This window comes from Sorex fumeus, unplaced genomic scaffold (genome assembly GCF_029834395.1).
Source record: "Sorex fumeus unplaced genomic scaffold, SorFum_2.1 ptg000018l, whole genome shotgun sequence".
NCBI classification, from domain to species: Eukaryota; Metazoa; Chordata; class Mammalia; order Eulipotyphla; family Soricidae; genus Sorex; species Sorex fumeus.
The window spans coordinates 5,433,678-5,505,766 of record NW_026606075.1 but is presented as its reverse complement, the minus strand read 5'-3'; the positions used below and the strand labels follow the sequence as shown (position 1 = coordinate 5,505,766).

The 72,089-nt window shown below is 41.6% G+C and overlaps 1 protein-coding gene across 1 annotated transcript; it reads right to left on the bottom strand.

Annotated features, from left to right (window-relative positions):
• Positions 1–14,756: 14,756 nt before the first annotated feature.
• On the bottom strand, positions 14,757–63,485 carry PCSK1 (proprotein convertase subtilisin/kexin type 1). The gene is made up of 14 exons (XM_056112519.1): positions 62,903–63,485; positions 59,382–59,486; positions 54,535–54,645; positions 52,935–53,081; positions 51,736–51,812; positions 44,426–44,514; positions 40,460–40,632; positions 39,275–39,487; positions 35,901–36,001; positions 26,971–27,204; positions 22,884–23,041; positions 21,360–21,493; positions 19,214–19,375; positions 14,757–16,008 (listed from the first exon to the last, which is right to left on the bottom strand). Exons 1-14 carry the CDS (start codon positions 63,080–63,082, stop codon positions 15,631–15,633), a joined length of 2,262 nt encoding a protein of 753 aa, XP_055968494.1. The 5' UTR covers positions 63,083–63,485; the 3' UTR covers positions 14,757–15,630.
• Between the last annotated feature and the right edge of the window lie 8,604 nt (positions 63,486–72,089).

The following is a 72,089-nucleotide window of genomic DNA, read 5'->3' as shown; positions in this document are numbered from 1 at the left end:
CTGTCCACAAGGCTCCCGTGCGGCTGCCATCTTTCTTTCCAGAGAGGAGAGGGCAGTTACTGTTTTTGACATATTGAATATGCCACGGGGAGCTTGCCAGGCTTTGCCATGCAGACGAGATACTCTCGGTAGCTTGCCTGGCTCTCTGAGAGGGACGGAGGAATCGAACCCAGGTTGGCCAAATAATGCATTATGTTATAAATTTATTTTCTCTTCTTTATGATTTTTCTTAATGTTTTATTTTCTTTAGTTTGTTGTAAGACTACAGTAATTGACATGTATTGCTTTGTTTTATTTTGTTTCTGCCACACCCAGTGGTGCTCAGGGCTGATCTCTGGCTCTGTACTCAGGGATCATGCCTGGCAGGATTACGGGGACCATATGGAGAGGCAGAGATTAAACCTGGTTTGTCATGTGCAAAGCAAGCACCCTACCTGCTATACTACTGCTCCCAGCCTAACATATATTCTATATTTTGTGAGATATCAATCAGATGTTCATGTTAGTAGTAACACTTGTGGTCAACAAAACATTATTAGTGATTCAGTTAATGTGATATGTGTAATCACAAAATAAAAAGGGGTGTGGTCTCCCTTCACGTGCATTTGGTGGTTAGGCCATTTTCCCATCCCAGATGGCCAATGGCGATGGATTAAAGGAGGATAAAACAGGAACCAGGCTGGTTACCGTTTATTCCATTCTCCCCAAGTGCCTGTTACAGTCTCACTAAGCCTCCCTCCCTCATTCCCCCATCCCACGATTCCATGTTAGTCTCTCTGAGTTCTGTCTCGAAACCTTGGTCTCCTGCCCAACCTCTAAACGTTGGGGGTGGTCACTATACCCAGGTTAGGTAGCACAATCAACATATGAAAACCCTTTCGAGGGGGGAGGGGGGACTCTTCTAGGATAAGGTCAAAATCTCCTGAAGCAAGGAGATCCGCTCAAGGGTGAAATACCACCTAGGGGGTGTTTCTCCTTTCCTTAGTTCAATAACCATTTAAACATTCATCTTAATTCTACTTCTTAATATTAGTCATTTTGTATGGACACAGGAAGAGATACATAAGCTTGTAGGGTGGCTCTCCTGGAGACATCTCACTATAATCCCAGACTACAGTACTCACGGCAGATTAGTCTTTCCTAACACTAGAAGGCACAAATGCTGGCACTGACTTCGACCATGAGTGTGGAAAGGTCAGACTGCAGCTGAATCTCACGAAGACAATGTTTATGAGAAACAGAATTGTTCCTAACATTCCATTCACTCTAAACAGAACGAACATCTCCAAATGCAACAGTTATGTGTACCTAGGTCGAGAAGTCAACATGACAAATGACCTGGCACCTGAGTTGCACAGGCAGAAAAGAGTGGCTTGGAATGCCTTCAAGAGCGTCGAAGAAATAGCCAAGAGGATGAAGAACCTCCAGCTCTGGGCACATCTCTTTGATTCCACTGTTCTTCCCGTATTAACATATGCCTCAGAGACCTGGGCCCTACGAAAACAGGATGAGAATGCTATTTGGGTCTCCCAAAGAGGAATCAAAGGAGCTATGCTTGGAGTATCATGCTTCACTCAAGTGAGAGAAAGAATCTGGAGTTCTGACCTTTGTCTATGATCAAGAATCGGTAACGCTGTCTCATTTGCCAAATTGTCAAAAATCAGATGGGTTGGACACATAATGTGATTTGGAGATGACCGCTGGAGTAGAGCTGTTACTGACTGGATTAGACTGGACATCAAAAGATCATGTGGCTGCCCACCTACGAGGTGTTCATACCTGTTCGTCAAGACCCTGAATGATCGGTTTGAGGCTCTTCGTGTTCCTGGAGTGAGCAGATGCCATTGGACCACACCAGCATGTGACAGGGACAAATAGAGATGTTACTGGTGCCTGCTTGAGCAAATCAGTGAGTAACATGATGTCAAGTGATAACGTGAACACTAGCAGAATCCTAATCCAGTTGTTACTCTTTGGATCATGACAGAATTTATCCATGACCATGTTCTTAACTTAGAGTTAAGTATTATGGTGCTTGGCCTGGCCCATTTAGATACCAGGGCAGCTTACAGCTTACCCTGGGTCCATCCAGTTCCTCGTCAGGAACCTGCTTTTGGGGTACTAGGAACTGAGGGCAATTGAGGCTTAAGAAAAGAAAACAGATTCCCAGGAGTGAATGTTATTTGAAGTCAGTTACCTATCAAGTTACAAAAGTATAGCATTAACCATCTTTTTGTGTCTATACAAAAAGGACATTGCTCTGAAGTAAACTATACAAAAGGACGCAAGGGAAGGAGAAAAGCAATGTTTCACTACAAATACAAAATCAGAGATTTCTGAGGAATTTGATTTTACAAGTCAAAGGTATGCTTAGAGGAAATGAGTGATTAATAGGTTGAGACAGCAGAGCACTGAGAAGTTAAAGATGAATACCGAGGAAATGGTGTGCTTCGGGAACATTGTGATGGGTATTACTCAGTAAATCTAAGCACCTTGTGGCACAGGAGAGAGCACAAACAAATGTTATCCTACAGTGGTGTGGTGCTACAGAGAAATATCCTCCAAGACATTCCTTTCATCTTCATCTCTATTTTCTTCTTGTACATTTATTTCTTTATATCCTTTTATTTCTTCTACATATATTTCACCTAGGACATTTTATAGCAGGGTAAAAGCTAAAGAAATATTGTAATAAGACTCCTTTTATTTTCATATGTTAAAAAAATTTAAAAAACTGAAACAATGTTAACATTCTTGCTCACTTTTTCTTTGTGAACACATGTCTTTTGTTTTGGAAATCAAATCCTGTCTTAAAATATATTATTTTCATTAATATGAAACAGATTTATGATTGCAATTTTGGAATATTAATTCTAAAAAATTTAATGAAAATTATTTTTTCTACCCTACCCTGCCCTGTCTGCTTCCACCAATCTTCAGCGACCCAGGAATTACACACAGAAGACCCACTCTACCAGTACCAGATAAATACCTCATCAGCAGACCTCCACTACCTCCACTACCCAGCCACCACCACACTCAGGCTGCTTTCTGGACCACGCGGCTACAAAGTGGCCATGCCACACATCATAAGACACATAAGACACATCATAAGACACTTAATACCCATCTTCAAGATTACGACACCATATTTTATGGGGCTGAATTATGGTTTGAACCATGGGAACACTTGTAAGGACGATTATAGGCCTCCCTAAAAACCTCTATCCCTCTTGGAGAGCCTGGCAAGGTGCCGGGAATATCCCAACCGCATGGCAGAGCCTGGCAAGCTACCCGTGGCATATTCGATTTGACAAAACCAATAAATACAATGGGTCTCATTCCCCTGACCCTGAAAGAGCCACCAATATGGCAGCGTTAAGAAGGATGAGGAAGAAAAGGCTGATAAAATCTCAAGGCCGAACTAGGCTGCCCAAATGAAAAAGGACAAAAATGACTGTCTGTACTTTCAATGCACATACGCTGGCATCAGATGCATGCATCGAGGACCTGATGGCACAAGCGCGAAAGATCAAGTATGACATCATTGGTCTGATCGAGATGAGAAGGCATCAATCACATCACGCAGTTTTCAACACTGGAGAATAACTGTTCCTCGGAACATGCGACAAAAGAGGCGTCGGTGGTGTCAGTGTCCTTGTCAACACAAACTTGGCCATGAGCATTGATTCATTCGAATGCCTAACAACCCGAATTGGACGATTACACTTGAATAGATGTGACTCACTGCCAGCAGTTTCTATCTTCATTGTCTATGCACCAACATCCAATTATGATGAAGGAGAAATTGAGAAGTTTTACATGGAGCTGGAGAAGTTCTATAAAGAAGACCACACCTTCTACAAGATTATTGTTGGTGATTTTAATGCCAAGATAGACCGGGAAGATCAGCCAAAGAACTCCACTCGGGACTCATGGCCTAGAATGGAACGAACAGGGTGAGAGACTGTCTGAGTTCATCATGTCGACCAAGATCATCCATGGTAACTCACAGTTCCAGGAGGCCAAATCTAAATGTTGAACATGGGAGTCACCCGGTGGAGGTTCCACAATGAAATTGACCACATCATATTCAATCGATGGTTTTGCCTAACAGATGTCACTATTGTCCCAAAATTCCAAACAGGATCAGACCACCGTCTCCTTCATGCAAAATTTTACTTCACGGAGCGGGGAGAAAGGGCTGCAAAGTTTGAGAATGAACTCCCAGAACAACCACCAACTGGGAGCTCTTTGGCACTATTGCGGCAACATGGGAAGATGCCGTCATTGACAACATCGACAAGGAATACGATTGACTGGTTCAGCATCTCCATGATTGTGCGAGGAACGTGGAGAGAGAGATAACCACAAAAAGACACCTGTCTTCAATAACTCTTTTTATTTATTTATGTAGGAGTACTGCTATTTATACAGCCAGACTAGCTGATTGAAATGAGCATGAACTCCACCTTACTTTTTTTTTCATTTTTATAAAATTATTTATTGAATCACCATGAGAGCAATAACAAAGCTTTTGGGTTTAATTCTCAGTCATACAATAAAACAGCTATACCTTGTTCCTGAGACTCTGGGATCATGGCCATTAAACAGCTTGATCAGGAGCCAGAGAAGCCGTTCGTGGGCAGCAATTTGAGGTCTCATTGGGACAGGAAGGAAAGGGCTGGCTCTAGCCCCATCCCATGAGGCCCCACGTGTCTCGTCACTGTGGGCCCAAGCCTGAGTCCAGTGGCCTCTGGAGGATGGTGGCCATCAGGCTGCCAGGAGGAACAGGTCAAGGCATGAAACCTATTCCCACCTGGGTTGGCCCAGTGCCGGTAACCTACTGCAGGAACAGGATGCATTTCTGCCAAAAGCCGTTGGGTTTCAAGATTTGTTTCTGAGTCTCTGGGAACATGGCCATTAAGCAGTTTGATCAGGAACCAGAGAGTCCATGCCTCTGAGCCAGAGTTGGTTTGTGGGTGTGTCTCCCACATACCTAACTTTTGGCCATTTACTTTCTTGATAAGCTTTGCCCCAAGTTTTTGGGGTCTGGCCAAAGGCACAGTAGCAAGTTTGGGGTATCTAGAAGTCTTAAGGTGTCATCAGGCTGCTGATGCACTCGGCTCACAGGTATAGATTGACCTGATGGTGGCACCATACCCCCTGTCTTCGAAAACTTCTGAGCTCATTCGCCAAGGTGGCTTGGTGCAAGCCTCAGGCAACCACAAGGGAACGTCTGAGCTTGCAAAGCAGTGCAGAGAAGCAATAAAGAAAGACCTCACAGACAGAAGAGCAGCAGTGCTGGCCGATGCAGCAGAAGCCAGGAAAAGTATTTGCAACTCCCGCCTGTCCTTTGCCAACAACAAGACCATGATGACTGCCCTCCGACATCCTGATGGATCTATCACATCTTCCAGATGGGAAATGGAGAAGATTGTCTGTGACTTGAATCCAAAATATTAAGAGCTATCCTTATAAAATCTTTTGGAGAATTTTGCAAGTGAATTTCAAGAGGGAATATCAAGCAAGTTATCACAGTCAGCAATAGATTAGGATATAAGACTGAGTGTTTGGTTCAGTCCCCAGCACCATAGATTGTTTCCTAAGCACTTCCAGGAGTGATCTTTGAGCATAAAACTAGGGTTAGGCCCTTAGAAGGGTTGGCTGTGACCCAAACACTATCTCGCCCCTCCATTTCCCACTAATAAGTATATATCCATCACTGAGTAAAAATTAAGTAAAACAACTCATATACCATGCTCAGATGACTGCCTGTCACCATGTGAACCCTCCATGATATCAAGAGTAGAAAGTAATTATTTTCTACTCTTACCCATTATCTCTTTCATCTAAACTATATATTCGATTACTGTCACTGTATCTCTGTCATCCCACTGTTCATTGATTTACTCAAGTGGATGTAGTAATGTCTCCATTTATCCCAGCCCTGAGATTTTAGCAGTTTCTCCTTACTAGTCTTTTCCAAAGAAAAAGACTGTAAGACTAAACTGTCTCATAGTTTCTTTGTGAAAGACTGTATATTCGATAAGTAGGAAAATAGAGTTCTATTAGATAATTGAAAAATACACATTGAACCACTATATATCAGGAACTGTGCTAAGATGTTGAATATAAGGATGAATGAAAATGGTATTCATGAGGGCAGATGACAAGTCATTACTCTATTTCTGGCCTCTATCAGAGAACCTGATGTAGAATAGATAATTTGAGCCAATATGCAAATAACCAACCCTATGAAGTAAATGTAATTATTTTCATACAGAGGAGGCAACTGAGACTTTCAAAGGGCAGGCAACCTACCCAGAATCACTCAGCTTGTAACTGACAGAATCAGAATCAAAATCACCTCACCCTGGTGCAGTACATAAAGGCAGTATCTATGTTATGGCCTAAGAAAGAAAGTACCAGCTTTAGTAATCTATGTTGCTTTAAAGGTAAGAACTAGCTCCCTCAATTTATAATTTCTAAAACTTATTTCCATACAGATAAACCCAATATTCAACAAAGCATTTCCTAAGTATTGAATAACTTCTTGTACAAGATACTACTCTAAACTTTGCATGTACAGCAGTTAGTATACAGATGTTATTAAACTTACATTCTATGCAGGGGACATATACAAAATCACACGTATGTGATTCCCCTTGTGATAAATGCTACACAGGCACTTTTTTCAGAGATCCCAATGTCAACTGACACAGCAATCAGAAAGCTTTCCGCAATGAAGGGAAATTTAAGCTGAGCTATAAAAAATGAGTAGAAAGAAAGTAACCAGAAATAAAATACAGGAAACAACTTTTGTTCCCTAAACTGTGTGTTCCTAAGTTGGCATTGAAGTAAAGAAGACACCTTCAGTACATCCAGAGAGTAAATGTGGCAGAAGGGGGGCATAAAAACACAGAAACTAGTTAAGGTCAGATTTAATAGGGTATCCAAACCAGATTTTATGGGATATTAAAACCTTTTGGTTTTATCCTAATACAGTGGGTTTTAAAGAATAAAGTAATATGCTGGGCTAGAGAAAGAGTACGATGGGTAAGGTGCTTATCTTGCATCCAAGATACCTAGGTTTGATCTCCAGCGTCCTATATGGTCCCCCAAGCTCATCAGGAGTGATTCTTGAGTGCAGAGATAAGAGTAAGCCTTGAGCATCAGCAGGTGTGTAAAAATATTTAAAAAACCCAAACAGACAAATATAAAGAATTATGCTAAGATAAACAGTGTAGTCGCTTCATGGTCTAAAAGTAAACCAGAGAACTCTGTTGGAAGAACAAGGCACTGTCTACACCACAGTGACCTTGGAAATGAAGGAAAGTGGGTAGATTTGAAAGAAATGGGATAGAATTCTCAGATCTAGTGACTTCAAACTGGGAGATAGAGAGGAAGTAGGTTCAGGTTTTCTAAGACCTTTAGTTTATGGAATTGTAGATTTATCACATACATAAATTTATGATACAAAGGTAGGTCCCAAGATTGCTGACAAAATCCCAGACATTTTGTGGAAGCACAATAAATTCTGGACAAAAAAGAGAGAACTTTCTTGACTTTATTAATGGACAACAGTTTTTCCAGATTGCTTCCCAGTATGCCTTTAAGTGTTGAAAATTGTAAAGGAACAACCCATTTCCAATTATGAGATCCTCTATTTAGTTTCTCTAAATAGTGGAAAGAAAACTATTTAGGGAAGAACATTACCATTTACAAAGCACAACAATGATCCACATCAACGCTCCCAGTAACAAGGTCAAACTACGCTGTCCTGAACAAACTGGGTCAGTAACCACTATTTCTGGTCCTGAAGGCACTGACAGATATCACCTTCTCCTCCACATCTTGGTTTGCCCCCCTCATCAAGTATCATCTGGCCCACAACAGTGTCTCACTGTTGGTGGGCTCTGACTCATCCTCACTGGTAAGGGTTGGCACCTGTTTTCTGGCAGCTGATGGGCACTCCAGCATTTTACACTGAGGCAAGAAGGCATGACCTGTAAGCTCTCAGTTACACTCAGGCCTCAGACCAGAGTCTCACTTCTGATAGAACCCCGAATCAAGTTGGGAAATTACGAGCTGGAGTAAACTGACTGCAAGATATCTCCCCAGCTGAGCTGAGAATGCATGGGCCCCAGAAGATGCTCCGGGAGAAAGGGATTTTATCTGGAGAAATGCTTTCCCATCTGAATGACTAACAGTGCACGTTATGAGAAGTTCTACAATGAGAAATAAGAAAAACTCCGTTTTTGGCCAAAGGGATAGTACAGTGGATAGTGTGCTGCCTTGAACATGGCTAACCCAGTTTGATCCCCGGCATTCCATAAGGTGACCCAAGTCCTACCAGGAGTGATAGCTGAGCACAGAGCCAGGGGTAAGCCCTGAGCACAGCAGGGTATGGACTCAAACCCAAACAAAAAAGGGAAAACTCAGTTTTTCATCCAATGTTTCACAAATGACCTGGGTATCTTGTTAACGCACTCACACACCACTGATTAATATGGGATTTTCTTTAAAGGTGCCTTTACCGGGGCTGGAGTGATAGTGCAGTGGGTAGGGTCTTTGCCTTGCATGCGGACAACCTGGGTTCGATTCCCAGCATCCCATATGGTCTCCCAAGCACTGCCAGGGTAATTCCTGAGTGCATAAGTCAGGAGTAATTCCTGTGCATTGCCGGGTGTGATCCAAAAAAAAGGGGGGGGGACACATTTACCTTGAGGTAAGAAGGCCTAGGAATGGGAAGAAAAATAAAATATCCCACAATAGTAAAAGAATTTTAGAACCATTGCTCAGACGAGCAACATTCTCAATATTTTGCCATCCTAAGTCCAGAGTCACGTAAACTCATATGGGGTTGTTTCTTTTTAACCAAAAGGAGGTTTGAGCTCTTGGCTGGCCTGTTCTTCTATCAGAAAAACTTTTACTTATTTCATTTTAAGATACACACCAGAGGAATGACTGCCTAGATCAGTGTCTCTCTCACTTTGGGGGATAGTTTCACAAACTTCTTTTAAATTTTTGGATAGCTTCACAAACTTGAAATAAAAAGGAGTCCTAGAAAATTTAGTTGTTCATGGAAGCAAGAGGCTACTATGGCATCAGTTAGAAAATATAATAAGTAAAGCTAAAACTGAAATATGTCAATGTAGTGAACACAGGGGGGCAGGTGACCAGTTTTATTTTTAACTTTTAATTTATCTATCTTTATTGATGTATACGGGCGTATAATATTTCTTCAGGTGTCCAGATTTCTATGTGGACATTATGATCATTCACAGTGACTAAACAAAATTTCAAAGCACATCCTGGTCACTAGTTTAGTTTCCTTTCTATCACTAAGAGTCTAGTTTCCACCTGCCACTGGGATCCTTCTTACCCACCTCACTTCCACTCTGGTGAGCACCTTTCTGTTCTCAGACTCCAAGACCTTGTTTCTGTTTTTCTTTATTTGTTTCCTTTTCTAGATTAGTCTTAAAATAGGGGCCTGTGTGACTTTGGGCAAGTGACTAAACCCTTCTGAATCCCAGTTTCCATGTCTGTAAAGACACTTCTCTTGCAAGATGATGTGGGCATTAGAAATAATGTATCTTCTCCTTTCCTTATCATTGTAAAATAATGGAATATATGCGCTTAGTATTCAATCAATGGAAGCAACTTCTATTATTTTAATAGTAGAAAGAATTGGTGAAGAATACAATTTTCATTTTACCTCGATATTACATAAGTAAGAGTCTCCTGTTCCTGCGCCTGGCTGTCCTCGCTGGGACCCCTTGGAGGGGAGCCGGTTGAGTTTCCCTCCCCGCCCCGACCAGGGCTCCGGCAGCCAAAGACCTCCAGAACCAGCCACCATCATGCTGAGACCACTCTCCACACACATGAAGGTACTGGCAGAGGAACAAAGGCATGCGGGTCCTGGAGCTGAGATCTCCAAGCCTGCTTGGATCAGGGATGAGCATCCTCCACCCAGATCCTCCAAATTCTGGTAGGCAGGGGCCACACCCACCAACTGGCCCCCTGGTGCCATGTAATCCCATCAATGGCCAAGACCCAGAGACTATATTATATAAGTATCTTCTAAAATAATCTCTCTCTCCCTTTCTCTCTCTCTCTCTCTCTCTCTCTCTCTCTCTCTCTCTCTCTCTCTCTCTCATGTTAAGCATAGCCTGTGTTCTGGAATTACTACAAGGTTCAAATATCAACTGTCTTAGTTATTGTCTATGTGACTGTGAACAAACCACATTACTTCTATTGCCTCAGTTTTGGAATCTGCAGAAACAGAAGAATACGATTGTTTTAAAATTCTAGTGAGAATTTATCTACACAATGATCATTTAGCTGAGAACTCATTTTCCATTGTTACTAGTATAAAAACTTCTAATGTTTTATAAAATGTTTATATTTGAAAACTGTACTCTTGCTTACTATTGAAAAATGATTGGACACGAGACAAGTAATTCTATTATTTCTTTTCACTCGCTAGAGGGCAATATGGAAATCAAGAAAATTATTTTCTGCCTCCCTTGTGCAAGCTATGAGAACCATGAAGTCATGATGACTATAGTCACCTCCGTTTTGGTACATCGATGATAAAGGAACTTATAAATGATATCTATTTAGAATAACACACATCATATAAATTATAAATATAAAAATTACAAGTCAAAAATCTAGTTTAGGGGCTGGAGCGATAGCACAGTGGGTAGGGCGTTTGCCTTGCACGCAGCCAACATGGCCGACCCTGGTTCGATTCCTAGCATCCCATATGGTCTCCCGAGCACCGCCAGGAGTAATTACTGAGCGCATGAGCCAGGAGTAAACCCTGAGCATCGCCAGGTGTGACCCAAAAATAAAAAAAAAATCTAGTTTAGCAATATTATTTTTATACTGGAACTTTATTTTTAAAAGGGTTACCTTCCTAATAAATGGTATGAAACTGATCTCAGCCAATCGAGTTTTTTTCTCTTATACTTTAAGACTTCTGACTTCTGAGAAAGCCTCAAGGATGCATCAATTGCCTGGGATAGAGGTGAAAGTGTGTGAGGAATACAGAGCTTCCATTCTGGAATATCTCTGAACAATGCCAAGGTCAGCTACAGTGTCCGTTCTAGTCTTTGGGATTTTCTGTCCTGTTCAATATTACAACATGCTCCTCATAGGCGTGTGAAATCTATTCTGTTTCCTCCTTTTACCTCCTAAATAAAAAAACCTACAAAGGTCATTCGTTATTCATGGCGCTTATTTTAGAGCATCTAAGTCAACACAAACTTTTAAAAATAAAATTTCAGATTTTGTCCAAGATCTTTGTTCAGCTCTAGGGTCGACATTAAAAGCTTTATGGCTGAAAACAACTCTCACTTTTTGTTTGTTTTTGTACTCTGGACTCACGAAGGCACAATTTATAATAGGATAATGTTAGTAGTGGAAGGAAGGAATGGATATTTTTATTAGTCAGTTTTGTTGACACATTAGGCTATGCAAGAAATTATTGCAAGATGCAGTGTGTTATAAGAAGTTATATTAGTCTTCCAATTTGCCAAGGTGACAAGTTCAGCGTATTTCAGCTGAACTCACCCGAACAGGGTTGTTTCATATTTTGAGCTAGTTGAATTTGCTTTTAGATTTTTACAACAGACAACTTTAGATCTTTACAACAAAGTAATGTTGGCAAGAAGCAGGGGAAAGTGTTCTGGGCTAAAGGAGCAGATCATACACGGCCTGTTGTATGATCTTACATCTCTAGATCGCAGAGAAACAAGTTAGGTAAAACCATGCTGAGATAGATAGGTAGATAGATAGATAGAAAGCCATTGCTTCAATCATATGTCTTAGTATTGCACTTACCAGAGCATATCAACATGATCAGTCACTACATTCATGGTTTAAGAAAGTACACTTGGACCTCAGTAAGTAAGGCAGTGGAATAAATCCTCCTCCTCCTCCCCGCCCTCCTCATCATCATGTGGACCGTTGCCCTATCCTTGCAATAGTACAATGCAGTTTTGAAAATATTAATGCTTTTCTTGAAAAACGTGTTTGCATATCATTAACTCAATTGGGACTAAATGGGAATTTGGAGAGAAACAATGGGAATTCGGAGAGAAACATTTCTTCCACCTTCCTGGTAGAATGCTATTGAAGATGGCCAGATGTGGAGAATAGACCCTGGTTGGAAAAATGTCCTGAAATTCCTCTAAATTAGCTGTAGTTTGACTGTACTTTTATGATTCCAGAGAAAGGAGTGGAGGAGCCTGGAAGAAAGCCAACCTCTTTCCATAGGAAAGTGAGATTCAAAAATGGTAGATTGAAATTCAAGTAATGTTGGCACGAATCAGGAAAACGTGATCCTGAAGAATGGAATCAAAGTTAGGAACTGGGTGCTTCTGCTGAGGGTACTCTTGGAAGACTGAAATCTTTTTGTTGATGTTGTTTGTTTTGGGGGTCACTCCACACAATGTTCAGGGGTAACTGCCACCTCTGCACTGAGGAATCACTCCTGGCAGTTCTTGGAGGACCAGATGGGGTGTCAGGGATCAAACAGGTCAGCTGCATGCAAAGCAAATGCTCTATCCGCTCTACTATCTCTCTGACCCCAGCACTGAACTCATACCTGTGTGTTCTGGTCTATAAACAAAGGCATGATAAGTAAAGAGAGCAAATGATCTCTCTGACTTAGTATGTCCCTTTAGTTTGGGATTTTTTACTCTGATTGTCTCAGTTAAACCTTAGATACACAACTTTGTATAGAATCAAGCAAGTAATAGACTATGTTACAAAGAATAATGTTTTCCAGAGGATTCTTAAATGCTTCCTCCAGAGCTTTTTACCCCCTAAGTGGGAGTTCATTTCCCCTGATATAAACTCACTGTTGTTTAGAGTTCATAAGGGAACATAGTATGAAAAGAAAGTACTGGTTGGTTGGTTCGAAACAAAATATTTTTTCTTTTCGACTTAATGCAGAATAATTTATTCTTCTGATTAATAAGCATATTTTACATTTCTGTTTAATACATCAAGTGTATATAATGTTGGAGTCCCTTAAAATGCTAAAACTACACATGATCAAATAAGCTACATATTATATTCAGCTATTAGACAAATGTCATTTTTTATATCACAACACATACATAATATACTTTTTTCACTGACAGAGGAACATGCCTTTCAAAAATATTTTATTGGATGAAACTTTCTTAATTTCAGGAAAAATTTAGTTCTTTAATATAATTTATTATGCCTTTTAAAATTCTGTTCGATAAAAGCATTTGGTACATTATAAATACCTGTAAAGAAAATATAGTTTAAAATTCAAAGGGAAATATTAAATAAGTTTCCTCTTTTACATTTTCAAAAAAATCCACACAGGCACCAAGAAAGACTGACAAAAATAGTTTATGTCTGAACAATACACTCCACATTGGAAACAGCCAAACATAACTTTAAGGATTAAAGCTTCTCTTGAGTATACCTTTGGCTACAATCCAATAGGCTAGTTGGGATTTCAACAAGCAAAGGGTACTATTAAAAAGGATGAAAATCATAGCTTCATACAATTCGCTAGAATTTGTAATGGGGAAAGGATGAATGTTCATTTATTACCTTTCACTCACCTTCTTAGCTTTATTTTTCAGTTGATAAATCTATGCTAACATCTCTCTGGCATTTTTCAGTAGTTAATTTTTTTGACAGGTGCAATTTTTAAGGTTATATTCAACACCTTATGGGAAACTTCAAGGGCAGTGATTCCGTGAGTGTATCCGTTAAGCTTTGTGACTATTGCTCTGGAAATATCCCCATTCCAACCAAATTAACATGGGCATGAAAGTAGAATAAACAATAGGACATTACCAATACCACCCACACTTCAAGCAGATCAAATCAAATGAGAGGCTCCAGTGTTTTTCCTTCAGCTCTATTTCAATGATATGTGACCTTATGTAGTTCAAATATTACAAAAGGCTTGCAGACAAACTCATGGGAAATTTGCAGGTATTTGGAACCTAACAGTTATTTGTGACTATTTAGAGAATGGGAAATTAGGGAGTTAATGAAAGTTGTGTAAATCAGCATATCCTGGTGAGATGAAATTAAAGAACTTTGTCAAATGAGATTTCAGATATACTTCCAGGGGTCTAAAATACACCTTCCTTTTTTGCTCTAATTTAATTAGATCATGGCAAATTTTCATAGTTATTAATTATTACACAAGTGCAGCTTGAAAGATGCTAAGAATAATTTTTTCCAGATGCATCTATATTTTGTACATGCGTATTTAACATAGGAATGGGAACAATCAAATACTAATTAAATTCTGACAGTAAGATGGTTGCCCGAAGCAGTTTGGAGTAAGGTAACACAGGATCTGGCCTTCAAGTCTAGCTGCATAGTTGCTACTTAATTCTGGCCAGCTATTGCCAGAAGGGAATGAGGGCCTGAGAATTGGATTTTATGTGAGATCTCTTTTGTTAAATAATCACTCACATTTTAAAGACATTTCACACACCAAACAAAATCTACCTGAGGGTCAAATGCAGCCTGCGTGCTGCCAGCTTTTAATCTCTTTGCTGAAGTTGCGGAGCAACGTGCTGAGAATTTGGCTATCCAATACAAAATAGGGATAGGATATTTGGTTTGAAGGGATGAACTTTCAAAGATCCAGAAAAATCCTGCCCTAATACATACAACAAAATCCAAGTGACAGCTCTCAGTGCTTCGCCTCATCATGCTATTTAGTATTTCATAGTATTTCATTGCTATCATAGTGGTTCTCTGTTATGAGTAATTTTCCCATTATCATTGTTAAAAATATTACTGGGCATTTGCTAAGTCTCAAATATAATTTTGTTCTAGAAAGGGGTAATAGTAAGTTTTCTCAGTATTTCGTCTGTTTCTAAGAAAGGACATAAGCAAAGAAAACCTTCAGAAGAAGGGGCAATTGAAGAAGACCAGATCAAGCTACTATTAGATTCATGGTCTCTGCATGGTACAACAAGCAGAGAAGAACATTCTAGAATTGCTCACATGAGACAGCGCAGATTTCAAGGTCCATTTCTGGATGCAAATAGCCCATCACTCCCTCAGTTGAACAGCTGTTTCTTCCCTAAGTGAGGAGCACTTGAAGTCGGAATGCCTTAGGTTATGGATCTGATTGTGAATTCATTCTTAGAGACGTTCCAAATCCTCCTTCAGTATCAAAATCCTAATAACCACAACGAAAGAGAATAAATCATTCTCAATTTTCTTTTTTGCAGGTTACTTTTTCCAATTAACCTAGTGTCTAGGTAATGACTTTTCTTTTAAGAAATGAAATGGGCGGGCCCCAGGAGGCTTCATAATGTAATGTGTAATGGACTTACAGCTCCAGAAAGAACAAACCTTTTTACTTATGCAGGCAGGGAAGACAGGTTTTGAAAGAACTATGATCAATTCAGGAAGCTGGATTTACTACTTAAGCTCATCCCTTTTACATATCCAGTTTGGGGAGAAAAAAGCAAAAAAGTACTACAATGGATATTAATATGCATAAGAATCAATGACAAAAGCAACCACATCAGATACAGGCAAAAATCTAAGGGGAAGGAAGCAGCATGACTCTTTCCGACTCAGACCCGCCCACTTATTTCAATTTTCCTCCCTCAGAATGTCCACCAGCGCTTGCAGCAGTCGGTCGTCTCTGTGCTTGTAAGGTTTTGTGTTGTAGAAAACATCCACATAGTCGTTGTACAGATTGTCCTCGGAGTCTTTACGCTGCGAAGGCTTATTTAGCTTTTCCAGGGCTCTGTAGAAGTTTTCGTAAGGGATGCTGAGTTTTTCACTCAAAGACGTTGCTGGTGATTGTTTAGGGCTCGGGTTTTTGGTGAAAGCGCTTTGCAGGAGGCGCAGCATAGCCTCAGAAGGGGCTCCCTCTGCCAGCTCTTCCCTTCTTCCCCCCACACTGCCAAAGCCAGGGCCTTGGGGTGCCAGAGACTTCTCATTCTGGCCCTCCAGTGTGGGCTGCTCCTGAAACACACAACGGCACCGACACAGGAAGGGAAGCTTGTTATTTGGAGCTAGGGCAGGCCAGGTGGAGCGCATGCATAGGACCTACTTTTTGACATGCCATTGGAAGGCTAGGACTCTCACCACCTAATATCCTTGGTCCATACTCTATGAAACCTTGGCACCTTTTTCATCTGCCCGAACTCTGTCTATGAAATGGGAGCGACTATACCTCCATTTCTAGTGGTTCTGAAGACTAAATGAGACTGTGTTTCATAGGACTCATCCCTCCTCTCTCTTGCCTATCAGCCTGCTGTAGTAGAATTCAGCTCAGGGAATTCAATTTATTTAAATCCATTATTTTTAATGGATTAAAATTCTGAACAAAAGAATAAATTTGAGTAGGGTTATATCCTCTGTAAAAGAAACAGCTTAATCTAAAAGAACAAGAGCAATCAGTGCTGAAGCTGATGTGGGGAGAAAGGGACGCTCCTTCATTGTTGGTGAGAATGCCAATTGGTCCAGTCTTTTGGAAAATAATATGGACATTCCTCAAGAAAAATAGAAATTGAGTTCCCATTTAACCCAGTAATACTACTTCTGGGAATATACTGTTGGGAGACCAAAAGCACACAACTGAAACACCTTCTGCACCCTATGTTCATTGCAGCACTAATCACAATAGTCAGAATCTGGAACAGCCTGAGTGCCCAAGATCAGATGAATGGATGGATAAGAAACTATTGCATATCTACATAATGGGATACTATACAGCTGTTAGGAATGAAGTCATTAAATTTGCCTATATATGGATAGACAGGGAGTGAAATGAGTCAGAAGGAGAGGGTCAGATATAGGAAGACTGCATTCATTTGTGATATATGTAAAGTGTATGTATATATACATATATAATATATCACTGTCACTGTCCTCCCGTTGTTCATCGATTTGCTCGAGCGGGCCCAGTAACGTCTCCATTGGAGACTTTGTTGTTACTGTGTCTGGCATATCGAATACATCACGGGTGGCTTGCCAGGCTCTGCCGTGCGGGCGAGATACTCTCGGTAGCTTGCCGGGCTCTCCGAGAGGGGCGGAGGAATCGAACTCGGGTCGGCCATGTTGGCTGCGTGCAAGGCAAACGCCCTACTGCTGTGCTATCGCTCCAGCCCCTATATATAATATATAGTAGAAGAATAATTCATGGCCAGCAAAAACAAGAGCTAGGAGGACTAGTCAGTGGTTGTAATCAATCACAGTGTGCGTGGGGTGGGATAGACGATAGGTAAGATAGAGAAGGGACCAGTATGTCAATAATAGCTGGAAATAATTACTCTGGACAAGAACTCAGTGTTAAAAATAAGTAAACAGATATACTTGATAACCTTTTAATATCTGTATTGCAAACCACAATGTCCAAAAGGAGAGAGGGGAGAGAGAGGAAGGGAGAGAGAGATGGAAAGAGGGAGGGAAGGATGGATGGATGGAGGGAGGGAGGGAGAGAGAGGGAGGGAGGGAGAGAGAGAGAGAGAGAGAACAAGAAGACAAGTTCCACTCATAGAGGCAGGCTTGTGGGGAGGAGGAGGTGACAGGAGGGAAACTGGGGACACTGTGGCTGGGAAATGTATACTGGTGGAGGGATGGGTGTTGGAACTCTGTATGACTAAAACCTAATCATGAACAGCTTTTTATCCCACTGTGATTCAATAAAAAAAAACTTTTAAAATTAACATAATAAATAAAAAAATAGAAACACTTTACCCTTCCTACTACTTTATTCACATTTTGGAAAGGAGCTAATATTAAAATATTTAATGTCTCATATACAAGGAACCGAGAGTTTTGTAAATCAGGATGGGAGAATCAAAAGATTAGAGAAGCTGCTTTTGCTTTTTCAATCATTGTGGAAGTATTCAACATTCTAACAATCAGAGAATCTTTTCTTATTTTGTTTTGTGTTTGGATCACAACCGGCTGTGTTCAAGGCTTACTTCTGGCTCTGTACTCAGGGATCACTCCTGGTTTGGGAGGCCATATGGGGATTAGGGGGGTCAAATCTGGGTCAGCCATGTGCAAGGCAAGCACCTTACCCACGATACTACCTCTCTAGCCCCTACAATCAGAGGTTCTTATAAATGCCTCTTTAGGAATATTGAAGGGAAGATTTACTCAGTAAGTGAATCTGTTTCTGGCATAGTGAAAAAGAGGCAGGTCTTTGACAAATCTAACCAGGGTCAGACATGAGCCCACTAATTTTCACATAGCTAGTTTACATGCTTCTTGAATAATAATAAGTCTTTGGATCTTCTAAAACACCCATCACAGAGCATCTGGAAATACAGATAGCCTACCTACAGAGGCAGATGAGACTCGGCTTGATAGGAGCAGACAGAGCAATCCAGGAGCTATGCCCTCTGCCCTCTGACTGATGAGGGAGAAGCCAGCTGCCTTGGGGGCAGAGACCCAGAGATGCGAGCAGCTGATTAGCTATCGCTGATGTCTTCTGGGAGATATCAGGACTCTGCCACTCTCCTTTGGTTCCCATGTGCGAGCTAAGGAATTACCCAGGTGATAACTACAGTATTAGAGAAGTACTTGACCTGTGGTTTCCTTGCACAATGAAATACCTATCCCTCCTAAGATACAGGATTATTGGCTCCATGATACCACAAAAATTGCCTATAAACTAAAGACGATAAACATTTTAAGTGTATGCCCTCTTGCTTAAGAGTAATTATACTATACTTTGTCATAAGTGGGAAATATTTGCATCAGGGAATTAATGAATTAATTTTTATTTTCAAATTCTGAATAAAAGAATAAGTTCTTTTTCTTTCTGTTTTATTTGTTGTTGTTGGGGTCTCAGGAGGCCCAGGGTCCTGTGGGAATTTTTAATCAACTGGGCCAGTGATTCAAGCAGGCGATGCTGCTTGGGCCATTCCAGCAGTACTTGAAGGCCTCCAGGGTTACAGCCAGTGGTACTTGGGGGGCAACAAGATCAAAGGCACTATCATGCTGTGTCCTGACCACTGTACTAACTCCCAGTCCCAGAATAACTATCTCAATAATCGGGCTTAATCCAGTGAAGCATGGACAGTTCCCTACTCTGGCTCTGTTTGTTCCCAGCCTTGGTTGACTCACTCCCTGCCTGAAATTTAGGGGCAATGTCACTCATTGCCTTGTCTACTAAAGTTCAGAAAAGAACTTTCTGGAAGAGAGCCATACAAACCTCTGCAGAATCCACCATCTTCTCTACCCCCCTTCTGTCGTTCTGAACAGTGTTGTAGGACGTGTACAGGCGGGGCTGCCGCATGTGTTCCGGCTGGGATGATGTCCCATGTAAAATCAGCTTCCAGTTCACAATCCTGCCTTCGTTTTGCATTCTTCCAGACTAGTAAGCAAGCACATAGTATTTTAGTATGTAATTCTGCATATTTACATCCAAGTACTTTCAGAGCCACTAAAAAGGATTTCAGAGATTAAATCTCATTTGAAAATTGTGCCAGGTTCTGTATACAAAGAAGTGAATCACCAGCTGCATTTTTTTGCTATGAAAGTTGATAGTTTAATGAGTGAATCTAAAGGGAATTGTGCTGAGCGAAATAACTCAGGCCAAGGAAGACAAGCCCTGTGTGATTTCACTCATATACATCATATGAACAAGGAAGTGAGCAAGCAAAACAAAAAAATAATAATTATTCAATTCAAAGGATACAGAAACAAGAGGAAAGGAGGGGTTAGGTGACTGAAATGCCAAAGGGTGGCTTGTAGAGTGGGCAGTCGATAAGCATAGTTTGCTAGTGTTCCTGATATAGTATAGACAGACATCACAGTGTGGTGCTGTGTACTTTGTATGACATTACAAGTGAATGCCACAGAGTTTTTTAAATTAACACTGCATAGGCTCAAAATTTTAGATTTTATCAGTTTCTCAATTAAAGGTCAAAATCACATTTCTATGCAAACAATTAAACACTAAAATATTATAACACCGTTTTAATATTGATGGAACTTCTTGAGCAGTGGAGTGTCCTTGCTATGAAAGGAATTGGATTTACTAATTATCAATTTGTTGGAACATTGCACTAAGGGGAAATTCAGTCTCTATGGTGTTATATTAGAGCACTAACTAGTCCTTTAAAGCAGTGTTTATGGGAAGTGTAATAATTTCCAAAGACTCGGCAATTAAGTTAAAGGCAATGTGCTGAGTGGCAAAGGGATTGTACAACAGGTAAGGCTCTTGTCTTGCATGCAGCTAACCCAGACCACCAGTCAACCCCAACTACCCCCATAAACCTCCCAAAAAATATTGTGCCGAAGTCTAAAATACCCTTAAAAAGCTAAAAGTACAGAAACGGATTCATGCAGACTTGAAACAAAAATTGTCCCCTCTAAGTAGGTAGATTTTCTTAGATCCCAGATGGTTCATTGACGTTAAAAAAAAAAAGTCAGGGACAGGGTGAAACTCAATGAGTGGTAAAGTGCCTTGTTGTCTGAATGAGTCCTGGGTTCATTACTTAACAAAGTAAAATGAAAACTGAGGTCAAATTCACAAACAGGAGGGTCTAGTAAGAATAACTCCCTGCTTCCCCTGTGAGTGCCGAAACATTTCACAACTTTCTGAATTCTTAAGATTAGCCATCTGTAAAAGAAAACTTCTCAGGAAAAAAAAAAGGGAACAAAAACTATCTAGTATCTAGTTTGTATCAATTTAACTGACACCTTCAGAAATTTAAAGTAATTGCTTTTCAAATTTTTTTCTTGACATTGCAATCTGGTGGAGCTTATACTTAAAAAAACTTCCTGACTTGGTGTTTCAAACCTGAAACACTCTTTCTTCGTTTATATGCTCGCTTATAGAAATTTCACAGAAATGATGCAGAATTAAGGATTTCAGCTATATATTTTATGACGATTTGAGCTTTGTTTTGGAAAGTCGTGATAGTAGTAAACTTAGAAAGGAATGAAAAATGCCTTTCAGTTTGTATCATAAATGAAACCAGAGAAAGTCATGTTACATAGGTCATCTTAAATGCTCAGGGATCACCACCTAGCAGTGGTGGGCACCATATTGGATGCGAGGGATCAAATCCCAGGTGGCTACGTGGCAGGCAAGTGCCTTACCTGCCATACTATCTCTCTGGCCCCAAAGTCACCAGTCTTAATACTACTTCAAAGGTAAAGGTAATGGTAAAGGCCCTCCCGTTGATCATCGATTTGCTCGAGCGGGCCCAGTAACGTCTCCATTGGAGACTTTGTTGTTACTGTGTCTGGCATATCGAATACTCTCAGTAGCTTGCCGGGCTCTCCGAGAGGGAATACTACTTCAAAGTGTTTGAAAATGAGCTTGTCTGTCTGCTTCCATTCACACTTACCACGTCTGTAATTTGCAAAGTCCAAGTCCCTATCGGGTTCTCGCCCCATGAATGAACAGACATGAAGTCCCAATTCTTAAAGCCGTTAGGAGATGAGTCCCGCTCTCTCTCAGCCAAGAGTACGGTGCTGGTTCCTATTTGCATGCAACAAATCCAAATTAATGTCTGTGCGACCAGTGGTGTTGTAGAATTCACTTTAATTGCTAATTACTGAAACTGAACGTTAGGAGAGATTAGCCCTCCTGATTTTCTTTTTCAGAGTAAAACCAGGACTAGGGCATTCAAAGATAAAATTATGTTTTATTCATAATACTTAGCATATTGTATGGCATACAATAAATTCTCAGTAAATGTTGTGGAAAATAAATACTGAATAAATAAATAAATCGATTAAAGATTATTTGAAGACAACTCAAAGGACAGCATTTAGAAGCTATATTAGAGCGTAAAACGCAAAATAAATTTTATTGGAACTTAATCTTGAAATTTTAATGGCTGCTTGAATCTACAATCTAGTATCAACATAAAAAAATTCTTGGCATATAAAAATGACTAGGAGGAGTAACTAAATTTGTTCATACATGTCTTCCATAGATCAATAAAACTGTATTACTTTCTAAGTGAAAGGGTCAAATAAACTGCATCAATAAAAAAGAATTTCATCAACATTTCAGTCCACTTTCAAGATATTCAGAAAACATAATTCCAGAACTGAGAAGTTTGTATCTTGGAAAGAGTTTACATAGATATCTCACTTTTCTCATACATTAACTACACTGAATATAGTTAGTTGACACCTCTGAAACATAAAGGAGTATGAGACAGTGTCTCCTGGTTGAAAGGTGGCTTACTGCTGATGCACCCATCTTCACCTTGTGTCTCAGAGAGAGTGGATAGCACATCAAATTGTTATGGACCATTCATCTTTCATCTCTTACATAGATCAGAATCCCCAATTTACAGCAGAGTCACGAATGGGTCTGATATCTCTATCAGTTTAACTAACGAATTAATTTCCAGACGAACTTTTATTAATGCATTATATAAGAGCAAGAGACGATACATCAGAGACACGAGGAAAAGTATACGGTTCAAAATGCAGACACTAGAGTGTTAATTAGTTGGTTTTATTTGCCTCTCTCTCATCCTCTATTTATCTAAGGAGCAGTGAGGCAAAGCAGAACAGAGTTTCAGCACCATGAAAAAAATCAAATATTTTTTTAAGACTTGAAACTATTTATTGGGACACAGTTCTCCAAATAAAGAAAAAACACTCATCTATTTAAAATAATTCCATTTACATGAAAAATTTTTGTTTGTTATTTTTGGGCCATAGCTGTCAGTGCTCAGGGCTTGCTCAGGGATCACTCCTGGAAGAGCTCAGGGACCATATGTCATGCCCAGAATTGATTCTGGGTTGGCTGCATGCAAGGAAGATACCCTACCTGTTGTACTATCACGCCGACCCAAAATAAAATTTTTAAACAAATGGTTTTAAGGTAAGTTCTAAGGGTAAAGACTTACCTGCAGCAGAAGTGAGAGTGACATGAAGGTCTCCTCTTCTGGAATATTCAATTGTTGCTTCAAATTGGACGTGCTCCAGAGATTTGATAGCATTTTCTTGTCCCTCACAAGCTCTTGTTGGGATTTCAATGATGACTTCTCCATTGGCTTTCAGGGCTCTAAGTATGTTCAAGAATCATCACTGAATAGAATGGATTTTTCACATTTTATGCAAATATCTGCACATGAGTGTTGAATGGGGAATCAAATAACCATGTTCTCCCTTTCAGTATAACATGTTTCAGAATCAACTACAAATGATTTTGATGCATAGGATAAGGTAAGCTATTTACAGAAGTAGAAAAAGTAATTATATAATTCTATCTTATATATATAAAATCACAGAAGAGTAGTCAGATCAATCTTGAGGAGGGAAAATCAAGGAAAGAAGAAAATTAGAGGCTATATTTTTCCTGATTTCAAACAGGAGTAATGGAGCAGAGCAGAAAATCCAGAAACAAATCTATGGATATAAGCTAATTGGTATTTGTCAAGAACCTAAGAATACTCAATGGAGAAAGGGCAGTCTCTTCAACAAAGAATGCTGAGAAAATCTTATGCAACGCTATTAAAAGAGCCCTTATCTAATACCATATACAAAAATCTCTGTAAATTGGATTTGGCTTAAATTCTGAAATTTTCAAAGCCTTAGAAGAAAACATATGAAAAAGATTTCATCACTTATCAGCAAAACATGACGCTGAAACATTTGATGTATGATATTCTTGGCAATGATTTCATCTACACAACACCAAAAGAACAAGCAACAGAAAAAAATAAGTGCATCTACACCAAGCTAAACCATTTCTGCGGGGCTGGAGTGATAGTACAGTGGGTTTTTGCCTTAAATTCAGCCAACACAGGTTCCATCCCTGGCTCCCCATATCCCTGTCACTGTCACTGTCCTCCCGTTGTTCATCTATTTGCTCGAGCGGGCACCAGTAACGTCTCCATTGTGAAACTTGTTGTTACTGTTTTTGGCATACCGAATACGTCACAGGGAGTTTGCCAGGCTTTGTCATGCGGGTGGGATACTCTTGGTAGCTTGCCAGGCTCTCTGAGAGGGGTGAAGGAATCGAACCCTGGTTGGCCGCATGCAAGGCAAACGCCCTACCCTCTGTGCTGTCGCTCCGACCCAGCTCCCTATGTAGGCTATCAAAACTTTCAGGAGTAATTCCTGAACACAGAGGCAGAAATAACCTCTGAACATCGTGAGTGTTGCCCAAGAACAACAACAAAACCAAATAAACCATTATTGCATAGCAAAGAGAAACAATCAACAATTTAAAATGGACAAGTTACATGGGAAAAAAAATCTGCAAAGCATGTATCTGATAAGGGCTAATCCATAAAATATATCAGCACTCCTACAATTTAAAATATTCTGGCTAACTATCGGATTAATTAATGAGTTTAGGACTGAGAGAGACAATTTTCCAAAGAGGACATATAAATGGCCAAATATTTTAAAATGCTCAACATTAATGAATGCTATGATTAATTAATCACCATAGAAATGCAAATCAAAAGCACAATTAAAAACACCTGCTGCATATCAATAATCTATTTTTTAAAAGGATAAGTGTGAGTGAGGATGTACAAAAATTCAAACTGTTGCACATTTATAGGGAAGAAATAATGTATCTACTCTGAAAACAACAGCATGGAGTTCCTCTAAAAATTAAAAATAAAGCTCCAGTAATTCCACTCTATATATTTCCCAAAAATAACTTGAATTAGAATCATGATGCTATCTTTCATCATGCTGAGTGAGGTCAGAATGAAAGGGAGAGACACAGAATGCTGTCTCTCATTCATGGAACTTAAAAATTAAAAAAATAATAATAAAAATAAAAACAGAAGCCCCCGCCCCCCCAAAAAATACACAGCCAGTTTTTCATAAAGATTCAAAGGTCACTGTTAATAGTATTGTAAAACAAAAATATGCTAATTAAAATATTTTAAATTTAAAAAAATTCAGTGCCGCTCATAATAGTCAATAAGTGAAAATACATAAAATGTTGAGATGGAGGAATAATATTTCTTAAATGTCATGAATGCACTTGGTGACTCAAGGGCTCATTTTGCATATGGGAGGACCAGATCTGATCCCCAGCACTTTATGATCCCCTGAGCACCTCTGGGCATTTCTAGCTATGACTCCAAAACAAGAATTAAGTGTTAAGTATATATGGCAGAATATTGTGCAATACTCAGCAATATAAATGAAACTTGAAGACATTACATTAAGTGAAATAAGCTAGTCTCAAGACTAATTCTTATATATATAAAAGAGTCAATTAGCAAATTCAATAATATTTGCCTATAATATGAGAAATAAATCAAGAGTACACAATCAACAGGCATAAAGCTTCATTAGTTTGATGAATAAATTCTGTATCTCAACTGTACATTCAGATCACAGATCATCCTGTTATTCGTCGATTGCCTCGAGCAGGCCCCAGTAACGTCTCCTTCATCCTAGCCCTGAGATTATATTCAAGGCTCTTTAGGAGAATGAGACCCATCATTGTGACTGGTATTTGGCATATTGGGTACGCCACGGGGAGTTTGCCAGACTCTGCCGTGTGGGCAGGCTACATTCGGTAGCCTGCCAGTTTGTCAAAGTAGGAATGAGATGTCATAATAAGATTATGTCACATAATCATCTATGTGACAATAGTATCTTATTATGGGTTCCGGGAGCTGGTTTTTATAGTCTCTGAGTCTTGGCCACTGATGGGATTACACTGATCAACTGTACATTATTGTAAGTAAATAGTAGTGTATCATAGAGTTTTTTTAAGATGTTAATCTGGGGGCTGGAGCTATAGCACAGCAGGTAGGGTATTTGCCTTGCATGCGGCTGACCCAGGTTCAATTCCCAGCATCCCATATGGTCCCCCACGCACTGCCAGGAGGAATTCCTGAGTGCATGAGCCAGGAGTAAGCTCTGTGCATAGCTGGGTGTGACCCAAAAAGAAAAAAAGAGAGAGAGAGATGTTAATCTGATGTGTCCTTACCACAATAAAATAAACAGAATAGTTTTAAAGTGCAAAGTAAAAACAATGATAAGAAATAGATGCCAAATAGTATGGCATTTGCTGTGAAATCAAATTCAAACAGATTTGCTTTGACCTCATCAAAAATCGGTTCATTAGTGCAACAGACCCTTATAATAAATTATTATATTTTCCTAATGTTTACTCTGTGGCCCCCTGCTTATGAATATTTTATGTTAATAAAATATTCATATTTTATTGAATATGAATAAGTCTTCAATAAATTCATGTTTGCCTTGGTAGGATCAATGAAACAGTCATACTAGATTCTGTTCCTGTGGCCGGTTATGGGAGATCTTTGTAAAAACATATTTCCAAAAGGGTCCTTCATGGAATAAAAGCAAGGAATCCCACTGTACTATGGTATGAAGTAAGGCTTTTTTGGAAGTCAATATGGGATAATTATGATGCATTTCATCAATACTGGAATAGTTTTTTTTAGTTATTGTCTTAACATCTTTGAATTTGGAATCATTCAAAACACTGGGGATTGTTAATGGTTAAATGATTGTAAATAAATAAATCATCTATGTGGCAATAGTACGTAAAAATAATACATTCTATATTTAGTACTATATGATAGGTAGACTATAAGAGGAAAAGAAAATGCAAATGTGCTAATGTAACTTGAAGTTCTTCTGGTTTTTGTTTTTGTTTGTGTCTGAGACACATCTGACTGTGCTCAGATCAGATCCTGGTTCTGCACTCAGGAATCACTCCTGGTGGGGGTAGAGGAAAATATATGATACCAGAGATTGAACAAAAATCAAGTGTGTGCCTTGCATACAAGATAGCTACCTGCTATATTATGCTTAGAACCCAATTCACAGGTCTTTGGTCTCAAATATTTCCCAGGAATCCACACTTGGAAATTCCACCTCCCTCTATCGAAATCGAGGCGAGGACAAAAATATGCAGCAGAAAAAGCATCAAGATTCAATAGTACCATAGGCACATATATGTCTGAAATTCCTGAAGACACTCACCTGGGCTGAAAGTCATTGTCCTTCACAACACACTCTTTCTTCTCAGGCACACTGGTCCAGGTCCGGGGGTCAGCCAAATCCACCAGGGCTTTGGCATTTAACAACCCAAATCCAAACCGACTGTTCACCATTAAGCCTGCTCCATTCTTTTTCCATCCTGGGTTGTTAGCCAATGGGTCGTACTCGGAGGTCCACACAACTAAGTGTTGCATATCTCGCCAGGTGAGATTTGGACTGGAAGAGTGAACCAGAAAACCATTCAGAAACAAAGTAAGTTTCTTTGCAAGAGCAAGTGCTGAAAATGAACATTCCATTCCAAGATGATGCTGTAGGGTTTGCAATGGTGTACATGTAACTCAGTGTGTGTTACTGTTGGTATATCTTTTCATCCAGAGTTCAAAACACAGTTCTGAAAACTTCACCCCACACCATTTGTAATCAAGCATTTGCAGTAATATTTGGTCTTCAGCGTTGTACAGAACGTGTTTCTGCCTTCTAAGTGCTTTGGCTGGAGTGACAATTTTGTTTGCTTGCTTGTTTTTATTTTAGGGTCACATCTGAAAATTCCCAGGCATTACTCCTGGCTCTGCCCTCAGGAATCACTCCTGGTGAGCTTGGGGAAACAGATGGGATGACAGAACGCAGTCTGGCCACTTGCAAGGCTTGGTCCCTGTCTGCTGGACTATCTCTCCGCCCTCTTAAGTCACAGTTTAAAATGACAACATGATATGTCTTACTGTCTCTTGCTATCTACTATGCACATAGAACATGCTGACCCTATGGACAGGTCATTGACTTAGGTTATTAGAGATGCAGCCTAGCTACCCGTGCTAAAATACTGTTTACTACTTTTCTTTATATTTCAAAATTATCAAGAAACACAGTTACTTGAGATCACTCTGCAAAGCACTGTTCTGAATATCATAGGGAATATTCAGGAGTTGGTTCTTGACTTTAAGATGCTTACAAGCTAGTAAAAGAATGAAATCTTGGAACTTGAGGGTTAATACAACAGCTTAGGCACTTGCCTTGTACTTTACTGAGTTCAATCACCAGCATCACATGTGGTCCCTTGAGCACAGACCGTAGTGATCAAGTCAAAAGTACTTCCTGAACACAACTGTGTATGGTTCAAACACACACAAAATGGATATTTTTCATGATTGTTATTTCTCCTGAATGATGTTTTCATGGCATTTGTTTGGGATTGTTGGAGTAAGAGAAGAAAGGGTTTTTTTGGTTTGTTTTTTTAAGAAAAAGCTAGGAAGACTTTCTGGGAGAAAATATTTTAAATTCAATTTGTAGAGTGGGTTAGAATGACTAAGTGAAGCTAAAGAAAAGACGATGAAGCGACAGAACAAAATTGGCTGGAGTTGAGGGGTATTGATGTTGTATGGCCCTGCAAATAGTCTGGATTGTTGATGTAGTAAAGAGTTGACGGGGACACTGAGAAAGATATGGAGGGCTCTGAGTATCAGCAGAAGGAACATAGCCCTTATCCTTTGGGAAAGGGGGACTCGTCAGGAATATTGAGCAAGGACGCAAGCAATGTGAGATTAGTTTAGCAGCAGTAGAAGGAGAAATCAGAGATTGAGGGGGTTGCTGGGCCTGAAAATATGAGGATGTATTCTTCCTTCCCTGATTCCCATTAACATTTCTGCATTCCACGTGCCTGAACTCTTATCCTACCACACCTTTTGCCTTTCACTGCTACCCGTTTTGCCTTTCTTTACATTTTTTTACCTTCCAACATACCGGGGAACTCGTTTTTGTGTTTAAGTCATGTCTACCTCCCCTGCGAACAATAGTTATGAGAAGAGCTGACATTTTCATTTCTTGTTCTCTGAAGTTAGCCGAGCACTCAGAAGAATGCAAGCCACAGGGTAAATACTGGCTGGATGAGTGAATGATTGGATGTGCTAAGTACCAACTAGCTGCAAACATAATTTTAAAACATATTATTAGTAACATTAGCTACTTCAAGGTCGCAAACTTTTTTCTTAACTTTGAGACCTGTGTTATCTCTGTTAAGGCAATCAAGCATTATTTTAAAAATGCATGCCGACAAATTTAGTCCTTGAGTTTTCTGTCTTATCATAAGATTGTGAAATAATCATAGGCGAAATTGGATTCAATTAGCTAACTTGAAGCCGGAGACATAGTACAGCAGATAGGGCTCTTGTCTTGCACACACCCAATCTGGGTTTGATTCCCGGTACCACTTATGGTCCCCGGAGCATGTCAGGAGTGACCCCTGAGCTCAGAGGCATCAGCAAGCCCCTACCACAGCCAGGTTGGCCTCAAAGCAAAAAAAGCAAATTTCTTACTTCTCCCCAGAGAATTAAATGTGGCTTGCTGTCAAGAAGCTGGCAACATGCACTCTTAAACATTGAGGAGTCTAGCTCCTTATGGAAAACTCAGGCTTTGTGCTAGTAGTGCCAAGGTTCTCTCTCAGGGACCTCACACAAAGCTGCTCTCAACACACTATGCAGTTTCCACATCCTGGCCAACTCTAAGTAGGGCTGCAGTTAAGAACTCAGGCTGCTTCCACTGGTCAGCTCTTCTGATTTCATATTCCTGACCCCTGCACCTTCCCAGTCTTTTTATCTGGGACATTGGTGAAAACAGACTTCTGGGGGTAGGAGGGAGAAGTTGAAGCAAATACCTCACTAACTCAGTATCCAGTACTTTTCCACTCCTAAATTTCTTCATTTGTCCTACCCCTGTCTGGGAAGCTATCACAAATAATAGACTAAATACAAAATGGCTTGGAGCCTGAATAATAGCACAATGGGTAGGACACTTGCCTTGCATGCTGCTAACACAGATTCATTCCTTGCCATTTTATATGGTCCCCCAAATATCACCAAGAGTAATCCCTGAGTGCAGAAGCAGAAGCACATCTGAGCATGGTCCCAAAACAGAACAACAATAACAAAACAACAACAAATCTTTTCTTGGGGTATTATGATCTCTTATGCCTTAACTGACCCTCCACTGGTGTAGGGGTGGCACAGAGGAGGCAGCAACTTCTCTGGTTTTACACTTTGCTGCACACATGACTTCTGGTTTGGTATTTTAATGGGTGACTGACACCAGGTAGCCCAGCACAGTTTCAGTTCAACTAACTGAAGTCCACAAAGCAACGGGCCCCAGTCCTATATCTCAAGTCATCCAGAGCACTTAGAAATCATCAAAGCTAAACCTCTGAAATCGGTCATCTTTAAATACAGCATGACTTAGATTTTTATTTGAAAGAACCTCTCTTGCCAGTTCAGTGGGTTACGTGAAATAACAGGAGTTAGAAGAAAGATTCTTAGCATGCAATCAATAAAGGGAATTAGAAATTGTTTGAATTCACAGTGTTAGAATAGGGAGTAGTAGGGAGCATCTTAAACCATATTCTACTACCAAAGAACTGAGTCACCTTAAGTAAGTCCTTTTATCTTTCTAGGCTTATGATAACTCATCGTTGAGATTATGAGAGGGTTGAATAGGGCTCTCTCAAAGTTCCTTATTTCAGACCCCTTAGCTGCCCAATGTCATAAATATTTCACTGTGGATCTTTGTTTCCTCATTGACCATTCCACACTCGGGAATAATTAACTGATCTGAAATGGCCATTCTTTTAATAATAGTCATGCAGAAATGAATTCTGTCCTATGAAGCAATGGTTTTTTCAACCATTGGTCCATAGGTATAAAAATAAATGTTTAATGCCATTCTTACAAAGCATTTTGTTGACATTCTTGCTTACTTCCAGTCTTTAAAAGAGAATTTTCTGGGAATTACTCTTGCAAGACAGTCAATAAACAACATGGCAGTTTACCGATGGGACCATTAGCGTGAGCCGGAGTGTGCACGGAGGCTGGGGAGGGGAAGTATACAGAGGAGATATGAGATCAACAGCATTAAAGAACCAAGCACAAAAGCGATGTCTTCCTATAGCAGAGCATTTATTTTCTGTTTAGTTGCAGCCTTTTATTTTCCTATAAAGTTTTTTCAACCTTTTCTTTATAAAAAAAAATTCAGTGAGACTTCATTGTCACACAATTAGAAAAATTAAGCCAATTTTCCAAGCAGAGTTACTGTTCATTTGTGTGATTGTGTTTCATAAATGAAAAGGAGCTGCTAACAATAGCATGTCTCCTCTCCGACAGCCTTCCTTGGTTAATTAGGGTGCAATAGCATCCAAAAATTTAATTACATTTTAAAAAAAACCCTATTTGGTGGCTAATCAAGGATCATATTTAGAGAAAATAAAGGTTATGGAATTAAACAGTGAATTTTAGCATTGCTTCTAATTAGAAGAATGCAGGACAGTAACCTGGAGACAGAATTCTGAAATGAAAAATTCCTAGGGACCTGCTTCGCCTCTGATCACATGTTGGTAAGCTCAGATGCTGAAGATTGTCTAACCAGGAAATGTTCAATAATTCATAACTTACTAAATTAAAGATTCCTTTAATGTAATCTTCCCCAAAGTTTTATACAAAAGCATTTAAAGTCCATTTTCCTTTCTCTAATCTTTAATAAAAATGGAAGACTGGTTCATTTGTTCAGTTCTTTCAAAGATGGTAAGGGACTGAAAGTTTCACTTTAGAATTTTTGTTGTCTATTAAAAATGATACTGAGTTGGGGTCTGGAGAGATAGTACATAGAGCTCTTGCCTTGCACATGGCTGACTAAGGCTTGACCCCTGATGTCCCAAATAGTACTCTGAGCACTGCCAGAGGTAATTTCTGAGCACAGAGGACAGGAGTAAGCCCTGAGCACCACTAGGTATGATCCCAAACCCCCAAAATTAAGAAATAAAAATTCTATTGATCCATTTCCTCCCTCCTCAGATGACCAGGATTATTGTTTGTCATTTTTCATAGTTATACTCATTTTGTAATAGTAGTAGTAGTAGTAGTAGTAGTAGTAGTAGCAGCAGCAGCAGAACTGTCATCCCATTGTTCATCAATTTTCTTGAATGGGCACCAGTAACATCTCCATTATGAGACTTGTTGTTACTGTTTTTGGCATATTGAATTTGTCACGGGTAATTTGCCAGATTTTTCCATGTGGGCGGAATACTCTCCGTAGCTTGCCGGGCTCTCGGAGAGGGGCAGAGGAATTATGAACAATTATCCAAGAAATTTGTCATTTGGGATGTAGATAGTTATTATTACAGTTTAACTTATAGTCAGAGATATAGCCTTCCAAGATGTGCTTACTAAGTACTCTAATGGACATTTCATAATCACAACTGGATGAGGTTGTGGGAAAGCAGACCTGTAAATAAACTCTCATTAGCAAATGATTCTCGAAGTGCCTATGTAGGCCAGGCCATGGTTGAGGGCTGGAATGCAGGCTTTGCTTACTGGAAGTTCGTGTTCAATCCATGCTCCCCTGAGCACTGCTGAGAGTGAGCCCCAAAAACCTAGTCAGGAGTAGTCCCTGAGCACTACTGGGTTTGACCTAAAAACAACAACAGTAACAAAAAACCCCCAAAATCTTCATTTTATGTCACATAAATGTTAGAATCAGTGTTGTATAGAAGAGGTCCTGCACAGAGCCCTGCCTAGAGGTAAGAACCTGATCAATAGTGAGCTAAATTTATTCCAAATACATTTAACCCAGAGACTTCAATCTCCTCAGATGTTGCTTGAAGAATGACATGTGGTTAAATTATCCTCTCTAACCCTGAGTATTTAGTCTAGAAGAAACATTTATATTCATGTTTCTTTGAAATTATCATCTTAGCATGGTATATTGACGATAGTTCAGAAAACTATCCACTTGAGAACTGATATCTTAATAATCTGTGTGATTTTATAGGAAGAATATAAATATTAAGATAAAAATTTTCTCTATTACAAATAACTTTATAACACTGAAAGTAGTTAAATTCCTGTTATTTGCACCAGATGATAGACTCATAAGGTAAGGTAAAGGTAAAGGTAAAGGCCCTCCCGTTGATCATCGATTTGCTCAAGCGGGCCCAGTAACGTCTCCATTGGAGACTTTGTTGTTACTGTGTCTGGCATATCGAATACTCTCGGTAGCTTGCCGGGCTCTCCGAGAGGGGCGGAGGAATCGAACTCGGGTCGGCCATGTTGGCTGCATGCAAGGCAAACGCCCTACCTGCTGTGCTATTGCTCCAGCATAATGTCTATTAAATCCTGAATAGTAGGAGAAACTGGTGGAGAGACTGGAGAGATAGGACAGCACTTGTCTTGCCAGGGTGCACCCAGGCTTGACATCTGGTACTGCAGAGTTTCCTGAATGCAAAAACCAGGTATAAGCCCTGAGCACTGCCAGGTGTGGCCCAAAAAGGAAAATTAAAAAAAAACTGGGAGAATCTATAAATGATTCTCTGGGCAGGGGGAGGGAAAATGCCACACAAACACTCAAAAACAATTCTGCTCATTATTTCAAAGAAATTCACGAACCACAAGCCTTCATTGAGCCCCTGCTTTAGAAATAGTCCACCAGAAGTAAAGTGATATTGAAGAGGTCATTCTTAGGTCATTTTCTCCTCATATGAATAAAAGTTTGAAATTTTAGAAACCAGAGATCACAATCTTAAAATTGTAGCTCTTCTGCGAAATGAGCATCATATCTGTTCAGCTAAGTAGGTATTTGTATTATATTTGTCATTAGGCAAGAAGGGAGTAAGTCTATCTTATTTACATAAATTTGATAGGTATGGCTCTTTTTTAAGGCTTAAAAGTAAAAAGATGGTTTTCTTTAAACAGCTTCCCGGTCTTGAAATCATAAAATATCATGAACCTGTTTTACCATCTGTATCTAACTGCTTGTCTTCATAGAATCTTTTTGTTACTCCTTTAGATCCCTCACCAACTTCAATAGTTCATGTTGGATAATCCATGTTTGCGGGCACCTTCCATTTCAAACTTGAGACTCTTATAATTAATGAAATATGATTGAAAATAGATGATCCTGCCTGAGTCCTCTATTTTATAGATGGTTAATTGAACCCTCAATTTTACCGAAGGTCCATAGCTAGTGATATATCTAGAACTTAAGGCCACGTGTTCCTAACATGTTTCACCACTAACACAGTGTTTACTCAAATTTTGTTTGGCTCTGCAGATTCTGGCCCTAGGTTCCATTCAGAGTTCGCTCTCTTTCCATCATCTTCACATCACAAGTGAACGTAGATTCTGCACATAGAATCTGTGATCCCATAGAATCTAGAATCGTATCCCTCTATTTCTCACTGAGCACCTAGACTTGCTATGCACTTCTAGCCATCTTTCCTGTCCTTTTGAGGAACTGGGCTCTTAGCACAAGTCTAGCTGCTCTCTCTTGTTTCAGCTCCCATAGCTAACTCACAGATGAGATGCAGGGGCTTGTCCAGAGCTCCGTGGGAGAACCCTGGCCGCTGAGCACCACTGCACAAAGGATCAGCAATTTTCAGGCTTTGCCAGCCATGCCATGCAGCCAACATGTCCTGTTCTTTTGCTGCTCTGAACCACTGAGTATGACATGGCAGGCTGCTTGGTCCTCTGCTAAAACCAGGTAGCTGTTCTTCTAGGATAATTTTCCTACTGGAAGGAATAACAATAATTTGCAAGCTTAATCAGTTCCTTCCACATGAAAGCATAGAATCTGAACTGTCACTGAAAGATTTCTCACTACCCAATATTAGAATGCAAAAATGAGGACAAATAAAAAGCTGTGAATATACAGTGTAAGACAGATTTTTCCCCTGTATTAATTATAGGACTATTTGGTATTTCATAAGAAAGAAGAAATGCTGGCAAATTCCTTTTCACATCACATATTAAAGAAATTTCAGGGCTGTTTAAAATTTAAATAAGGTAGAGGCGCCATAATAAAAGACATAAATAAAGGTTTATCTAATTTGAAATTGTAAAGATTTTTTTAAGATAAAAATGAAGAAAAAGGCCTTTTTCAGAAAAGAAATTGTCAAATGTAACCATATGTGTAGCACTTTTATTTCATTTAAAGCTAAATGTAAATTAAATGAAAAGATAGAAATGTCAAACTAACCTAGCAGTAATAGCTTTCCTTTAAAGGCCCAAAGACAAAATCAAAGTCTTAAGCAAAAACAAGCTAAATGATCAAAGAACATCAAAAAAAAAAGATTCATTAGTAATGAAGTCAGAGCACATAAAGATTTCCACCTATCAAAATAAGAAACATTTAAAGGGTAATAAAAGCTTTGGGAAGGGTTTAGAAAAATAACAATTTAACTCAGCCGCTACTAGTGAAAACACAATCTGCTGCAGGTTTCTTCATAGCAAATTGTCAGTTAGTCTCAAAACTATTACAACAGACAGGCCCTGTGACCCGGAAATTCTGCTGAGTGTTTACCCAAGGAAATGATCAGAGACGAAAACCAGCATTTATAGACAAGGTAGACAAGGGTGCTGAAGTGTGACTAGGAAAATTCAAATAAATTTACATTTGTATAATGGATTACTATGAAAATCTGAAAATCCTGTTTTTATTTGTCGTGCCCCCCTGGCGTATTATACCAGTTATAGAATTTGAGGTGGGCGGAGAGATTGCCTGATAAACTTGTCTCTGACACCACCTTCAGGAAGTCACCCAGACCAGATCTTTTCTGGGGAGTTGAGAAGGCCTGGCCTCCAGTGGGAGCAAGAAAGGCCGGACAGCATGAGTTTTAAAGGTCAAGAAACATCGATTGGGAAATGAGAATGTGCGCTTAGTATCTCTCAGGAAGGATTCAAGAAATCCCAAAGCAATCTGCACATGCTAATAGTGGAAGATAACACATATTAAACTCTCTTTGAGACATGAGGAGAAAAAGCCGATTTTCATCATTTTTCTGCTGCTTTCTCCTTTTTGGGCAATAACCTGACATTGAGAAAAGAACAAGCTCAAAAGGAGAAGCAGCTTAGCAAAAGTGCCTAGAAATTTCTGGGCCTTACTTAGCTTCCAGGGCCAGAGCGAAGATGCCCGCAGCCAAGGGTGCAGAGGCCGAGGTGCCGGTGTGGGTCTCCGTGCAGTCATTGTGCAGGTCCGCGCTTGTCTACAGTACCAAAAAGAGAAGAGACAGCAGAGTAAGGGGTGATGTCCTCCCCGGTCAACCACGCGGAAGGCTGCTGGGATCAGGAAGCCAGCTGAGCTGAGTTCCTACTTCCTCCTCTAACCACGGGCGGATGCTCGCCATCTGTCGATATTTCAGTTCACTCTCCTCTATATGCAACTTGCCTATAATTCTGGCATTAGGATGCCTTTTCTGGTGATAAAGTACTCCCACTATGAATAATTTCTCTTCTGAGATTCTCCAGAGAAATGCTGTCTGTGAAAACGGAGTGTTTCGAAATCTCCGTGAATCATGTTGGCCCACTAATCATCAGGTCCATTGTGTTTGGTCTAGCAGAGCTAGAAGCTCTGCTTCATACAAAACTCCCTTTTGCTTTGAGGTTGCCCTTTGACCCGCCTCTTTGGCACAAGCTTGTCAAGCCATCCTGGTCTTCGTCCTGGTGACTTGCACAGAATCTGCTTACTGTGAGGCTCGTGGTCCCTGTCCAGCTGAGCTGAGACCCATGAACCAGTGTCCCATCTGTATTTGGGCATAGATGGTGAGTTTTTCAAACGAAAGGTCAATTGCATTGAAATCTGGGTTTAGGTTCTAAGGAGTAACTTGACTTTCCCATCTGTGAAATAAGGCTGATTTCTTTTCTTTCTTTTTTTTTTTTTTTAGTATATTGATTAACTTATTTGATTTGAGGCAAAATCAAAATTATTACTCATGATATGGCTTCACGTATTCAACATTTCAAATTCTACACCCTGTACCAGAGTATCTTATTCCCTCCACCACCGTGCCAGGCAGGGTGCCCCTCCCTCTCCTCCCCCCTCCCCACCCCCTGTGCAACCCACCCCACCCCCAACACACACACACACACACACACACACACACACACACACACACACACACACACACCCCATCTACCTGAAGCAGGCAGGTAGATATGGAAAGTTCCCCCATGGAAATGAATCCTTGGGAAGTAATAAAACTAATAGCCCCAAGGTTTCAAAAACCCACTTGTGAACACAAGAACTAAGGCCTGATAAGACAACACAGACCCAGAGCAGGCTGGACCCCACCCCCCACCAGAAGTTCAGGCAGAAACAAAGGCCAGGGAAGGAATTTCAAAGAAGATTACCAACGACTGCCAACTCTACCCCCTTGGCAACTACCTTAGCAAAGACTCTTCCCTGGGTCAGAAAGCCCCACATGGTCCAGTCTTGAAGAAACCCTATAAAAGCCAATTTGAACAAAGGAAATGCACGCATATGCTGCCTGAGCACAGGCCCCATAGTCCACTCTCAAGATGGAGACTTTCCATGCTTTCATATCTAAATGCTGGGGTGTGTATTAGGGCTCCCTCTCCACTCTGCAGAAGCCCACCTTCTCTCTTGAGCATGTTAATCTCTCTCTCTCTGCGTCTCTTTGTCTCTCTCTGTCTCTGTCTCTGTCTCTGTCTCTGTCTCTGTCTCTCTCTCTCTCTCTCCTTTTAAGACTGAATTTCCTTTCTTGCAAGGAGCAAGGCTTAGAGTCCTTGATCCCGCAGCTTTTCCTGGGTGACGCAGGCAGAAGGAGAGAAACACCCGCTTCCCTTCTGAGGCTGCCACCTCTCTCCTCCCACCTCACTTATGTCAGCTGGGGACCCCACCGGCACCATACCACTTGCTGGCTGCGGTTAAGCTGAGATTCAATCTGGGAGAGTATTTTTTTACACAATATTTTTGTGACCCAAGCTAAGTTTAGCGAAATGAAGAGCTTTTGCTAAGATAAAACAAAGAAACCCAAAAGATCTCCCGTCCTTAAGAGCGCAGTGTGCAGCTCGATGAACGAGCCACAGGGCCAGAGGCTGAGCACCCCCCTACTCAGGATCAGCTCAAAGGCTTGGAACTCAAGTATGGGAGGGAGGTGTGAGAAAGTAATTCGTTCTTTTATCACCTCCTTTGGCTTCCCACTTGGAGCCGCTGGATTTCTCAAGCTGAGGTGGCTCCACTCCTCAGGGCCTGCGGAAGCAGAGTGCCCTTTTTACCTGTTGACGCAAGTGAGCCCCCAGAGATACTTTGCTGGGGAAGAAGCTTGCATAAGACAAAGGCTGTTTGACTGCGACCGTCTCAAATAGAAGCCACCAGCTATCTTGGATCTACCTCCAGAGGGATCTTTGCAAAGCTGGAAACCCTCCCTCCCACTCTAGCCTGGAGCAGTCTGCGATGGGGACGCAGTACCTAACAGCGCATTTGTTGAACGGTAGCTCCCAGCACCCACAGGGACCATAAGGCTGAGGCCACACCAGACACAGCCTGCTAAAAGGCTGACAAAGAGGTCCTGGATGGAAGGTCACCATGGGCTATACATGTAACCAATGGCAGGGCATGACAAGGAAGTCAGCACTTTCCTAGCCAGAAACCTGTGTCTGCACCAAGAGGGACTGCAGGCAGGCAGGGTTCCACAGCGTCACCTGGATGGAAAACATCTTGACAGTTTGATTGAGATACTGGAAATGTGAATGCCATGCGAGGCTCTGCCAGAGGTCTCATCACAACAAAACACCATCTAAATGGGTCCTAGCTTGTCATTTCCTGGGCGCCAGGGGCTGGGGACTACAGCTAGTTGGTTTTTCCTGTGTCCAGAGCTAACTTGGGGCTGAAAAGTGTTTCATTCCAAGTGCTTCTCTCTGTTCTCAGAGCAGCCGAATGGCCCTGGGCTGGAATTGCTCTTGGAGCTTCTAACTCCTGAGCTGCTTATTCGGACACTGAGAAGCTCTCCTTATGGGAAATCACACTGTTCTTCCCATGCCAGTTGTGTGTTCTTCGGATACATGGTTCTGTATTGCTATCAAACCTGCTAAGGAGTAGTAAGTCGAACCAGATCTCTGCTATTAAGGGATTAGTCAGGACAAGGGCAGTAAAGCACCCTACAGCCCTGAAATCGCCCTCCAGACCCTTTTCAGAAAGACACCAACTCAAGCATAAGAGACATTTGGAGTCTCAACTGCAGGTAATGGCAGGTTTGGTGACTTCTCAGGACTGAGTTCAAAAAAAAAGAAAGAAAGAAAGAAAGAAAAATGACAGAGTAGCAGCCTCCTCTCAGCTGAAGTGTCATTATCTCCACGAGAGAAAACTCGCCAATATGTCAGTCCGGCCAACAAACAGGTAAAACCTGTGATTTCCTCCCAGACACATCCTGCCTAAGAAAATGCACTTTACCCAAGGAACCGACCCCAGCGGCCTTCTGCGCTGCTGCCCGAGAGAAGAGTCGAAACAGAGCACGTACGATTCTCTGGTCGGTGTAGTCGCCACTGCTGTAGGAGGTGGCCAGGGTGGAGGAGCACTTCTCCGCGTACCAGGGTGACCGGCCCTGCTGCGAGGCGCTGCTGATAGAGATGGTATAGATGCTGTCGGTGTAGCCGTCACAGTCACAGTTATCTCCCTGCCGTCCCCCATTTCCCGAGGCCCAGACGAAGATGGAGCCTTTGCCTTGCCGGCCCTGTCAGAAAAACCAGAGACGTCATCCTCAACTGGGGTCATCTAAGCCCCAAATCCCCAACAACCCTGAGCAGAGATAGTAAGTAGTGTCTCCTTGAACTCCAGGCCCAGTCTGTGCTGGAGGCCCCCTGGGACTAGTTATCACCAGAGAGTCTGCCCCAGCCCTGCTGGCCCTCTGCTTCTGGTCCTTCGGGGAAGAGGCTGAGCAAACACTTGCCTTGCCTTCCTTGTCTGTATGCAGCCTCCTAATGTGGCCTTTAGCATTTGCTCGGCTCTTTTTGCACGCTTCCCTGGGCTTCTGTCACTATGTTCAAATCTTTGAACTTCCTCCCTTTCACTCTGCCTGAATCTTCTGGCTGACTGACAGAATGACAACATCAGGCATTATTCAGATGGGCTATGCAGCTGCATTTGAAAAAGGACTCTTCCACTGAATGGGACTCGTCAAGGCTACCCTTTCTCTATGATTTCTTCCAATTGATGCTCTCCAAAGTTCATGCCTTTGTTCATGCAGTGCAGAAGCTGACCATAAAGTCCTTGCAGGAATGCGCTGACCCCGAGGGAGTGAGCAGCACGATGATCAGACAGCTGCCCAGTCTGGGCAGTGGATGGTGGTGCACGCTCGTGCTTTTAAAACATACTGTCAGAGCATCAGAAAGACATCTCACTGGGGGGAGCTGACCTGATGTGAAAATCCTAGAGTAGCAAGAAAACAAGAAAGGCCATATGCAGAGGGTTTTTAAGTCAATATGCTAAAAATAGTAAATGTCTGTTGACCACCAGACCCATATACAAAAAACTCTCTTAAGTCTTAGTTTGTATCCCTCTGAAGAAAATCTGGCTCTTTTCAGATTTTAAATTTTGCATTTTAAAATCACAAAAGAGAACAACACATGCACAGCCAGTATTGTTTCCACATAAACTAAGTGCTTCTCTCTGTATCCACTGAGGGCCTAACCCATTCGCATCTCACCTGTTTGACACCATATTCAAAAGCCTTCTGGGCCAGTCTGCCAGGGCCCTCCACAGTTTTACCGTCATCATTGGGGCCCCAGCTCGCACTGTAAATATCCACGTGTCCAGGATTGAACCCAATGGAGCTTGCCTCAATGGCATCAGTTACAATTCCATCCAGCATCCTTATGCCTGAGCAGCAAAGCAAACAAGGATGTAAGCCAACGTCAGTGTATGGTAGGATGTCCTAGTGCACCCTGCAGCCAGTTCTAAAAGACCTCTTCAGAGGGCAAAAGCAGGGTACTTTAGGCCCTAACTGCTGGCAGCTTATACAGAAGTAGAAGTCACCACCTCTCTAAGTCCTTTTGTCTGCCCTTTAGAGAAGCTACCTGGGCTGTGTCATGGTCACAGTTGTCGGTGATGAAGGTCTCTCTAACAGCAGGAAACGAGAATGGCTGTAGAGCTTGCAGAAAGAGCCATCAGGAATACTAGCTCGCCCACTCATTCGTGACCATGCCCACCCCTAATGGCTGTGGCTTAACCTATACGACACAAAGGAACTTGCCCAGAAACTGCAGCTTGGAAAAGAAAAATAATCTGCCCACAATAATAGGACAAGAACAAATAGGGAAAGAACCCTGGTTTCTGAGCACTGGTGAAAAATAACCCAGAGGCCGTTCTTTTCTATGTTTGCTAAAAACATGTTAAAGGAACACGCTTCTTTTTCTTCTAAATAATCTCAAGGATGAGATCACTGCCATGGATTTAACTTCTGAGGAGGAATCATTTTTCATCAGGAGAAGGCAGACGCACAAGCTCTGTGTGCTTCCCAACAGGCTGTCAGCCATTGCCACTTAGGAATTCAAGAGCCATGAAGGAAAAAGCAAATTACATGAATCCAGGCAGTTCCTGGGTTATTCCTGGCTTGAGGCTGATAGCATAATGGAGTGTACAGTCAGTCTTAGTTTTTTCACACGACGACCTACCGTGGAGCAGGGTTAAGAAACCTGGAGCTGGGCTGGAGCGATAGCACAGTGGGTAGGGCCTTGCACGCAGCCAACATGGCCAACACAGGTTCGATTCCCAGCATCCCATATGGTCCCCCGAGCACCGCCAGGAGCAATTCCTGAGTGCATGAACCAGGAGTAACACCTGAGCATCACCAGGTGTGACCCAAAAAGCAAAAAAAAAAAAAAAAAGAAACCTGGAGCTGACATGATTGGGGCAGTCTTATTTGTGAAGAAAAAAAAAAAATTCCCAGCTCTGTTCCCTATTAGCTGTGCAATCTTGGGCAAGTCACTTAATTTCTCTGTGCCTCTATTTTTTTTAGCTATAAATGCAGATGATAATAGCTTATATGCTTGAAAGATATTCTATAGGCAGTCACCATTCTACAGGTTTTACATATGTGCACTCATCTATCTTCATGACAACTCACTGAAGTGGATGCTGTGCTCTTTTGTATTTTGGCAGGTGTCATGATTGAGACTCCTAAATAATTGTGACTTGTCTAAGGTCTCACACCTTGAAACCAGGGAACAAAAGCTTGAATCCCGAGATATGGCACTGACGTACATCCTGGTAACTTCTAGCATACACTGCCAATAGCATGCTGTAAGATGTATTACGAACAAGTAATCAGTGCCAAATAAATGAAAGCTACCATTTAAAAGTGCATGAGGGTGGAGCTGGAGTGATAGCTCAGAGATGAGCAGCTTTTGCACTGCTGAGTCTGGAGAGCCTCCAGCACTGTTAGGAGACCCCCACACACACACACACACACACAAAGCAAAACACATAAAAACCAAGTGGTACATTTTGGATTAATCCATCAAAGGATGAAGTAGTGGGAAATAAAACAGTGGACTTGAACCCTCAATGGCCACAGCCAGCTATTTTCCTGAGAATCTTGCTTCTGGTTACTCTCAAGTAAAAGAATCAGATTTCCTTCACAAACTGCAGTTACTGAGTTTGTCATGGGTTAAACCATCAATTTTCAGGTGTCACAGAGTACAGCAGGTAAGGCATTTTCCGGACATGTGGCTGACCAGGGTTAGATCCCAGCACTGCATGTGGTCCCCCAAATCCCACCAGGAGTTATCCCTTAGCACAGAGCCAGGAGTAATCTCTAAGCAATGCAGGTTGTTGCCCCCAATTTTTTTGAAAAGTCATTTTTTTCATTATTATATAATCTGTGCTCATGCTTTTGTTTTAAACTAAAATTTAACATGGCACTTGGAACATCAGAAGTGACCATCATAACGTAAAAGTGATTTGTAGAAGGGATCAGAATGTCAATAATAATTGGAAATGATCACTCTGGATAAGAACTGTGTATTGAAAGTAGGTAAAGGGATATACATGATAACCTTTCAGAATCTGTATTGCAAACCATAATGACCAAAAGGAAAGAGAGAGACAGAGACAGAGACAGAGACAGGGACAGAAACAGAGGCAGAGACAGACAGGGACAGAGAGACAGAGAGAAAATAAAAGTGCATGCCACAGAGGCAGGTAGTGCAGAGGGAGGGTTGGGAGGGAAACCAGGACATTGAGGTGGGAAATGTTAACTGGTTAACAGATGGATATTGTAACATTTATATAACTGAAACCCAATCTTGAACAACCTTGTAACTATATATCTCACTGTGGTTCAATTAAAAAAATTAAATAATAAAAGTGATCTGTATTAGGAGACATGTTCTATACACAACCATGGATATTTAAAAAGCTACACACAACCACATTCAAGGGATACTTATGTAGCGCTTAAGAGAGTGTTACTCTTATTGGCATATTCTACAACTAGTCTTTTGTTGTGGTTGTAGTTTTGAAAGCGAACTAAACTAAACATTTATAGTATAACTATGAAACCTGTGGTTGGGATTGTGGAAAGGGGGAGACAATTGCTCTGGGATCCTCTGAAGCTCTATACTTACCTCTTGGAACACGGACTATGTCAAAGTTATCAGGTCCTCCCATTGGTTCAATCAACAGAGGCCAATGACAACAGATTGCATAGCATTAGAAAGGGTTCTGGGATGATTACTACCTAGAAAAAGCTGTGGTTGTACTCAAGGTCACAGCTCGTACCCAATTGCTTTCTGACTCAACATGTTTCTGCACAAAGACACTGGCGGAAACAACTTGAGACTCTTAGTCCTTGCTCTCGAATATCACATCATTGGGTCATCATTAATAAATATGTTCTCTTGATTATTTAAAACTGTGCTATGAAATAAAGGACTATAAAATTGTGAGTCTGGAATAGTCTTGGCCTAATTGTTTCTTTTTCTTGTGTTCCCTTAGCAAGCACTCAGTGAACAAACCTTTCTAAAACGCAAGACAAAATAGGATTTTTGCCTAAAAGCCTGCCTCATGAGTTGAAGGAAAAGGTAGCTGAAATAGAGAGGGGATCAATGATGTTTGGAGGGATCATTGGGGATGGGAGATGTGTGCTAAAAGTAGATTAAGGACCAAACATGATAGCCTTTCAGTATCTAAACTGCAAAGCATAATGTCCAAAAGTAGAGAAGAGAGTATGGGGGAAATTTCCTGCCATAGAGGCAGGGGGAGGGCTGGGATGGTGGGGGGAGGGGGGTACTTGGGACATTGGTAATGAAAAATGTGCACTGGTGAAGGGATGGGTGTTCAATCATTGTATGACTGAAACTCAAACATGATTTGCAACTCTATCTCATGGTGATTAAAAAAAACCCTAAAAGATAAAAGCTATGAATATCCCAACCTCCACCTCACAAAAAAAAAATACAATCTTCAGCTATCATTTTCTTCAAACCTAGATGCACTGATTTGCTTTCAAATCACACTCAAATTCCACCATGAATTTTACATGGAGTTTGTTTCTTGATCTGGCTGTTGAAATCCCACCTCTCCCCCAAGCACACCACACGGACTTCATGTACACAGAGTGATGGAGACTCAAATTAAAGAGCAAAACGTTAGCAACTGCCTGCAGATTTACCTCCAACTCTGGAATTGTATGCGATCCCAACCCCACACTTGTAATTGTTTGCTTGCATGGCAATTTCTCCTGCGCATCTGGTCCCGTGTCTGAGGATTGAAAAATAGATAGTATGAAACATGAATGATGATAAAGATTTATCTGGCATAGGGCTGGAGCGATAGCACAGCGGGTAGGGCGTTCGCCTTACAAGCGACCAACATAGCCGACCCGAGTTCGATTCCTCCGCCCCTCTCGGAGAGCCCGGCAAGCTACCGAGAGTATTCGATATGCCAGACACAGTAACAACAAGGTCTCCAATGGAGACGTTACTGGGCCCGCTCGAGCAAATCGACGATCAACGGGAGGGCCTTTACCTTAGGAATCCACAGATATGTCAACTTTTAGTCAACATTATTGCTGGTTCCCTTCCCAACCAGATTAGAAGCATGAAGCATAAATATCAGATGAAGAGCACAGGCGTTGGAGCTGAAGTATATGAGTTCTAACTCTAGCTTCTGCCATCTACTTGCGGTATGATGTGGAGTAGATTACTTGAGCTCAAAGGGTTGTGCCATCACGTGAGATATGCTATAAGAGCACTTAGGATGTGGCTGGTTATAAGAACCTAGGAATGATTCACTATCAAAACTACTATAAACATTTAAAATCTGACATTTTCACAGGCTGGAGAAATAGCACAGCGGGTAGGGTGTTTGCCTTGCACACAGCCAATATGGCCGACCCGAGTTCGATTCCTCTGCCCCTCTCAGAGAGTCTGGCAAGCTACGAGAGCATCTTGCCCACACGGCAAAGCCTGGCAAGCTACCCATGTCGTATCCGATATGCCAAACACAGTAACAAGTCTCACAATGTCACTGAGCCTGCTCGAGCAAATCGATGAACAATGGGAGGACAGTGAGAATAAAGTTAAGTGACATTTTCAGATGCTATGTCAAAGAAATAGCATCTTCTTTGTATTCTTCAATTGTGACATGGCACCTTACTTCCTACCGTGACTTCCTTGGATTAGACTACACTGAAAAACTCCAATAGGATAAGATGAAACACGGTTCCCACTCAAGTTCCCGCCTCTAGTCATACCCAAACCAAAAATATGAGGATCACGCCAAACAGGAGTTTGACATTTTGATGACATTGCAAGTCACTTGAATAATCTGACTGCAGCGCTCACTGAAGTCTGAACAAAACTTATTTTACAATCAGATGAATAGTTAATTTAAAATCTTGAAGTGTTTGGGGTAGGGATAAACCTAAAACAGGTAAAGCATCACTTCTAAATTTCTGGGGATAATTTTTCCTACCACCACATGGACTAGAGTCAAGACACTTCTTTTTACTTATTTCATAACATTCTTTTTTCTATTGTGGAAGCAAGCTGGAGTCAGGTAAAGGTCTGGGTGGCTTAGAGGGGCTGTGGAGAAAATATGCTGGTATAGAGGAAAAGAGAAAAAAGGGTTAGCTCTGAGCAGCTCTGTCAGTCAGCTCTTTGAGACTGCTGCACACTGGACGTATATTAATTTAGCAGTGAATAAAAAATCCTACATTCGTTGGGTTATTCAAAATAATTTTTCATTGATCTTTTCTCCAAAAGTAGTAAAGGGTTTTGGTCTGGTCTCCTCCCATTAGATGATCCTCCCCACATCTACATGCTCGTTCTAAACAGGAATTCAAAGGCAAACCTTGAATTCAAGGTCTCCTGGCTGCACCAGAAGCAGCAATAGTCTGCTTCTTATTCTGTAGCCTTCTCACACACTGTGGGGAAGATCCCCCTCCACAACCACTTTAGATTCTCTTAAAGACTCTCCTCCATGGCTACTTTCCAGGATTCCAGGACTGATGCTATTCCGGGCCAGAAAACTGCAATCTGCTCCTTAAGCTTTCTTTTCCATGTGAGGAACATGGGTCCTATAGGAGGGCAGAAGTCTCCTGAGAATTAAGTTAAGTGGAGTAGAGAGCATTGGGAAAGATAAACAGAACACTCGTGATCCTGGCAGCATATTCTTTGTGCTCCTGGATCTCAAAATACTGGAAACCAGAGCATCCCTTGGGTGAAAAAGAAACCTAGATTTTCATTTTACTTAGTCTTTGGGTTAGGATTCTTTTTACTCACTTTCTCACTTGGCTGGAGTGATAGCACAGTGGGTAGGCCGTTTGCCTTGACCTGGGTTTGATTCCTCCGCCCCTCTTGGAGAGCCTGGGGAACTACCTAGAGTATCTAGTTCACACGGCAAAGCCTGGCAAGCTATCCGTGACGTATTTGATATACCGAAAACATTAACATCAAGTCTCACAATTTGTTCTAAGACGTTATCGGGTCTGCTCAAACAAATCGATAAACAATGGGAGGACAGTGCTATAGTGCTACAATGCAAGTTGATGCATTCTGAAAAAAATATGCACAGTTAACTCCTAGAAGTTATTTTACCCATCTCTGTTGGATTAACCTTCCTTTTCTCTTCAGAAGCAGAAATTTAGTTGTCATCCCCTAGGAAATACGCTGCCACACTGCCTGTATTTCCATTTACATAAGAGATGGGACCCAAGAGAGCAAAAGAAACAAATGTGATGTCTCCAGACTGAACCAACAGAATTAAACTGTTGACGAACATCCCCAGATCATTAGCATTGCCCCTGTCCAAAAAATGATGCAGTGTCGAAAGTAGACTATGGACTGAACATGTTTGCCACTCAATGCCTCTTTTGCAGACCACAACACCCAAAAGGAGAGAGAGAACACAGGGGATTGCCCTGCCACAGAGACAGGGGGGTATGGGGGAATAGGGGTGGGGGGATATTATCCATGGTGGTGGAAAATGGGCACTGGTGGAGGGATGGGTATCTGATCATTGTATAATCGAAACCCAAGCACAAAAAATTGTAAATCTACAACTGTAAAAAAAATAAATAAATAAAAAATAAAGGGAAAAAAAATGATGCAGTGTGAAACAATCTACTCACTATCTTTTCCATTAAACGGAGTTTTCTCCAAAGGTTCTTGTAAGATCAAATATGATTTGATATTCTTCCTCTGCTTATCTTCATATCTGACCTTCAGGTCTTGAGTGAAAGAGGCTTTCAATGTGGTTCCATATTATTCTACCTTTTCCTTTCCTTTTTATTTTCTTCCCTTCCATCAATAACTTGGATGAAAGCCCCTTCTATAAGCTTAGAACAATAGCAGAAACTGGTATTTAAACCTATCGATTTTTTAAGAAATAGTTCCACAAGATAGTTTCAAGACTACTATTACGCTGGTTCAAACATCCTTGTCACACGTTATTTATCTAGAAAAATCATCTGTAATTGGTGGTGAAATACACTGAATACAGATTTGTGCCCGCTTAGTAGTAAGAGTTACCTACACTTTTAATATTTTATTATTTAGTGACAGATGTATAGTTTGATTTGCAGAGGAAAATTTAAATGCAGCTTCTTTTAGTCTCATTTACATAGTAATAAAGAGTGGCAGTAAAAGAGAATTAAGGAGATAATGCTCTCGGAATTGGTGGATAATAGGTCTCTGACTGCTCAAAAGCCCAGACAGTGGGAGGCTAGAGAGAGATAGTTCAGCAGGAAGGTGCTGCCCTGGCAGGAGGCTGGCCCAGATTCAATCCTGACCCCTAGCACCATGCTGCCTGGCTTGGCCCCCAAACAACCAAACAAACAAACAAACAGAAAGCCAAGACAATGGGGTCATTCAGTTTTCAAACCTAAGGGTTTGAAATAACCTATCATAGAAGTTTCTAACAACAGGTTAGGAAGATAACTCTATATTTTAATTATACTTTTTGACAAATGATAGGGATACTACATTTTTGGTTGATAGTTAAAAGGCCACAAAAGATAGCAGTAGCTTACCATATAATTTTCAAATAGCAGATGCTGAATTAGCCTGAAAATTGACTTGTCTCTGCTTCTGCTCCTATCAGAGGCTGTCATTCTTGTCATGCAAATCAGCATGAAAGCCTGTCTTGTAGCTTCTGAAACTGTGGAATATGGCTCACAAAACCCTTTAGTTCTGGCAAAACTAAAGGGTTCCTGAATGTGCAGTGACCAAAAATTAATTCAAAATCCATGAATCCGAAGTGTTTCTGGAAGTGCTTGCCCATGTTGTGCTTCTTGGACAAAAAGGGATCACTCGGGGGAAACATTTAAGAAGCTGTTGGTCTACCCCAGCTGTTAAATGGGAGGAATCGATCACTTTCATTAGTGCCTGCATCCACAAACACCTGACAGCAGACACTGAACTCTTTCTACATACCAGGCATTACACCAGTCAGTTACATATAGAAACTTACTCAATCCTCACAAGAATCTAAGGGGTGGATACTATTACTATTCCTCTTTAGTAGCCAATAAAACTTAGACACAAAGAATTAGTTTGTTTAGGATTACTCAGCTGTTAAGTGGTAGATCTCAAATCTGATCTAATCTAGCAGCCGAGGCTCTGTGCTTCTCAACTCAGCTACATGCTTACCCCGTACTTTGTGAGGGGGCTGGTAGGCTCTGTGGGAAGCTCAGATTTGTTCATCGATTTGCTCGAGCAGGCATCAGTAATGTCTCCATTGTGAGACTTGTTACTGTTTTTGGCATATCAAATACACCACGGGGAGCTTGCCAGGTTCTGCCATGCAGGCGAGATACTCTCAGTAGCTTGCTGGGCTCTCTGAGAGGGATGGAGGAATCGAACCCGGGTCCACGGTGTGCACGGTAAACGCCCTCCCTGCTGTGCTATTGCTCCAGCCCAAGTACTATAGTAGGGAAGTTTTTGTTTTAGAGGATTGAAGAGAAAAATCTGGAATTCTCTTCTCATAAAAGAAACACTAGAATAATGGTTTAAACAGTGGCTTGCAGACTGGTGCAGGTCCACAACAATTTCCTACCACTTCATGAAAATGTCATTTCCTGATGGTTCATTTGCTACATGGTGCAGCAGAATAGTATTTCTATTTTATAATATATATTCAATATATAATATATATTCAAAAAACAACAAACACACAATAACATATTATAAATTATGCTTTTTTGATTTTTTTTTATGTGTTGGCTACACCAGGCAAAAGAGAAACCCTGGGGGGCTATTTCCTACCATGGGACTCAGAGATCATTGCTGGCAGGGCTCTGGTACCAGGCATGCTGGGATTGATCCCAAGCTCTTACAAACATGTGTTCTAGCCCTTACAGCCACCTTCCCAGCCAATGATGATTTTTATTTATGCCTTAGTGATCTGTGAATCAGTTCACTTGTATTCACCTGTCAATGGGTCTAAAAAGGTTGTAAGTTATTACTGCAGAGAATCCCATTTCACCAGGAATTCTCAGTTGTGCATGCAGGTGATCATCCACGTTGAACTGTGGGTCATATCCAGGACACACTGCCCACAAAGGAGGTGGAAGACCTCAGTTTGCACTCTTCTCAGCAGTACCCGTGTGGCTGAGAGATTTCCCTCTTAGTCATGGACCAAGAATGAGAACTGACACTTTCACTGCATTCTAAGTGGGGCACTTATTACACTTTTCCTTAAGAAGCTCCTTTGGAAGTTCCTCAAGAGTTCCTTTCAGGAGAAGAGGGGTTAGGTGTCATCTCACCCGTGTTAAGAGATACCGTAGAGTTAAAGATAGCAGCAAAAAGAGGCAAGTGATTCCCTTAAGGTCCCGTTCTGTGCAAAGCCACTGCTATCAGACAATTGAGCACTGCAAGATCCTGTTCTGCCAAGCAGAACTTCCTTTAGTCAAGCTCTGCACTCACTCAGAAATAGAGAAGGCTGGGGCCAGAGAGATAGTGCAGGGGTAGGGTTCTTGCCTTACATGTAGACCATCTGGGTTTGATCCCAGCACCCCAACCACAGCCGGGTGAGGCCCCAAATTGGACAAAATTAAATAGGGGAGGAAGGATGTCTGGCTTCTGCTGTAAGTCCCCAAATGTCCCCACTCCTCTAAGGCAGTCTCTCAGTGCTTCCTGTCACTTGCTATTGAAGTCTGCTTGATTATGCTGAAAGCAATGGTATGTTGAGTCTCTCCAAGCATCCTCTCCTCCCAGTGAAATGTACACTTTGGAGATGAGGCCAGGGACCCGCAGCATCTTTTTCTGAGACTTGCTAACCTCATGAATGTAGACCTTTCAAAAGCAACAACTTCAGATCAATATTAACTGCTCCAGCCAGTGGGTGTTCTAAGAGAAAGAGGAGAGAGTTCACCAACCTGATTGACCCAAATCAGATAATAGTCCAGGAGAGAGCCATTCAGAGAGAGGAGGAAAGCACTTTATGAGGCTTCCACAAAGAGCGTTCTTTTGATTTTCTTTTTCCATGCCCATTTACAACAGTGAGTGCTAATGCTAGTTTGGTTTCACTCTTCTTAGGCGTATACATCCCCTCTGAGTGGGGAAAATGGCAAGGTAAGTCTGCATGTCTGTGAGAGATGCTATCAAGAACAAAGATGATTCCCTCACAGGCATGAACACTGTGGCCATGTGCTGAGGGGATGAGAGCTTTTTGAAACCAGGCAAAGGGTTCAAACATTTCTTTTGGACCTCTACTCAAGCAGAACCAGATTTTGGTAAGTCTCTCTCTCCTCTCTCTCCTCTCTCTCACTCTCTCTTTCTCTCTCTCTCTCTCTCTCTCTCTCTCTCTCTCTCTCTCTCTCTCTCTCTCTTTAAATGAACTACCTCAAGAATACCCATCCCTGCACCAGTGTACATTTCCTAGTATCCTCTTCCTCTTCCTTTAGTTTTAGAAAACCCAGCAAGAGCTTTAGAGATGACAAGCTAGTCCAGGGTCCAAGAGACTGTATTGGATATTCTCAGAGTGGTTTTTCTCTATGATTCCAGTCATTCTCTTCTGGCGAACCTGGACACTGCCAATTGTGACTACCACTGGAAATCACAGGGACTGATTACCGTGGTCACCTATATTTCTTTTCAAACTTCTTATCCAGTGTATTGCTAATACACTGAAGTTGAGAGATTGGACTATAAGTTTCTTCTCTTGCTGTCCCAAACATTCTTTTTAGAGCTAAGTTTGATAATTAAAAGGAGACAGTTTCATAATAAAATGATAGGTTAGTTAAAATAATGTTTGAAAAGTTAATAAATATACATAAATATTATGTATATTATATATATATACAAACTCAAGTTTAGTTTTTATTCTAAAACTTAAAATACTATGGTATTTAAGACATACAGGATAATTTTTGAGAGATAAATATAGACCATATTCATGATTTTTTTCAAATAATATAGAATAATTTTAAAGACCTTATCTCCCCCAACCCTGCCAACATACCAATCCACACTTACTCACTTGTTCTCATTTGTGGGATCATATCTGGGAAATGGGTCATGATCATTATCATTGAAATCGTAGCTAGCCTCTGGATCCTACAGAGAAAGTTAAAAAAAAAATGTAGCACTGGTTTTTTTTGTTTGTTTGTTTGTTTTTTTAAAGTAGCACTTTTTATCCAGACTAACACCTTAAAAGTGTTCATTCAGAGTTTCACGTCCAGTTGCTGATTATTTACGAGACCCAAAAACCAGGCAGAGAATACGTACACAGCAATGTGAGAAGCATCTAGTTCCCATTGATTTACCAAAACTATAACTTGTAGTAAATAGAGGCTCATAAGAAAATAGAGACTCATAAGATATAAAATGAGGTACAATGCAGGCACCAAGTGATCTCTGTCAGCCTCCCTAAGAACTCTAAATAATCATATAATTTAACTAAAGAGTGTTTAAAATTAAAGACAAACTGTCAGGTTCTGCCCCTTCCTTTGCAATCAGATTTCTCTACTTAAGTTTATTTACCTCAGAGGAATTCTAACAAACTTTTGTGCTATTTTTCCATATTTTACTATCTTTTCAAAATTATTGTTTTGTACAAATTCTTTTCCTTCACTTTTCTTCTGTTCTTTAGCTAGGGAATGACGCATTCAATTTGAATGGAAAAGATGAGCTAATGACCAGGAATAATCTCAAAAATATAATGCTAATTTGAAGAGGTAAGGTATAGAAGATCTTATAAACAAGTAAGAATTCTATATTCTTATTATCTTAATTATCTTATCTTAATTCTATATTCTTATTCTCTCACTGCTAGCACATTTTCTCTGTCCTTTTTTGCAGATTGCATGGAGGGACTCATGTTTACGTAACTTCTCAGTATCAGCAATTCTGACCTAAGAGAGTTGTGAAGATGACTGTGAAAATGATCTCAAGCATCAGGCTTGATTTGATTGCCTAAAGCCCCAAATGCTGATGGATAGAGTCTAAATAGCTTTCAATAATTCCACTGGGGTAAATGACTCTGCACATGCTTTTTTTCACTCCTTAGCTCCAGTGAATTTTTGTGATAATGCCAACTAGTACACCCCCCAAAATGCTTTTATGGATCAATGGAGAGTTAGACAAAATCTTGTCCCACCCTTCTGGGAATAAAGAAAGAGCAACTTTCTGGGTCTGATAAGCAAGATTTAAGTGGAAGCTAGGCAGGTTCAAACTCACATAATTGGCATAGATGTCTGTGTGATTCCACTCTAAGCCATCATCCAAGACAGTGATAACAACTCCTTTGCCTGTGATGCCTCTTTGCCAAACAGGTATCACATGGAGATCCAGTTTGGGGAGTGCAGCAGTCATCCTGGTATCTTGCTGATAAGGAGAAACAAAGATGCATCAGTAAAATTATTTATTTTCTGCAAAATGAGAAGTGAAGCTTCAATCTGGAGACCCTGATTTCACTTCCCTGAAATCACTGGATGAAGGCAATTAGGTGAAATGAAAAGCCAAGTTGAGGGAAGGGCTAAGTGAATCATCAGAATGATTCTCCTTTCCCAGTTGTTCCAATGGAAAATCACTCAAAAGCATGAATCACCCTGTACCCCTTCTCTTTCAACTACATGACTTTGAAGAAGTTGTCTTTAAGTTTCTTTCATTTATTAATGATATATTCAGGCTTCCATCTATTGAAGGTGTTTTGTTAATTTTTGTTGTTCCATGTCTCCATGGAGCGATAGCACAGTGGTAGGGTGTTCGCCTTACAAGCAGCCAACATGGCCGACCCGAGTTCGATTCCTCCGCCCCTCTCGGAGAGCCCGGCAAGCTACCAAGAGTATTCGATATGCCAGACACAGTAACAACAAAGTCTCCAATGGAGACGTTACTGGGCCCGCTCGAGCAAATCAACGATCAACGGGAGGGCCTTTATCTTTACCTTTACCATGTCTCCATCTTGCCCCAAATCCAAAGTCACTTTTCCAACACTATTTTTGTTGTTGAGATTTTTTGTCATAGTTGTAGTATACAGCAAGTCCTGCCACAGAGGCTTTAGGTTACAACAGGAGGCAGAATACTCCTGTGGATAAGCAAGTGTAATCACAATATCTCCATTGTAATTGTGATTGTAATAACAATACACCGATAAGGAACTGGTAACTACTATAAGGGTAGAATGGTTTGCAAATCTGTCAATAGACCTTCAGTGAGGTATTTTTCCTTTAATATAGTTTAAAAAGTAACACCTTAACATGTAAAAATTGACACTTAGGCTCGTCATACTGTGTTTGTGTTTTTATTTGTAAGTCCTGTCAGTACTCAGGGCTTACTTCTGCCTCTACATTTATCATCGCTTGTGGTGGGGTTCAGGGTACTATATGGGGTAGCAAGGATTGAAGGTAAGTGTCCTACCCCTTGTATCATGGTTCCAGCCCTAGGATGATCATTCTGAATTGTGTTCACTCTGATCAGAGAGATTTAAAGTGCTTTCAAAGAATAGCTTTGACCTGTTGAGATTTATGCCGTAAATTCTTCTTCATAATCCCTGATTTTCAAGATCTTCTGTACTTACTCCAGATATGCTTCAGAAGAGAATGAATGAGAAAGCAAACCCTTCTCTATTAGTCATTAAAGATTTGTATTTTAGATACTCTCAACTAGTGAAACTAAATGACGATGATTTAGACCACAGAAGGTTCCATTTGCCTTTGACTTCCAGAGAGCATAATCTTTGTTGAATAAACTCTCTTTCATGAAAGAAAAGACATTGTACATCAAAGGAAATAATTCAAGACTTCAAGCCCTACCCAGTCCTTGGGTAGATACTTACCAAGTACCACTGTTGGTTCCACATTGGATCGTTGAAGAGATTTAGTGCGGACTCTCTTAGAACTGAGCGTTTACTTCTTTCTTTTTCATACTGTTGTTCAGCCCATATCACCTGCAGGAAATTTTATTACAATAATTCAACAGTCAGAGAACCACCTTTTAGCTCCTGGGCCCTCTCCAGCAGAGTTCACACGGCTCTACAATATTTTTCTTTGACTACAGATCACATTGACAGCTCAGTGAGAAAAGCTTGCCCACTGGAGAGATGAACATTCTCTTTTACATAAAGTGTCTTTGTAGGGGGAGGAGAAACAGTCAAGGAGAGGATCCCCTCAAATGTCACGCACTGTGATTACAGAGGAAGTAAAAGTTCAGCCTGCTCTCATTAGCAAATGGACCATAATGCCCACCTTCCTATCAATATACCAAGCAAGACTCTATAGCTAAAAACTTGCCCTTTTTCATGGAATGAATCAACAAGCTAAGATATCTCAGAGACTGCTGCCTCAGAGCTTACAAGCAAAAGATAAAAATTAAAAGTGTTGCACAACCAGCAGCTCATTGCAGAGATGCCTCAGACTTTAAGCCAGGCCGACTTCACCAGGGTGCCTCAGGCAGGAGCAGGCGTTGTCCCTCCACCTGCCCCTGACAACCCCATGGCCACCGACCTCCAGAACCCAAAGAGAGGTGCAGGTACACAGGCTCAGTGACAGCAAACTCCAGGTCTCAAGGGGTAGGGGATGAGCAGGTTCTTCTCATTCCTCATCCCCATGGGACCCTCGAGGTCACATCCACAAACTGTCTTCAGCTGCTAGTTAAGCTCCTTAATGGCCATGATCCAGAGACACACAAAAGAATCTCGGAACCAAGCAGCTCACTGCCGAGATTTCTCCAGACCCTATTTATCTAAAATTTTAGAATTCCAGGAGTTCATGGCCGCACAACACTTTATGCTACTTATATCAAGCAATACAGGGACTATAGGGAAGATTGTCATAGAGCCAGGGGGAGGGGAGGGGTGGGGGGGATACTGGGGACATTGGTGATGGGAGATGTTCATTGGTGGAGGGTTGAATATTCTATTATTGTATAACTGAAACAAACATGAAAGCTTTGTAACTGTATCTTACGGCAATTCAATAAAGAAAGTTAGTTAAACAATAAATAAACAAACATAAATAAAAGTGTTGCACAAGACAAGAAAAAATGCTCTGTCTTTGAAAATTTAAAACTCTGGCTCTCTTGTGTTTCAACCTCATGCTAAGAATATTTAATATGAAAAACAGACCCCGGATGATGAATGAGCACTACTGACCATGCGCACTTACCATTAATTTTGTCTCATGTATTATGCAAAGCAATCTGACGATACAAAAATGACCTGTTCCCCATTTATGATATAATCCTATTACACCCAAGGCCCTGAGAGAGCAAGAGGGTGCCTTGCGGTTAGATTCATGATGAAATAATACCATGCTTTTATTTTGCTAGGTGGTTTAACTATTTCCTACCCAAAACACATTCCCTGTGTTGAACACACAATGCCAGGTCAGTGAATGGTGTGATGTTGTTAATGTGAAAGTATTCGTGATGCAGGTCCAAAAACAAAGACCAAAAAATAGTTTGCAATGAAAGGGTAAAATCATCCACTGAGATTGTACTGAACTTTCAATTCAAAAATATACCACAAACCTATTATAAAGATTGGGAGGGATTTGAGAGCTCGAAATTAGTCACTATAATTTATTTTTAAAGTGCCTATGTTTTCAAGCCTAATTGTTTTAGCTTAAAATACCTCAAGGCTTAGAATATACTGCCTGTCATCTGAGTTGGTCTTTGGAAGCAGGCTGCTAGGGAACAAACACTAATCTTTGATGGAGAGAATCACTTATAGCTGGAAGTTTCATTAGCAGACTTATAAAGATAGTCCACTGCTGCATGTTATAAGGCAGATTTGAAAGAATATTATCTCATTCAAAAAACAGGGAATAAAATGAAAATCAAGAGGTAAATAAAAATAAAATTGAAGAGGTATCTGCAACTGATCAGATAAATATCCAATTATTGGCAACAATATTGTGATTACTTCAAACTTCAAATCTCATTATAGCATCTAAAAGAGTAGACCGAATGGAACAAAGGAAGTTAATTGTGTTTTTCTAATATGTATATGCTACACATCACATTCTTAATTATAATAATTAATTTTCAATGCAAAGTGAATTAAAGATACTTAGTCTAACTTTTAACTGTCAGTTTCTATGGGTTTTACAAGTTTTCTAAAAGAAAAACATTCTGGGAATAATTTTTCAAAGAACCATATAGATTCCTTTTTAATAAAATTATATTAGGGAGTAAATTCTTAGTTCTTCTTCATTCTGCCTTGTGTTTCTTCTCCAAATCAATGATAAAGAATAAAAATGATCCAACTGTTCATTTTAGTGAGGTACTTTGAGTGATAATAACAGATCTTTTCTACACTTTCCAATTCACTTCTATGAAGATAAATGAGAGATCAGTTTTCCTTCCTGGTGTATTAATAGAGATATGTGAGAGATCATGTTTCTAACAAACTCAGCTCCAAGTTTGGAGTAGTTCCTTGAGCAAAAACAGCTTAGATCCACAGCAAAAATGCCCCCAAGAAATAATAAAATAAAATAGTTTAGAGTCTTGGGAACTGGAGAGATAGTAGGGTGCTCGCCTTACATGTGAACAACCCAGGTTCAATCCTAGCACTTCATATACCAACCCCACACCCCGTACCTCCAGAAGTGACCCCTGAGTGTAGAGACAGTAGTAAGCTCTGAGTATTACTGGGTGTGGCCCAAAAAGACAAAAACAAACAAAAACCCAGTAGTTAAGGATCTTCTAGATGCTAAAGGCAACGTGGCAAAGGTAAAATTGTCACAACTTTATATTTAAGAGTACCTGCTGATTTGCTATGTGAAATATCCCTTTCTGCTCTTAATGTACCCATTGAATTTTAATGTGCATACTAACTGTTCTTAATGTCTCTGCCATCTTAAACAATAACTCATGTGTTGGGAATAAGGGTGGAGGAGAGAGATTGTACTGATAGCTGCCCAGGCTGCCTTAAAGCTGGCTGTTGACAGGGATATGCATTTATGCAGATTAAAAAAAAAATCCTTCAACTTTGCTTAAGCATTTAGCTTAACAGAATGCTGGTAGCTCTTCTACTTTCCAGAGACGACAAACAGTGAGCCCTCTGTCTTGGAACGGCAGAGGGAAAGTCTCATTGGAGACCTGAGCTGGTCAGTATAATGTTTGGGGGCTCTGATTCAATCTTTCGCATGTAGCTATTAACTTGAGTATAAGAGCGGCAATGGATGGTTATGAGCTATGGATTGTCATCATCCTGATCCAGCACTGGTAGTTTGGATATGAACACTGAAACCTAGATCCAGTCATTTCTGACTCTCAAGCACTGTCCTCTCCATTTCGAGCTTTATGGTTTCATTAGTTGCAGAGTGGAATAACTATTTCACAGTGTTCATGATATGTGCACACTTTCAATAGTTCTGCCACATTTATCACTTAAACATTTCCCCCCCCCCCCGTGAACATGAAAATTGTTCTGTCTCTCAACAAGCTGCCATAATTCTCAGGGCATACTTGGCAACAGAAATCACATATACAGTTCTCAGGTCAGTCAGGATAAATTTCTACCAAAATGACAGATTCTTGAGGCAACATTGTGGATGCATATTGCAATTCTCTCATTGTAGTCAATATATCTATTGATATATTTGTTTCTTTGAAAATAGAATTTAAAAATCAATAAGTTCATTAGATCTACATTTCAACTGCCTCCATACTATTACCTATGTTTATTTGGATATTTATCTGTTATCTCCTAATCACTAATCCTGTGTACAAACTCAAACAATAAATGGAAACTTTGCCTTACGAAGATATGAATTTAGTGCCCTACCATTCATTGTGGCAGAATGTTTTTTCAGCTACACATAATGGAATCTTTTAAAAGTAAGTTCATTGATTATATTGGGGGGGGTTCTTGATATCAAATATTAAAGCATCTAGCACACGAAGGCATAAATTTATAGAAGGTTATTGATATGTTGAAGGTTATTGATATATTGTCATGTGTTTCCATTTGATTTTAACGATGTGCATTTAGGCTGAATTGTGAACTAATATTTCATTTATATGTTAACATATTAAGTATAAGTGGAGTATATACGCATTGTGGTTACTTCATTTAAGCCAACTGTATGTAATCATAGCCCTATGAAAATAACAAAAAAATTATAGATAAGTAATCACTGTCCTCCCGTTGTTCATCAATTTCCTCGAGCAGGCACCAGTAACATCTCACAACAAATTGTGAGACTTGTTGTTACTGGTTTTGGCATATTGAATACATCATGGAGAGCTTGCCAGGCTTTGCTGTGCGGGCCGAGGAATTGAACCAGGGTTGGCTGTGTGCAAGGTAAATGCCTTACCCGCTGTGCTATCACTCCAGCCCTAGATAAGTACGAGTAATTTTTGACAGAGATTCTTTCACAATGTACAAGAATCATATTGAAAAATGCTTTTTTTAACTTTTATTTTTTTTGCTTTTTGGGTCACACCCAGTGATGCACAGGGGTTACTCCTGGCTCTGCACTCAGAAATTACCCCTGGCGGTGCTCAGAGGACTATATGGGATGCTGGGAATCGAACCCGGGTCGTCCGCGTGCAAGGCAAACGCCCTACCCGCTGTGCTATCACTCCAGCCCCGAAAAATGCTTTTTTGATTTTGTTAACCCTCAAAAATCAAGCAGAAAATTCAGGTAACTGGTTTGAAGACAACTGTCTTGAACTTACACGATCATCATCAGATAACCTTTTAGTGATGTGAGGAGCGCTCCTTCGAGACCTTCGGGGGTGGCTTTTATGTTTCAATAAGTAGTGGTTTTCAAGTGACCCAATCTATAAAAGAAAAACATTACAATGAAAATCAATGTCCCAAACAAATATATAGATGAGATTAAAACCCAAGTGACTTAGTAACATGCAGCTTTTATTAAGCTCATGTCCTTGTACTTGAAGTCAACATTTTTCTTCATAAGGAAGACACTGGTAGATTCCTTCCTTCACTTGTCAGTGTGTTGTGTGAGATGAGCCTCAAGATATTATCGCATGAGCTTAGCTTCCTTGGGCACTGCTGAGGCTTTTGTTTCACATGCTTCAGAGGAAGAGAAGAAAAATGAAACACTTCAACAAACCAAACATAATCCTATTCATTCTTTGCAACAAATTATGTTGACAGACATTTCTCAAAAAATTTGTTGTGAGAGAACAAAAATTTGTGTAAAGCAAACACTTTGGATATATAGTCAGTGCTGTACTTAGGTAAAACAATTCTTGGCTATTATAAAACATAGACCTTGAATCCACAATGATGATTCTAAAATCCAGTCTAATGACCACCTGACTTTCTACTGGTTCAGTGTTTTAAAGGAAAAGCACGCTGTATTCTATCTTAGACTTTGTCAGTGTCTCGGAGAGACTGCCAATGCTTTGGGACCACTTAGAATTATGTTCATTATTCTTTGGGGGCCTGAGTGATAGTACAGTGAGTAAGGCATTTGTCTTGCATAAGGATGATCCATATTCAACCCCAGCATCCCATATGGTCCTTCTAGCCTGCCAGGATTGATATCTGTTGCTCCTTAGTCCCCGACACCGAGTTCGGTGCAGAGGAGAGCTGGACAAGACTTGGTGGGCTACTCCCAGCTTCAGAGCCAGGAGTAAGCAGTGAGCATTATTTTATTTTATTTTATTTTATTTTTTGACTTTTTGGGTCACACCTAGCGATGCTCAGGGGGTTACTCCGTACTTTGCACTCAGGAATTACCCCTGGCAATGTTCGGGGACCATATGGGATGATGGGAATCAAACCCGGGTTGGCCACATGCAAGGCAAACATCCTACACGCTGTACTATTGTTCCAGTCCCCTATGGGCATTATTGGGTTTAACCCCCAAATAAAATAAAATGATAACTTTGTTCTTGATCTTTTAAGGTAAAGGTTTTTTAATTGGGAATAGTGCTTAATTTGAAGCCACCAAATTCTCTAGATACTATACATATGTACACACAGACACATATGTGAGTGTGGTTATTATTTCTAAGAGACACAAGTGACACTTGGCTGTTTCATAAGAAACATAGCCATTATATTGGCAGTTCTCATCAAAAGTTCTTGATAGAGCTACTTAGGCCCTGCTTTAAGTCTAAACCTCAAAGAACGATTCTTCTGTCAACTGTAAATGGATTTGGAACAGATGTTTTTGCTGTCCGTTGGTACTGTTTCTGTCCACCGGGGCTTTATTCTGAGTATTAACCAGCTCAGAATAGCAAAGCTATTTTAGTGTAAACCCCAGATGAAAGAACCAGGATAATAAAGCACTAACAGACTATAAAGAATCATTACATTCCCAATGTGTGTTAGTAATGACATTATAACTGCAAGTGGCTAGATAAATTACAGTATACATAAATTGTATATAGACATAGATTTCCCCTACTATTTTTAAACCTTCTTGTGGCTATGCCATCCCTTCTTTGAAGAGCCTATAATGAGTACTAATTTGTTGGTTTGGGAGTATTCGTATTTGAAGATTATGAAAAGACAATCCTCAGAATGAGTGGTCCAAGTTTAGACATACTGGGGGAACGAATAGAAAAGGAAAAGAGATTATTTTTGCTCTCACTTCTGTTTCTTTCCATAATGACCATGTGCTTTAACTGTGCTGCTTGGTTTTACAAGGATTGGAGGATTAAGTATCTTTTTTTTTCCTTCCATAGAATGAATAAGATTTCTATGGTGCTCCCAGTAGCCCCTGGTCAAAATTTATTCTACCTTTAGATCTCAACAGTCCCATGTGGTATCCACACGAAGGTAGGACTGAGCTGCTTTCTTAGCAAGTTCCTGCCTTCCCAGCAGCTGATTTTTATGCTGGGAATATCTTCTCCGATCTCTTGTTTTCCTCACAGTCTTCGATTCCTCTTCCTAAAAAGGTATGCAGATATTTTCTCTGGGCTACCTTCCTTCACCCTTTCCTCTTCTTTCCTTCCATCACCCAATAGTGGTATTACGGGCACAAGTACCATTATCCACAACAATCATGGGCAATAGCAATCACTTGTGTCTGAGCAAATCTCTTCCAGGTTCTCGATTCCTGGAAAGTGTCTTTGATATCTGTTGCTCCTTAGTCCCCGACACCGAGTTCGGCGCAGAGGAGAGCTGGACAAGACTTGGTGGGCTACTGGACCGCTGAAAAGTGACTGTGAGCATTGACCTTCCTGCTGGGCATTTCAGAAGGCTCCTCCAGTTTGGAGAACCGAGCCTCTGGCTAGGGAAGTCGTATTCCCCAGCGGATTCGATCTAAGGATCCGCCAGCGCCCACCCACGCGCATTACTCATCCGTGACTTCAGCGGCCTCCGGAAAAACCGCGCCAAAGTGTCTTTACTACTCTGTCCTCCCCCGCGTCCTCGCAGCCAGGTTCCAAGGCCAGGGGAGCAAGCCATGCACCCCAACGCAGCGGAGGGAAAGCCAAGCCCAAACCCTCACCCCAGGACACCCCTGTGCCGCGCTCACCGTGCGCCCCGCGGCGCTCTCCCTCCAACCCCCAACCCCCACCTGGGTGTGCGCGCGGACACACACACACACACACACACACACACACACACACACACACACACTGCATCTTCTACAAGCCCCCTGCCTGCTTGACCACACAAGAGCTGAAATCCAGCTACGCTTCTCTGCGAGCAGGAAGGAGTCGATCCTCCCAACACATCCAGGAGCTGGCAAAGTTGCGGGGCTCAGACTTTGCAAGTTGTGGGCGGAGACGTGGTGCGCCCGCAAAAGGATCGAGACGCGGTCCCGGGTCTGGGACCCTGCAGCCCATCCCTCCCACCAGGTCCCCACTCGCGTGATCCGCTCCCGAGCGCTTCGCCCTGCGTCGGACCCCGCTGGCTAAGCCCGGGCTCGCTCGCGCCGGGAGCGACTGCGACTCCACCAAGTCGCAGGAGGTTGAACCCCGGGGTGCTGGCCCGAGCGCCCGACGAGCTGCACCGAGCGGCGGGGAGCGGGTGTCGGGCTCCCAGCGGCGTCCCGGCCGAGAGGACGAGGCCCTTGCTGGAGGCGCCCTCCGCTGGCTGTCCCGGGCCCGCCCCGACCACGCGCAGCGCTCGCGCTCTGCAAAGGCTCCGCGGGCCCGCGCCGCAGCGCCCTGGTCCTTGCCACGCCGGGTTCGAGTCCCCGGGGGACACCGCCCCCCGATCCCGCCGGCACCTGGGGAGTCCGGAAAGTTTCCCGAAAGTGCCAACTACTCACCTGGCCCAGCAGGTCGTAGCCCAACTCCTGAGCGATGGTCGCGGCCGCCTCGGGTCCCCCGGGGATCTCCGCTGCCCATTCGTTCACGAACTGCCTCCTGGCCTCGCCCCTGCCCAGCGCCACCCAGGCGCACAGGAGGGCGAGTGCCGCCCGCTGCAGGGTCCCGGCTCCCCGCGCCATGGCGCTCCCGCCCCAGCCCCGCACACAGGAGGAGTCGAGCCCGACCACCGCCCGGCAGCCTCGGGGCCACGCGCGCTCAGAGCCGGGCCGGGCGTCTGCAGGCTCGGGGTGCTGCGCGCGGTGTCCCCGCCGAGCGCGGCCGGCCCTGCCCAGCGGAATGGAAATGAGTGTTTACACGTCAAATCGACGAAAGCCATCTCCTGACGTCACATCTACCTGGCCCCGAGCCGCGTGGCATTCCCGGGGGGCGGAGGAGGCTAAAATAAGCAGCCCGGGGTGCGGGAGGGCGGCGCCCAGGACCGGCCCCGTCTGCCTCCCACCCACCGGCGTCCTGCAGCCCAGAGGTCGCCTCGCTTCTCCGAGAGGCTCCCTATGGAAGGAGACCCGCCAGGAGGGGAGCTGGGGGCGCAGCGCCAGGGTCTCTTCTTTCACCCCCTCTCTGTGCACTGACTCTGCTACACACCTCCTTACTCTTGCTCTCAGGGGTGGGATGCTGGTCGCTGCTCGGTCCCGCGCCTGCTGCGAGAAGCTCGCCTGGATCTTTCTGATCACACACAGACTGAGAAAGCAGGCAGGAGGGATATTTCCGCCCGAGATTCTGCTCTGATTCACTCCCAGGGGACCATCCGCTACGTCTTCAAGACAGTGTTAAAACCACACTTTGAGAAAAGGTGCATTTGGGGCTGAACCCTGCTGTCTTCTTCCCTCTGTCTCTCACAACAGCCAGACAAATGACTCAAATTCTAATTCAGATATTGCGGCGTCCAGGGACGAGCATCCAAACGGAGCTTAGCAGGAAAAGAATCAATGCCAGAAACAGAAGATCGTTCTGTTCATTCCAAATCATCCACCGAGCGCCCCCACCCAGTGCCGTCTTGTTGACCCAGCGGGGTCCAGAGCGCGTCTCCTTCGCTCTGAACTTCCCCGTTTCTTTCTCATCAGAGCTCCTCACTTTGCTGGGGGACTGAAGCTGTTGCCATGGCTCTCCCCGTGCACTGCACAATGTCTCTCTTTCAGGCGAATGTTTCCTCTACACACACCAGCAGCAGACCTCTCCGCGGGAAGACAGTTCACTCTCTGGTTCAAATCCCCAGGGCTGGAGCTGCAGCTAATCGCGTGCGCGCGCGCCGTTTTCAGCACCGTGGACAGAGCCACGGCCGCGCTGGCCGCAGCAGCTGCCTGTCCCTCCTCCGAGCTCCAGGCTGTCCTGCACTCCAGTTGCAAACCACCATAGCCAAGATCTCCTCTTGACCCTTGCCTTTCCCCCTTTATAACGGGGGAAATGGGCTTTTAACTCACGAGAGGGCTCTCTGCTTAGGCTCTTGATTGTGACTACTTGGCGCCCAGATGGGGGAACGCTCTGGACTTATTTCAAAGTACAATTTCAGGGAAGTGAAAATCTTTGCGGAAGGAATTGTCTTTCCTTTCTTTCTTTCTTTCCGTTTTCCTTAAGCTCCCAGCCGCCGGGTGGCGCAGCCTATTCTAGAAGAAGGAGAGGAGGGATGAAATGGGGGAGAAAGCGGAGTTTGAGAAGAGAGAGAGGCAGAGATTCTTTACAGAAAGCAAATAAATGAAAGGAAACTCGGGAGATGAGGCTGAAGGGTGCTATTGTTTTATTTGCCTCTGCGTCTGCAGGATTGTGAACTAGAGTGATTCTGTCTTTAAATATAAGATCTCCTAACAACGTAAGCAATGTTTTGTTATACAACAGTATAACTCTTAGATGAGATGCCCTGGAATGGATTAAGAGATATGGCTCTTCTGCCTGGTCTGCAAATTCAGTTGTGTGACTGCTGAAGTCTGGTTTTTTCCCACCTTTATGCCTCTAGCTCAGGTGTTCTCACTCTCTAAGATGCTTTATTCTCACAGCAGACAGATGTTGTGTGCTAGCAAGGCAAAGGCAATTCATGGTGATTTTTAGTGATGGTAGGTATAATTAGAGAAGAGTATATTTGCCCCTTTCTTATTATAACTCAAGAAAGCCACGTTAGCAGAGGCAGACAGTTGGCACTATGACCAGTGTCTCGTTAATATGCTATTTGTCTTCGATGGACCACTATATAAGCCTGAAATAAACATTTGATCATTTCCTTACTAGGACAAGCCAAATTATCATTATTAGAAGATGATATTCCTATCCAAGATTATTTTTATCCTACAATGATTACTTACCTCTAGAAAGGAATGTTTGACAAGGCCAGGGGTGCAAATTTATGTAGATCTACTTTAATTTTTTTTCTTCAAGAGTTAGTATCATCCTTCTAGGTAGATCATAGTAACAACTTCCAGACTCATCAGTGCTGTGTCTTATATCATTAATTACAGGAGTCAGTTATTGCTAGAGTGTTCTATTCATAGGGCTGGAGAAAGAACCTCCTTTGAAGGGTCACAGCACAAGATTTGCATGCAGGAGCAGGGGAGTTTCACCAGGAGTCGACCCCTGAGCATCTGAACCTCAGTGACTGCCAAATATGGTCCCCAAATTTCCTCTGAAAGTTGGCTTTGATGCATTGATTAGCATTTTATGCACTTGATTACCTTGTATAGGAAACAGAAACTGAAGAGCTCTGTATTCTATTATGGGTTATCAGGTGCATATTTTGCTGGTCACGACAGCTGCCAACTGCCAGCTAACACAGTTAATCATTTACTAAGTTTTCTTTGAGACTAATAAAACTAGCAATTGTATGAGCAGGAAGTAAGACAATGTTCCAAGGAGATATATCTTTAGTCTTAGGAAACTATTTTTTAAAAATCTTGTTACGGACGTAAATTTGAAATCTGAAGTACAGAAAGCAAAGTGCTCACAGACAACAAAATAAGTACCATAATATCATTCAGGTCAAGAAAAATAGCATGCCTAGCCCTCCACAATAATATATTTCAAGGTTTTCAAGAAGCATAACACCAGTGAAGAAATGACAAGTTTGATATATCTAAACTGTTATATGTTTCCTCTGAGTAACAGTAAGTCTCTATTAATTTAAGTCAGTGACTAATTAATGTGTAATTATATTAGAAGGTATTTGATCACTTAATCACTTAACTTCCCGTTAGTCGTCGATTTGCTTGAGCAGGCGCCAGTAACGTCTCCATTTGTCCTTGTCGCGTGCTAATGTAGCCCAATGGCATCTGTTCACTCTGGGAACATGAAGAGCCTCAAACCGATCGTTCATGATCTTGATGAAGAAGTCTGACCATCTGGTAGGTGGGCGGCCACGCGGTCTTTTGACATCCCATGGAATCCAGTCGGTAACAGCTCTAGTCCAGCGGTCGTCTTTAAATCTCATTACGTGACCAGCCCATCTGATTTTTGACACCTTGGCAAATGAGACAGCGTCCCTGATTCTTGATCATTGATGGAGGTCGGAACTCCGGATTTTTTCTCTCATTTGAGTGAAACGTGATATTCCAAGCATAGCTCTTTCTATTCTTCTTTGGGAGACCTGAATAGCGTTCTCATCTTGTTTGCGTAGGGCCCAGGTCTCAGGCATATGTTAATGCAGGAAGAACAGTGGAATCAAAGAGATGTGCCCGGAGCCGGAGGTTCTTCGTCCTCTTAGCTATTTCTTCGACGTTCTTGAAGGCGTTCCAAGCCGCTCTCTTCCTCCTGCGCAGCTCGGGTGCCAGGTCATTTGTCATGTTGACCTCTCGACCTAGGTACACATAGCTGTTGCATTCGGAGATGGTCGTTCCATTGAGAGCAAATGGGGCGTCAGGAACGAGGTTGTTTCTCATAACCATTGTCTTCGTAAGATTCAGCTGTAGTCCTACCTTTCCACACTCACGGTCAAAGAAGATATTTGATAACAGAACATTTTACAATTGTAAATTTACCTGTATTTATGTGTTTGTCAACATAGAAAATATTATAGAGCATAATGGGAACAATAATATTTGTAGATATGGATGAAATTTGAAGACATATATATGGAATTTGGTATAGAGATTTTTTATTGATGAAATTTTGAAAATAAAATATTTTGGACATATATTAAAATTGTTCAGCACAAATATACAATTTTTATTAAAAATTTCTATCTTAGGTTTTTTACTTGAAAGGCTATACACTAAGACTAAACTTTTCAACAGCAGGGTAGGGTTGGTGGGTATATTAAGTGGGGAAGAGCGAGGTGGCAGCCTCAAGAAGAAAATCTGCTGCTTCCCTTCCTTCCTCCCTAGGAAAGTGCCTGGGAAATCTAGGACTGATGAGTGTCTGTGATGAGCCCTGCAGTACATGGACACTTATGACCCACAGCTCCATTAGACCGTCATTAAGCTGTGCCTGGAATCCACTTATTCTGCGTGGTGTGAGAGATGATCCCTGCCACCCTATTTCTCAGGGAACCATGAATCAGGTGGAAGCAAGGAATTGCTCTTTTCAAATAAAGTGAGGGAAGGAGAGGGGCCAAGGAAATCGTACATCTATAGATTTACATAATAGACACTCAGGTGCTATCTCCAACATCCTATGTAGCCCCCCCCAGCACTTCCAGGGTGATCTCTGAGAACAGAGCCAGGAACATCCCCTGAGCATCACCTGACATCACCCCAAATATCTACCCCCCACAAAAAATAGCAAGGGAATGGGGAAGAGATAAAGTTTTGTGCTCTAGAGAGAACAAGAACTTCTCCAGAATGGAGAAAAGCCCCAGGACACATCCCACACAAAGATGCACAAAGATTTCCCTAGAATGAGGAAATGGGCATTAAGGGATAAAAGTCCACATCTAAGAGGAGAGATGTCAGAGGCCTGTGTGCTGGTGACACAAGCACACCTCTCCTCTGCCAGTGCCTTTATATGCAGTTTTCCCAAACAGCCTCTCTGAGGAGTCAGTTGGCAGCACAGTTGCCAGAAGAGGAGCCAGGAGCAGGTGATGATCTTCTTTTGATAGTCTTTGCATGGCGTTTATTCCAGTAGAGCCTCTCTTTTTAGGGGTCCAGTCTCCTCTCTCTCTCTCTCTCTCTCTCTCTCTCTCTCTCTCTCTAAGCCTCATTGAGACCAGGCCTGAAATTCTACATCTCAGTGATTTTCCAGGATCATAGAAGGTTTGTTTGTTTATTTGTTTTCTTCCAAGGCATTTTCTATACCTTCAGAATGATTTTGATTTTAGGCACTCTTCTTCCCAACATATATTACAAGGCCCCCAAAGCTTCCTGCCTGCAACAATACCATTTTTTTAATCAAGACTTTTGAGGAGGGTCTTTGGGCCATACCTATTGGTACTCACAGGTTATTCCTGGATCTGTGCTCAGCAGTGACTCCAGGAATAAATAGATAAATAGATAGAAAGATAAGTATATATATTTGAGAACCCTGTCAGGCACAGACAGAGGGGGCAGAGATGAATAAAGTGAGAGGAATAGGAGAATTTTTTTGGTGTGCACTCCTGGATGAAACTCTACAAACCTCTGACAAGGCTGGGGTAGACCAAGTCCAGGAGGAGACAAAGGGAGCTCTTAGGTGGGAAAAGGGGAGAAGGGAACAGAGACCAGTGGAACTGGTGTGCTTGGTTTGACCTGTTATCTGTAGTGGATGGATGCGGGGGAAACTCGAATGCAGCCTGGTGGCCTCCTGTCCAGGTGGGCCATAAGTCCTGTCTTTGGCACGGGGTGCAGGTGATCTTTGATTCTGGGAATGCCACTTTTTTATCTGCCAGCCACCATTAGGTCCTGAGCAAACCACACACACACACACACACACACACATACACATCTATATTGTGAATATATATATTTTTCAGATTTACCTAAATTTTGTGAAGTATCACAAAATAATTTCAAAATTCTAAATTGGAAAATACATATCTATAATAGATTTCAGGATCTATTAATTTTCATCAATTTTCCACAAATTGATAAAAGTATATAATATATAGGAAGACCTTATAGGGCTGGTGTGAAGTGAGATCTGTACCATGCAGGGGCTCATCACAGACTCTCATTTGACATTGGGACCATCAAATGAATATGCACATTCTCTTAGCTGGTCTTTCTCATTTTTCTTCATGGGGCTACATTTTAGTGAAAAAACTATGGTAATCAAGTACTTCAAGTATGGACATTTGTGGATCTTCCTCTGGATTCACTAATCCTTCTCCCATAATGGAAAGGAATATACTGGCAGTAGGTTGCTGAAGTCCATATCAAAGCTGCAGACAGGAAGCTAGAGGGGCACTGGCAATGTATATTAGGGAAAATACTGTCTGGAACCTAATCCAGACCAAAGGCCTTTGACACCACCAACCCATCTCAGGGCCCAGAAAATCAATGAGATGTAGAATGTGAGGCCAGAGTATGGCTGGACTCCCGGGGTAAAGAGGCTTGTCCATCTCTGGAACTAAGGCCATGCTAAGAATATCAAAGACCATCAAAGCTCCCAGCTCAACTCCTTGGCAACCACCATAGCAACAGACTTAGGAGAGGGGCAGTTTGGGAAAACTGCATATGAGCTTGCATGGTAGAGAAGAGAGCCTTCTTAGGCTTGGCCTGATTCTTCCTGAGATGTGGCTTTCTTTAGCGCAAATGTCACCATTTTAGGGAAATAGCCCACAAGCCCTGCATTGGAATTTTCTTCGCTTTTTCCCACTGTGGGAAAGACCATGTCTTGAACACATATCTTGACCTATCTCTGTCCTTCCTTCCCTTCATTTCCCGCATAAACTTATTGACTTGCCTTTGTCTTCTCCTGAAATATGTTTCTGTGAGGGAAGGGAATAGACTGGAAAAGCATGGGTAGGATATGGGACTGACTTTCCTTTCCTGCAAGAAGCAATTCCTCAGCATAGGCTGGGTTCCACAATTCCAGAGAAATCCGATGCAGGGACAATTTTCTACTCTGAGCCAAACAAATGCAATCAGGTGAGGTTGGATGAGCTCCTGTGGGGCTGGTGGGAAGTGGGCTATGTTCCATTCAGGGACTCATCACAGACTCTCATCAGTCTGATCAGACCAGACATTGAGTGTCAGGTGACATCCAGTTGCCAATCAGTTCCCAGAAGCTTTTGATCAGCTACTTGCCTCACCTTCCCAAAGGATAAGACCGAATAGCTAGAGATGTTTTATTCATCCAGTTGGGAAACTTACCGAGTGCCAGGGTGTGCTTTTGGGGTGCTCAAATAAATTATGGAAATTACCAGTATAGGGAAAATAACAGGATGTGCCAAATGGTCGCCCATGTCAGCATAACTGTGCATTTCACTTCTGTCCCCTGCTTTGTTTGCTTGGGCTTAGGGCTGAGAATCCTCATTCTGTTTGTTTGAAAATTGCATCCTTGTTCTATAGGTATAAAAGTTTTGCTTTGAGCTCCAATCAAGGTTCCAAGTCCAGGAAGCAGTTCCAGTTTGTGAACCCTCAGTGTTGAGTATTTTGCCTCAATAAATTCTTGGCTAAATTCTCTCTTTTTTTAAGCTGATCTCTGATCGATATGGTGGTGGGAAAAAAGACCATTACAAAATCCACTTCTTGGTGTCTATCTTCAAACACAAAAATATTTCTTCCAAAAGATCTATGCATACTTAGGTTTATTATAGGTCTTCGTATAGTATCCAGGGAAACCCAGGTGTTCAATAGAGATGAGTAGATAAAGAAATTGTATATATGTACATAATGGAATGCTACACAGTTGTACGATGAATGTAATGTGTCCAGAACTGGAGGATATCCTACTGAGTGAAATAAGTCAAAGGAATAAAGACAAATACTGCATAATCTCACTTATTTGTGTTGTACAGAGACAAAATAGGAGAATAAACAGTATCAAACAGTGACAAATCTTTGGCTGTAGATTACAAAACTCATATTACCAAGTAGTGGGGGAGTGAGATAGTCACAGGGAAGAGTGAACTAAAGGTGAAACAGGGACAGTGAAGGGGGTTTTGGACACTATAGTCATAGGGGGTGCAGTAATTTTATATAAACATATTTACACTGCTGTAACTATGTTACCAAAACTATAATAAAATACTGTAGTACTATAGCACCGACCTCCAGTTCAACGATTTGCTCGAATGGGCTCAGTAACGTCTCCATCGTGAGACTTGTTGTTACTGTGTTTGGCATATTGAATATGACACAAGTAGCTTGCCAGGCTTTGCTGTGCAGGCGAGATACTTTCAGTAGTTTGCCGGGCTCTCTGAGAGGGGCGGAGAAATCGAACCTCACTCAGTGGGCCGGCTGTGCTCAAGGCAAACACCCTACCTCTATGCTATGACTCCAGCCCAATAAAAATACATAATTTTTTATTTTTAATTTTTTTATAAAGGCCCTCCCATTGTTCGTCGATTTGCTCGAGCGGGCCCAGTAACGTCTCCATTGGAGACTTTGTTGTTACTGTGTCTGACATATCGAATACATCACGGGGAGCTTGCCAGGCTCTGCCGTGTGGGCGAGATACTCTCGGTAGCTTGCCCGGCTCTCCGAGAGGGGCGGAGGAATCGAACTCAGGTCGGCCATGTTGGCTGCGTGCAAGGCAAACGCCCTACCGCTGTGCTATCGCTACGTGCAAGGCAAATGGAATTGGAAGTACTTGCAATATCAGTTTGGCATGGAAAAGATATTAAGGGCATTCAGGTAGGAAAGGAAGAAATCAAGCTCTCACTATTTGCAGATGATATGACACTATACCTAGAGAACCCTAAAATCTCTACCAAGAAACTCCTAGAAACAATAGACTTGTATAGTAAAGTTGCAGTCTATAAAATCAATACCCAAAAGTCCATGGCTTTCCTATACACAAATAATGAGAGAGAAGAGAGTAACTTGAAGAAAACTATCCCGTTCACAATTGTGCCCCAGAAAATCAAGTACCTAGGAATCAGCTTATCTAGGAAGTAAAAGACGTGTATAAAAAAAATTACAAAATGCTACTTAAGGAAATAAAAGAGGACATGAGGAAATGGAAAGAGATCCCCTGCTCATTGATAGGGAGAATTAACATAGTCAAAATGGCAATACACCCCAGAGCATTGTACAAATTTAATGTGATTCCTATTATGATACCCATGAC

Excerpts from the sequence above, each read along its gene's own strand:
- PCSK1 (XM_056112519.1), bottom strand. The coding sequence starts at position 63,082 with ATGGCGCGGGGAGCCGGGACCCTGCAGCGGGCGGCACTCGCCCTCCTG. Across the intron at positions 36,002-39,274 it reads ACTACACCGACCAGAGAATC|ACAAGCGCGGACCTGCACAA; the intron begins GTACGTGCTCTG and ends TTGGTACTGTAG. Across the intron at positions 21,494-22,883 it reads CACTCTCACTTCTGCTGCAG|GAACCAGCACCGTACTCTTG; the intron begins GTAAGTCTTTAC and ends GCATGCAAATAG.